The 72,089-nt window shown below is 34.8% G+C and overlaps 2 protein-coding genes across 4 annotated transcripts; one reads left to right on the forward strand and one right to left on the reverse strand.

Moving 5' to 3' along the window:
- Positions 1-5,140: 5,140 nt before the first annotated feature.
- Positions 5,141-13,092, reverse strand: LOC141484804 (uncharacterized). Of its 3 annotated transcripts, none has more exons than XM_074180210.1 (7): positions 12,513-12,686; positions 10,479-10,702; positions 10,368-10,418; positions 10,223-10,297; positions 10,106-10,170; positions 6,070-6,263; positions 5,141-5,547 (listed from the first exon to the last, which is right to left on the reverse strand). In XM_074180210.1, the coding sequence occupies exons 1-7, from the start codon at positions 12,610-12,612 to the stop codon at positions 5,312-5,314; spliced, it is 945 nt and encodes a 314-aa protein (XP_074036311.1). In that variant the 5' UTR covers positions 12,613-12,686; the 3' UTR covers positions 5,141-5,311. The 3 variants fall into 3 exon arrangements, with proteins under 3 accessions (XP_074036311.1, XP_074036310.1, XP_074036309.1); XM_074180209.1 differs by lacking the exons at positions 5,141-5,547; positions 6,070-6,263 and adding an exon at positions 7,478-9,190 and having other exon boundaries at positions 12,513-12,592; positions 12,649-13,092; XM_074180208.1 differs by lacking the exons at positions 5,141-5,547; positions 6,070-6,263 and adding an exon at positions 7,478-9,190 and having other exon boundaries at positions 12,513-13,092.
- Positions 13,093-18,225: 5,133 nt separating this feature from the next.
- Positions 18,226-19,455, forward strand: LOC141484805 (uncharacterized). The gene is made up of 2 exons (XM_074180211.1): positions 18,226-18,463; positions 18,527-19,455. The coding sequence occupies exons 1-2, from the start codon at positions 18,312-18,314 to the stop codon at positions 19,272-19,274; spliced, it is 900 nt and encodes a 299-aa protein (XP_074036312.1). The 5' UTR covers positions 18,226-18,311; the 3' UTR covers positions 19,275-19,455.
- The last annotated feature ends 52,634 nt before the right edge of the window (positions 19,456-72,089 follow it).

Raw genomic sequence — 72,089 nt, forward strand, 5'->3', positions numbered from 1 at the left:
TTTCAATATTGTAACTTTTTCAGTGCTTGTGAAAAAAATTGTTATACAAATTTTATGTACCCCCTTTAAGGGGCTGTATCTTAACAAGGGATGCTCCAATGAAGTTTCTTTATATAAACGATCCTATCTTTTTTTCGATGAGGAATCACCTCCTTGAATGTTTTACACTTATTCAGTTACACCTTGTATATTATGCCTTAGTACAGTTTCGACTCCAGCAGTATGCTATACTGACCTGGGGTGATATTTTAGATATCCACCTTAAGAAAGTTGAAGTACTACAGTGAAAAATACTTAAAATCATGTACCACAAAAAAGTTACTATTCTTTTGATCAAATCTTCATTGACTCGAAGCTACTCGATATCAGACAAATATACATGTACAACTTAATCTTGTATATCTACAAATCAAAGGGTGATGTACAAGTGAATGCAACAAAAACATTTATTGACTAACACTTATACAAATACCACAGTGGGAAAATCTTCATCTTCTTACCGGACATGTACAAAACCTACATTTATACATTAAATAATATTAACCTACTCGAAAACATCTTCAAGAAGTATGTACTCAGTATTGATAGGGACATCGTTCATAACATTCTTATGAAAAAATAAAGGCGACAATAGTTATCCAAAGTTCAAAATGTGTTATACTTTACTTTTATACCGTTGCACCTATCAAAGTACCGTAATTTAATATTATATTTTTGTTTATAATTATATATATATATATATATATATATATATATATATATATATATATATATATATATATATATTGTTATGATATATTTATTGTTAGATACTTTACCTTAGTTAGTAATTTCTTATCTTATGGTTATGCACACAATGTAACAACTAAATCATTCCTTAGTTAGTTAGTTTCCATTGAATTTCAAATGTCACAATCCAGTATTGAAAAGATCAGTCACCAGATATATATTTTCCTGAAACACAAAAAACAATATTAGATCAATATTAGAAAACAAAATAACATTACAATTTTATTCAAAATTATCCAAATCAATATTTTGATAGAGTTTCAAGTTGTGAAAGGAAAATCACTCAGTATATGAGAAAACCATGTAGCAAAAATATTGTCTAGCCTACTAGGTGAGAGAATTGGAGAGGAGCTCATGAATTTTGCCAAATGCAAATTTCAAAAATTAATTTTGTAAAATAGAGTACATGAATTGTTATAAGACAACCAATATTGTAAATATTAGATATTAGAGTTTGTTTATGAGTACAAATAGTTGATAAACTAAGTGTAGTTTATGTGAGGTGCCAGAATTTACAAATTAGAAGGTTTTGACAGCATCTAGAATTTTCCAAAATTGGTTGCCAAGGAGATTTTGAGTTGTTTAAAAGGGGACGCTAACAGGAGTCGATGATCAACGCTGGAACGAGAAGCATGTAAAATTTGTTTGCATGTAAAAAGTTTTAAAAATTGAGTTACAATTGAGAATTAATGAATCAAACCTATTAAAATACATATAGATTCAATTATAAATAAATATATAGTGGAAAGCAGATAATTGAACTCACCCATAGTTCCAATTGGTAAAATTGGAGTTAAAATAAAAAACATCCAGATCAATTCACCGCACCAACAAGGAAAAGTTCAAGGTATTTAGAAATCCTTTATAAAACTCAAACCACCATTCACTGAACCTGTTTGCTGATAGAAGTAATCCAGGAGAGACATTTCAATTTCTCAGTGATTGAAAACTCACTGAACATTCATTCACCATTTTAAAAATATATTGAGAACAATAACCATTTGTAAACTTGATATTAATGATTAATTTATAAACATTCACTGAGCAGCCATTTTAATAATCTGTCATTAGGCAGAGAACGTTGTATCAGTTTATTTTCAACAAGGTTATACCACGGAACAGCAATTATTATAGAGTGGTACTATTTTGTGAAATTCCATTCAGTGTTTAAATTTTGAGATATTTTTTGCAGGTGTAGGTAGGTTAAGGTTAATAGTATTAGTGCAATATTTTTCAATTCTTTATTATATTTATTATCCTTTTGAAATTTTATTTGGCACAATATCTTTGAAAACATCCAAGACTTATATAAATCCGACTGAGCTGAGCTAATCAAGGTAAGAAATGTCTGTAAGATAGGGTATCTACCTGAAGTATATTTGTCAAAATTTATTAAACAAACAATAAATATCAAAACTCTCATAATAAAATTCTTAACCCATTTATTAAATTTAAATTAAAAACAATCCAAAAAACATTACGAATCATCAACATCACTCAAATATATAACAATATATATATATATATATATATATATATATATATATATATATATATATATATATACATGCAAAATGTTTTATACACCTCCAAATTACAAACCCGTTGATCGCAAACGCCTCTGAAATCGGAGGCCAATTCGAAAACTCGGAGGCCAAAGCGTTTCCTCGTGTATAATTCTTCCATTCACATTTTTACGTCATCAAACACTCTCTTGCAAAATTTTGTTTGGAGTCCATTTCGAGCGGTATACATATATAGTTATACACTATAGTTCGCTAAAATTCCACTGAGTGGCGCCCTGGTATAATACAGTTATATACAAAAAATCATATTGCAACAGAATATGCCTCCGACTATAGGTAATCTAAATGGGTTCCGAAACATGGCAACGCTGTAAGAGGCTACTTCGTACGGATATTTTATCCTTGTATATTTTAATGATATCGAAAGATTTTCTCAAGTTTCGTGTAGGTGAATAGACCTCCAAAATATAAGTGTTTGTATTTAGCGCTCATCGGATTTCATTTCATAATTGTTATTTATATGTAATTATCATATTTTTTATGCTAAAATACAATTACTGCAGAAGAATACTCGAGGCGTTTTGTCCGTGTGAAAATGTTGATTCACTTTGTATTTGAATCGTTGTAGATTATATTCATTCGAAAAACGCTTTCAGGAAGTTATACCGAGTTGAATCTTGAAACGATGAGCGGTTTCAATTTGTCGTGTACCTCTGGCAAATATCGCTTTTGGTGGAATTAAGTGGGCAAAATCAGTTCATGAAAGTATTTATAAAGAGAAACAAATCTTTATTTTTTTCACGTTTCAGAGTGACAAGGTTGCATATGATATCTGTGTCTCCAGTCAAGCAGATAGCTCTTTTCTGGATGGAATTTGATAGCTTCAGGGCGTAATGAGGGGTGAAACTCCTCACATATGAAAAAAAATTGAAACTTTTATGTTTTTTACCACTGTTATTTGTAACTAACGTTACTGCAGATTCGTAAAAACATAGAAAGTTTCAAATCTCTTTTTTTCATAATGATTTCCTATCACGTAGTAATGGCTACATTCATCATTAAATCTAAAATTAAAACAATATTTTAAGAAAGGTCTGATTCGAATTTTATACAGCATCAGCAATTGCTGAGGTAGGCAAAATAATTAAAGACGACAGTCGCATACTGAAAAGTAAAATTAAAATTTGTTTTAAATGTTGACTGTGTGTTTATTTTTATTTTTTTCATATGTTCGAAAATAAAGAACTATTATTATTATTATTTCATCCCCGTACACAAATCAATGATATATTGATGGATGTATTTTATTTAATTCATATACCATGTATATCATTAAAATGGCATTGTTTCAAAAAGAGTCAATGTTTCCTTATTTATTTGAATTTATAGTTTAATGAAGAATAACTTTTTTCGAGATTAATTGCCCTAACAACAAACTGATATTTTTGCACTCGACGTGCGTTTCGCCAACAAAGTTAGCATATTCAATTTTCTTCTCCTGAGGATGCTAACTTTGTTGGCGAAACGCGCGTCGAGTGCAAAAATATTAGTTTGGTGTTAGGGCAATTGATCTCGAAAAAAGTTATTCAACTTTCACACCAAAGGTTCCAATCTCATCGTTATTAGTTTAATGAAGGACAAAATGTTCCTTCTAAGTTTTAGGAATTTATCTGATGAGCTGATTTGATTTATTTTTCATATTCTGAAATGTTGAAAATCAAGATGAGAAGATTATGAATATCTTCTGCTATAACCTCTATAATTTTTATTCACTTTCAAAAATTCAATTGACGTTTGTCATGATTATTGCCATCTAGTAAAAACTAAAGGTATTTGTGTTACTACAATTTTACAGTAAAAAGTTTTCGAAATATTACTACGAGAAATGAAGAACATAATTACAAATCAGATTTATACACCATTAGGAAATATAAACACAAACCATGTGATACTAATTATTTCGCTAGTCGGTGGAAAATGTAATATTGAAGTAGGAGACAATAGGTATATGACTTTAATATGTTCATATTTTAAGTTTTTCATTGTACCTGTGCCAACCAGTACCTATTGGAATTTTATTTTTGGAAGACTTGCCCATTAATTGATTGTTAAAATATCCAGGATGCATGTTGATATTATTATCTCAAAGACCATTCCTTCTGATAATCAGCAATGGATCTACTCTGAGAAAATGCATTAAAATAATATGCACAGCGTTCCATATCTGTTTATCCAAGATTTGTTTTGTTTTATGATGAGTCTCTAAAAATAGAAGCTCCATTTTACCAATGTCGTCAAATGTTTTTCCTAACAATCTCTGTCAATTCATTTCCCCCTTCCGGGTACAATTTTTTCACATACATGTTACCAAGTGTGTTCTATCTTAAACTCAAATAATTCCCACTTTCCAATGGCTTTCACCTAGTTTTCATGAATATTGAAGGACAATCTGTGATTGATTTAGGCCAATTGAATCGTAGAATACTATTATTATCTTGCAAACATTTCCAAAGGCATCAATACAACGCACAACATAGAATACAAAATTATTTCATGTCCTTTTTTATCTTCTGTACATTTTCAAATATAGTAAATCTATCAAGTTATTGTGTAGGTTTTGTATTTTATGTAATACCTTTCAACACGGAAAAAACTAGTTATTTGTACGATGAAATTGAATTTGGAAACACGGGCAAAAGAATAACAGTTTCGAATCAGTAAATCCTTATCACAACCAAACTTTCTACAATCAATGAAAATATATTCTAGAATTTAAATATTGATTTCAATAATATGAAGGTATTCATACACAGTAAATAAGAATAAAAAATAAAATATTTTGTATTTCACTAAAAAAGGCATAATCTAAAAGGGAATACAAAAATAACAATATTAAAGGAAAAATGAATTGATTGACTCAAATTGAAAAAGTAACCAAAATATATTCATTGAAAATACAAAAAACATCAAGCAATTGAGTAGAATGTTATCCTTGATTATTTTTTCCTATATATATTGTAAATGAATGTTTTCACTCTGGTCCAGTCTTTGTTATAAAACACATCTGGATATTTGTTTATCAATTCCAAACATTCTTTTTTTCTAGGGGCTTTTTTTGAGCTGATGTTATTTTCAAAGTAAGTTTTTACTAATCCTGCCTGTTCAGCTGTCCAAGCTGTTCTACCAATTATCTCAGATTTCAATTCAATATGTTGCTTATGTTGAGGTTTCACTAAAATAATAAAAAATAAACTTTATGATAGACAAACAATAATATATTCAAGTAAAGGTACAGCAAGCGCCATACGTGACCGCAAGCCCGCCCTCATGTGCATAGACTCATTTTCAAAGTAACCCTCACTGTACAGCTCTTGCAAGACATACAATTGCTCTGTACAGAGGCGTATCATTACGTGTCCTCCAATGCTGTTGGCGTTTGGCAGTGTCTGAATAATGTGTGTTGTTTCTGAGAAAATGTCATCACCTAAACTAAGTTTATTTTTGGATAAGTGTATAATTATATAACATTTTAATGAACTGTACTACTACCTATAATACTAAATGAAATATGAAAAGAAATTAAAAAGAAATCATGTTCCATTTGCTACTCTAATTAAAACTAATTATAGTAACCAAATCGGTCGGCAAGAGGCTTATCGGATTCCAATAGTAATTTAGTTGGGTGAGTCTATATCTGTGTGATCGCCACCATCACGTTTGTCGCTTGCTGTAATAATTTTCAGAATATATTTACCTAATGAATTAGGTACTGCAACTGAATGTATGTTTTGAGTATCATCATCATTTTCCGATTCTTCTTCAGCCAACTCTTCTTGTGGGTTGATATCAATTTCATGTAATGATTTACCTTTATATATATCCACTCCTCTCTCCATCAGTAGAAGAAGTTTCGATATTTTCGCTGTCTGATATATATCCTGGGGTAACCTAATCAATAATTCCAAGAGAATAATAAAAATGCTTTACTCATATAGTTTATATTTCTTTATGATACTCATCATGAGAAATGTTAAAAGCAAGTCTTCGATACTTTTTTGAGAAAAATTAACAAATTACTATTCTTGAAAACGAATATTACTTTTGAACGATAAACTTTAATTTTTTCGTTAAAGAATTTGATGAAAAACCATAATGAACGTATTGCAAAATACTTTTTGTGATATGTCTGAATAAATAAATAAACATTTTTTATGAAAGAAAGTTTTTGGCTTTCTACTACTCCATCTGATACAAAAAAAAAAAAAAAAAAAAATGGATGAGAGAATCTTCCAAAGAAAGGAAGGATTAATCAATTTGAAAATAAGTAACTCTATACATGGATGTGTAGATCATGCAAAGAAGTAACTTTCAGACACAAACTGAAAGAAAGTCCTCCTGAAACAGCTACTTTCATATAAACATTGAATTACACGAAAGAAAAAATTCTTTCGAAACAAATACTTCTATATGAACACTGAATTATACAGAAGATACTTTTCTTTATTCAGTTTGTATATCGAACATTCGTGGAGGAATAAGAATCAGATATCATTCACATGAGTTCTACTTTGAATGAATGGTAATAAATTGTACTCACATGGAACACTGTCACCCTAACTGGTATACACGTGTTTCGCCTTAAGACACTTGCCCTAAGGCTCTTCAGTACAAATGTCTTAAGGCGAAACACGTGTATACCAGTTAGGGTGACAGTGTTCCATGTGAGTACAATTTATTACCATTCATTCAAAGTAGAACTCATGTGAATGATATCTGATTCTTATTCCTCCACGAATGTTCGATATACAAACTGAATAAAGAAAAGTATCTTCTGTATAATTCAGTGTTCATATAGAAGTATTTGTTTCGAAAGAATTTTTTCTTTCGTGTAATTCAATGTTTATATGAAAGTAGCTGTTTCAGGAGGACTTTCTTTCAGTTTGTGTCTGAAAGTTACTTCTTTGCATGATCTACACATCCATGTATAGAGTTACTTATTTTCAAATTGATTAATCCTTCCTTTCTTTGGAAGATTCTCTCATCCATTTTTTTTTTGTATCAGATGGAGTAGTAGAAAGCCAAAAACTTTCTTTCATAAAAAATTAATCACTCCTAAAAATATAACCCTTTCAAATTAAATAAACATATCTATGAGTTTTGGCACACCTCGTACAACAAAAAATATTTTGCCAGTTGTATTTTCAAACGAAAATACTCTACATTGAAGTCAGATTTTCTCATATTATTGATTAATTTGAAGATATAAAAATGACTCACAAAAAATACCATCACTCAATAATTTTTACCTGTAATAATCATTGTGGGTCTTTTCTGTGTGTCCCATGAATTGTGCAAATTGTTCTGTTTCTTCCTGATTGAGATTGAGGATCTGCATAACTGTGGCAATTTGTTTCCGCAATTTGTTAGATGAAATCTGATCGGGATATTCTAAACCGGCTTCATGTGCAAATTTGCGAATGACAACATCGCCTCTTGTCCATTTCACAGTTCCTGGAGATCCAAATAAATAAGGGTTGTTTTCAGGAACAATGTTCTGATTTTCGGATCGGATTTTGAGAAAAAAATCTATAAACGTTTGTAAATATGGGGGGAAAAGAATTGCTACTGGTTTGCTACCCTTACCACCTGTTACAATTCGCTTATAGTATTTTGTTAATATTTTTTCTGATTCGGTTAATGCTTTTTCACATTCTTCTTGGTTAATGGAATTAGCAGATTCGGTGTAAGTAGTGAGCTTTGTATAGTGAACGTCGCCAATTCGTTTTCTGTTGAATAAAATGGTTAGGGCAAGAGAAGCCTGAACCAAATTCTTGAAATGTTTTTTGTTGGTATAGTCTGATTCAAGAAAAGCCATTGATCTATTTGCTATCAGTGTGACATATTCCTTGAATTTTGTTATGTCACGAGTTAATGGCAGCAAAATGGGTTTTTCCCATTGTTTTTCCCTGAGATCTTTGAAAGCTAAACTGCTTATTTCAGTCGTCCACTGGGAATCTATTAGTTCTTGAAACCGTTTTGTTTCTGTTAGAATTTCCTCTCTGTTGGTACATAAAAACGAGGGATCTTCTTTTAGAACAAGACGTATGAGAAGATCACATACTTGCTTTAAAGATGTCCCAATATGAGCGGAAAGACTTGGTGATCGATAACTTTTTTTTTCCATGTCATATCCCCCAAGCCTTTTAGCACATTCTATTGCTAAATCAAATAGTTTTGGTTTCAAAACATCTTTGAGTGCATACTGCAAATTATTCGTCATTTTTCTAAACTCAATTAGGAATCTTGCTAATTCACGCATTTTATTAGAACAAACTGATATTATCTGATCTCTTTTATGTTTTTTAAGATAATTTTCACCAAAAGAATATATCAAAACATCAGTTTTGGCAACCATTGATATTTCATCTGGTTTCATTCTTGAAAATACCTGTTCCTTAACCCTCAATTTGTGTAAGGTACTATTTTGATCTAACGAACAAGCGATAAGAGTTTGAGATAATGCTAATTGATTCTCCCCACTTCGAGAGCTATTAATATCTTTAAGCACACATTTTTGCTTGTGGCGAGTCAGATAGTTTCTTGTTAATAATGCTTTACAACGACTGCATGGATAATATTTTCTATTTTCAGTTGGGTTGCTATATTTTGGCCGTAAATTGCCTTTCAAATATTCATTGAAATTGCCAGCATTTCTAATCAACCCTATTATTTTTTTCCTTTCTGCATGTTTTTTGGGAAACGAAAGCATTTCTATGACTTCTTTGCAGTCATTATGGTTTCTTTCCAAGTGACGTTCAAAGTTCGTCACTTGTGACAAGCAATATTTACAAAATGTTTTCTTCTTTTTAACATAGCTGAAAAATTTAAACGAATAAATTAAATTGAAGGCTGTAAACTGGTACATTATTTTTTTTTGAAAGTATCTACTCAGTAGTTCAATTTGAAGGTCAGTCATGAAATTCTGAAATATTCAGAATATACACTTTTAGGATTTTTTTATCAGTATATTAAAACGGAAAACTTCGATTGTAGAAAAAGAAAAAGTTAAGAGTTATTTTAGAAGTTTTCAATTTTGATATATTGACGAAGAAGTAAACATGTTGAGAAGAATATTATATAAACATAAATCGCCTAACAAAATACTTGTGCTTTAGTTTTTATTAAATGTTTTGATTTAGCTTGCCGTTTGTTCATTCATTTTTTATTTGTTTGGGTTAAATTCAGTAATTGAAATAGGACCCTCTTCCGATTGACAGATTGATTAAATATTTGGTTCACACCTTCAGTTCTGATGACAATACAATTCAATACGTAGGTACATTTGATAAAAAATGACAGATTACATATTTTTTGACGACTACCTCAGTAGGAGTATCAAATGAAACAGCTTGACTAATAGAATAGTGGTACACATGTGAATGATTGGAAACTTGAAAATAAATTAAGTAGAAAAATTTCACGCGTCCAAATATTTAATTTTTTCATTTGATCAATGCTCTAGATTGATGAGGTGAATAGTGTGATGACGGGTACTTAGGACCCACCGAATTATTTTTCACCTTCTTGTATATTATCTACATCATTATTATCTTTAACGTCAATAAAACCGTTCAACTTATTTTTTTACTTAATATATTATGTTACTGATGGTCGTCATATGCATATGAAATACTGATTTATCGGATGATTTTTCAATTTGATTTGAATAGATTCGCTATGTACATCTTTTCATCGCATGCATTGACATTGTAAAATACTTCTGTATTTACCTAACATTACAAGAGGGTCGTGAAGAATTCAGTTTGTCAGCAAAGTCTATAACTGGATTTGTTCCCTGAAAAAATATTATTAGACTGATATTACTAAGGCAGTGATTTCGGACATACCGTGCAAGATTTTTTGAGAACCACATCATCTATTATATTTATTTTATTTGCAGATTTGTTTGCCACTGGAAGATCCTAAAAAAATAACAGAATATATCACCAATATAAAACTGTGCCTTTCTGAATGTTATCAGTTTTCACTCACCAATATATATTTTTTTTCATTTGAATTAAATCCATCATTCATGTAAAAAATCTGAAACACGATAAGAATTATTTTTTTATGAAACTGAAAGAAGTAAGAACTGATTCCTACTTTTTTTATTTCTCGTTCTGGTGAGTTCTTGATTTCCTCATTATTGGCAAAGTCCTGTTTCAGTGACGTTTCTGGACTACAGTCTATGTCATTGTACCCATCTTTTGTAATCAAAGATGAAACAGATGGAACATATGTTGGGTCTTTAAATGAACCATCCAAGTCATCATCAATATCAAATGATACATCTAGAGATGGGGCAGGACTGCTATCATATCCTTGATCTGTATATGAGAAAATCAACAATAATTTGGAAAAAAATTAATATTGATAATTTTGTTCAAATCTTGTATGAGAAAAGTATGATGATTTGTATAAAAATTGTACCGCAATGTTCAGAATATCACTCAAAATATTAGTTATCTTCTGTGCAAATAGAAATCAGCTAAGTTGAAGTAGTAAATATGTTTAAGTTGCAAAATACATTTTCAGTTATTTTTCATGCATTACATTTTTCAGTTGATCTATGAATTGTTTATAACAAAGATCAAATCCATTTTTGGTTTTTTTATAATACAGTGGAACCATTAAATTCTGCATATAAAAAATAACGATAAAAACAAACTAAAAACTTCTCATTTGATTTATCTGAATTTTGAAGAATTATAATAATCATTATTCTCATCATCATTTTAAAATTTTTTACAATGAACTCTATATTTTCCAAGGCTTAAGATACCACCGGTGTCTCGTAAGTACTGAACGAGTATTGTTTAAAAAAAATCTATTTTTTCGTTAACCAGCTGTCGCACCACTACAAACGACAACCCTCAAAAGTCGAAACTTGTGCGACCTAAGAATTACCGAGGTCTTACCTTTCAACGTGTGAGTCCTAACACGGGTTGGACGACCCAGGAGCAACTGAAAATCGGTCATTCAGACTAGGGCTTGAACCACCGACCAACACGGCAGTCAATTCTAGTTACTGAATAAAGCACCCACGTCGAACCGCCTGGCTACAGCCCGACCAAAAAGTGAGACCCCGACGATGTAGATAGTAATATGCACTTGCAATCACATGATATCAAATATAGTAGTATACTTCGGAATATTATGACCATCATTGTTATTATAATAATAAAAAATTGGAGACATTTAGTCAAGGTAGTAATAATTGAGCTAATTTACTTCCTAACTAATGATCCACTTCCTGAACAGCAATACTTATTGAATTACATTAAACTGATTATTATTACCGTCTTTATATTGGCTCAGACTTGAGATCAAACTATTCACAAAAAATCGGAATCAACTCAACTCAATACAAGCTTAGTAGGAAGAGTGTATACCTACCACATTCGCGAATTAACTTTCGTTCTATGCAGAGAGCCAATTGAACATTTTCCAAATAATGAATTATTTAAGGTGTTTGAATTGTTAACCCATGATTAGTGACAGTTTGGTTGTCTCCAAGTATACTATTTTCAAGATAAGAATAAAATGAAGATATATAAACATCGTTTTCTGAGTGCAGCAACGTACAGCATAGCAAGCGCTTGGATGGGCAACCGATTCTATAACTAATATTCGTGGCAATATTCTCGACTTTGCTAGGAATCGCACGTTGAAAAGTAGAACCTTGTTAATCTTCAGCTCGCCAGAAGTTTCGACTGGTATGAGGACAACTGATTGAGGGTAAAATTCCAAACCCAAAATCTCTATGTCAATCTGAGCTCTGAGTCAACTGTTGAATTCACAAAAGTTTTGAAAATTCTATTGATTCTCTACTCAATTTTTGATGTTACTCAAAGTACTAACAACTAAACGTATCCATCATTAGTTTCCTAGTTTCATAAAAATGTGCCATTTTAAGTTTTCCAAATTAACACAACAATTAACAGAAAGCGATTATTTTTCACTTTTTTCGATTATTCTGATTACTTTTCCACGGCTTGAAAAATGTGAACTTTTGTGATCATCCTATAAAAGTTGTTTTCAGTTTTATTTGGTCGATTTCATGAACGGTTTTGGTCAACCGTCCGCAGTTAAATTTCTCGTTTTTATGTGCCGAATTAAAAAAACATAGGTACTCACCTAACAAATAATTTTCATTATCTTCAGCCGATATCACATCTTGTGCTAATTGCACCATCAACTTGGTTCTCGTTCTAAGTCTACCAATATAAAAAAGCATTTCAGTCAAAAAGTTATTGAAAATTAATTTACTCACCTCATTGTCTGAACATATAATATTATGTATTATAACTTACTACCTCTCTTGGAAACAATAAATGAATGCGTAGTAAATATCGTACACTAACTCGATAACGTACGTACGACTGGATATAATACGATACGAATTGCAACTTGGCAACCATGTCGGAGGCAAATTGATCATAATTTCTCTAAAGATATATACGGATGAGCCCGTTAGCCTGATTCATGTTCGGAGGCATGTTCATTCGTAAGATTAACCTTATCATACATTTGTGCAAAATTGGTTTTTATTTACCCCTCTCCTATGATTAGGGTAAATAGTCAATATTTATTACTTTTTGCATAGAATATACTTCATTAAAGTGATTATTTATGGAGGAGGCCTGGGTGCCTGTTCAACGTATGGAGGCATATACGATAGCGGTGCAAATATATATATATATATATATATATATATATATATATATATATATATATATATATATATATATATATATACTGTTAACAATTTTATAATATACAGTATGAGTAGGAGATTTGAGCCGGTTCTAAGCCTCCCCCCACCACAATGACGTATTCATTGCTTTTTTATTGGTTGTTGTTTGGTGAAGTCAATGTGATGTGACCTTGAAGGGTGTGGTGTATGGATCGTTCAGAAATTTTTTCCCGGTTCTAATCCTCCCCCCACCAATATGACGTGTTATTTGCTTTTTTTTGTTGTGCAGTGAAGTCAAGGCGTTGTGACCTTGAAGTGTCTGGTGCATGGATCGTTCAGATTTTTTTTTTCATATGAGATTTTGTGTGTGTATGTGTGTGTGTGTGTGTGTAAGAGAATGCACGGTACAGGGTTTCATCATGTGCTTGTTTGTCTATGTACAAACATACGTCTGCATACTTCGAAGATCCTCCAAGTAATGAATGCTCCATCGGTGTGAAGGCACCAAGTTAGTAGTGGAGTGACGTCACAGCAATAACCGTTCAACGGCTAGAGAGCGACATGTTCACTCCACGACGTGTGGCAGAGTAATGCGTATTCATCGGTCTGCTCTCACCTCCCTCGATGTAGTGAAGGATGTGACGTAACGCCCCAGACTCGCCATCAATGGTGACACGCAGGCGGGCGAGGACTGTGCTAACGTCTGTCCTCTCCGAGAGCGCAACGACAATTGCTTGTTCGTATCGCTCTCGAAGCAGTGAATGATGTGACGTAACGCATCACCCTACCCTCGCTATTGATGGTGACACGCAGGCGGGCGAGGACTGTGCAAACGTCTGCCCTCTCCGAGAGCGCAACGACCACTGCTTGCTTGTGCCGGCAACTGTTATCGCATCAAATTGGGAGATGGGCTTGGCTGTGACGTCAGGCATCTCTAGTGGATGCATCGATGTGTCCTTACCTACCCTCACTCTCTACGGTGATGCGCAGGCGACGTGGATTATGGTATTTAAGAAGCGGGCGAGTGTTGGTTATGTCAGTTTCCATCGAGTGAGTTAGTGAGAACATATCATAGAAAATGTATTCTTGTGAATGTGGTAAATCTTTTACCCGTAGTGACAACCTTCGTCGTCATCAGCTCCAGAGTTGCCAAGGAGGTCCATCAGTAAAACGAGTGAGATTAGATGACGCTGCAACACCTATGTACACATGTAATTGTTGTAATGTGATGATTCCATTGACTCAAGTGAATTCTCACAATAGAACTCTACAACATAAGAATAATACATGTGTTCAATTCAGTGATGGTGTTCAAATTATAAAGAGCGCCTTCAAACGTCGGATTGCGACATACAGGGTGCAGAGTTCCATTGTTTCCACCGATTACATGTTATTCTTTAATGAAATCAGGCAGAAAGTTATAGAATTATTGGAATCGGCCATCAGGGTTCACAAAATCATCAAAGTGAATATGGAAGTATTTGGGAGTTATATTCTACAAACACAAGACCTGAAGGAAACCAAATCATTTAATTCACAGAATAGAACAGTTGATCAATCTACTGATTTGAATTCCTTATTTGATGGATTTCGAAATGGGATTATCGCTCAAACTACAGAATTCCAGGAACGTGATTCAGGTAAACATTTCTACCAAGTTTTAATTGGATGGATTAGTAATATTGTTCTGTATTTAAGGTTGGACTTGTGAAAAAATCATGTTTCTGGAGTTGAACATTAATAAATACAGCCCGCTCAGTGGATGTTCATATGTGAAGCTGCCTGAATGTATCGAGCGTAGGAAGGCCGTGGTTAATGTCCGTAATGAAGATCAGCATTGTTTTGCATGGGCTATCACTTCAGCACTACATCCTGCAATCGATAGAACATCAGAAGTTTCATCGTATCCACATTTCAGTACAGTCATAGATGTAACAGGTATGAATTTTCCGGTAAAGTTGAAAGATATTGTGAAATTTGAAGACAAGAATGATATTTCAGTTAATGTGTATGGTTTAGAAAGTAAATTCGAGAAGGGTAAAATAATGTATGAAATAATTGGACCATTACGTTACTCTCAGAGAAGACTTAGAAGACATGTCAATTTGTTACTTATCACAGATGATTTCGGTAATAATCATTATTGTTGGATCAAAGATCTTTCAAGATTAGTTTCAAGCCAATTATCGGCTCATGAACATAAGAAATATTTTTGTGATGGCTGTTTATTATATTTTTCTAATGAACAATTACTATTACGTCATAAGATAAATGATTGTAATCACTTGAGTACTACAACACCATCAACCAATTTCAAAGTCAATAAATATGGGAAAACGGTACCTGAAAATATACTAACTTTTGAAAACTTTGAGAAACAAATGAAGGTACCATTTGTAGTGTATGCAGATTTTGAATCAGTACTGAAGCCGATTCAAACCACTAAACCACATCCTGAATACTCGTATTCGATCAAGACATTCAAACATGAGCCTTATTCATTTGCTTATTTGATTAAATGTTCATACAATGATGATTTATCAAAATTTGTTTTGTATAGGGGTGTGGATGCAGCCCAGAAATTCGTTAGCAAAATCGAAGATGATTTGAAAAATATTTATGAAAATCATCTCAGGTTTCCTATTCCTATGGATGTACAAACTCCTGAGGAAGAGGAACAGTTTGCTTCTGCCACAAATTGTGGCATTTGTTCCAAACAATTTAATGATGGCGAAGTCAAAGTGAGGGATCATTGTCACCTCACAGGAAAAAAAAGGTCCCCTACTGCTCATTCATCTTGTAATTTGAATTTTAAATTGCCAAATTTCATTCCTATAATTTTTCACAATCTCAGTGGATATGATTGTCATTTATTCATAAAGGAATTGTATAAAAACAAAGATAAAATGGATGTCATCCCACAAACTAATGAGAAATATATATCTTTCACAAAACATCTCTTTACACACTCCTATACGGATAAAGATGGTAGGGTGAAGAAGAATTATTTGAAAATGAGATTCATTGATAGTTTCAGATTCATGCCTAGTTCTTTGGAGAATTTAGGTGCAAATTTAACATCTGATCAGTGTATCAAGATGCGCAAACATTTCCCACAAATTGAAAATTTCAATTTGATGAGAAAGAAAGGTGTATTTCCCTATAGTTTTGTTGATGACATCGAAAAACTGAATCATCCAAGACTTCCAACCAAAAATCAATTTTATGATAAACTCAATTGTGAACATATATCAGATAATGATTATGGGAGAGCTCAACTTGTTTGGAATTTATTCGAATGTCAGGATTTGGGTGAATACTCTGATTTATATTTAAAGTCAGATGTGTTACTATTATGTGACATTTTTGAAAACTTTAGAAATATATCTGTTGATAAATATAAATTGGATCCGGCACAATACTTCACTGCACCCGGATTATCGTGGGATGCCATGTTGGAATATACTAATATTGAATTGGAATTACTAACTGATATTGATATGGTTCACTTCTTTCAAAAAGGTATTCGTGGTGGAATAAGTCAATGTAGTGAAAGGAAACATAAAGCAAACAATACATTTTTACCGGATTATAATCCAAATGAACCATCTTCATTCATTTCATATTTGGATGCAACAAATCTATATGGTCACAGCATGTCGCAACCATTACCAACAGGTGAATTTTCATGGTTAGCACCTCATGAAATTCTCAATCTTGATATACTGAATGTGGATATTGATAGTCCTTATGGATATGTATTGGAAGTGGATATACATTATCCCCAAGAACTTCATGATAAACATTCCGATTTATATATTCTTAGTTGAACGTTTGATACCTCCATATGCAAAATCGAAAGTTCCCAAATTAATTCCAAATTCAAACGACAAAAGAAAATATATTGTTCACTATAGAAACTTACAGCAAGCTGTCAATCATGGTTTGATAGTGATGAACACACATAGAGTATTGAGGTTTAAGCAATCATGTTGGATGAAGCCTTATATAGATTTGAATACTGAAATGCGTAATAGGTCTAATAACAAATCTGAAAAAGATTTCTACAAACTAATGAATAATGCAGTCTATGGAAAAACAATGGAAAACGTAGACAATAGAATTGATGTTAGACTCATTACACATTGGGAAAATATAAAAAGAACTATAGGTGCTAGTTGTCTCATATCGCGACCAAATTTTAAAAAATGCTCTATTTTTACAGAAAATTTTGTTGCCATTCAATTGGCTAGAGTAAAAGTTCATTATGATAAACCACTATATTTAGGATTTTCCATTCTAGAATTATCTAAAACAGTTATGTATGATTTTTTCTATGGATGTATCAAACAACAGTTTGGAGAAGATGCGTCCTTACTCTACACTGATACCGACTCCCTTATTCTCAAAGTAAATACAGACAATTTCTATGAATTTATCAAAAATAATATAAATAAGTTCGATACATCTAATTATAAAATAGGAAACCAATTCAATATTCCAGTGACAAAGTCAGTTCTGGGTAATTTCAAAGATGAATTCCCAAATGATCCAATAATCAGCTTTTACGGTACAGGTGCTAAAGCGTATTACGTGAAATCTGTTGATGGTGAACTGAAGAAGGCCAAAGGTGTGAAACGATCTGTTATAAAGAATGAATTGACATGTGAAGACTATGAAAAAATCATTGAAGGGGGAGGTATGATATTCAGGAAGATGAACTCGTTCAGAAGCGTATTGCATGATATTTACACTGAATTGAAAAATAAAGTCGCTTTATCGTATCATGACCACAAGAGATTCATCATTCCGAATACCACTCGAACTCTTCCATGGGGTCATAGCGATATAGAATTTTATCGAAATGATCCTAATGATAACATTCGTTGGGTGTCTGAAATCGTTCATTCTTTTTCTCAAGAGAGCGCCTTAGACCAACTAATCAATTTGTTGACTGTAGAGATGAATAATTGAATTATAATTCGAAGTATTATTGCTTATTCCTTCAAACCGGAACATTCTTATTTGTGATTATTTGTGATTATTGTATTATGTATTGTATATGTAGCGATCGCTTCGCGGCCTGGGGCGCTCAACATCCACCACTTGCATCCGGGGCGCGTTTTTTGCCCCTTCTCGAAGCCCCGCCCCCTTTCCGAAGCCCCGCCCCGCCCCTCCCCGAAGCCCCGCCCCCCCCGACTCCCAACATTTGCGCATGTACACCCCTACCCTCAACGCGCATGTGCGCTCCCACCATTTTCCCACCACTCACGCATCGAAGTCGATACCCTCCGGAGAGCACTCCACAACATTCAGTTCGAGAAGTCATCTCATCGAGAGCAGTCCACTCCACAACAAGGCAGTACCTTCCAACGACCAACTTGATATTTGAGTAAGTAAATTAAGAATGTTATTTTTTATATCAACTAACTTTGTATTATTTCTTCTTTTTCAGAATGGCAACCAATACACAGGAGGTGAATAATGCTGTGGCGTCTATTCTGCCGGTGTCCGCTGACCAGGAGGAGGCAGCATCTTCGGGAGCGGTGCCGGGTGACCAGGCAACCACTTCGCGTTCGCGAGTTAGGTGCAGATCTGCTAGCCCTGACTTATTCGAGGAGGAGGAGGAAGTCAGGCCTGTGAAGAAGGTTTGCCAACGACCTGCAGCGAAGGTTGGTCCTATTTCTAAGTACCGAGCTACTTGCAATAGGACTAATCCTTATGCAGGTAGTTGGTCGACCGCTCCAAACAGTTTAAGGCCCTCCACACCACCCGCAGCAGTAGTGGAACAACCTAGGGCGCCTTCTCCGGAGGAGCCACCAGTTGTATTGTCCCCATCGGAGGAGGCTCCCATCGTATTCACTCCGTCGGTGGTGCCGCTTTCGCCGATGCTGGCAACACCGGTGACGAATTCTGAAGTGTTAGTGCCACAAGTGCGACAGCCTATCGGAGAGGTTAGTGAAATGTTGGCCAGTTTTCTACAGAGATGTAAGGAAGCAGAACATGCTTCTCGAGCTAGTGAGGCCGCGTTGGTTAAAAGGAAGCGCGAAATGGCTGAAATTGTTAACCGACGGAGGGAAGTAGAAAAAGAAATAGCCGAACTAGATCGGAAGTATGCATCTCTGGAGAAAAAGTGTGAAGCAGATACCTCTTCGATAGAGACTTATAAAAAGTTAGTGACTTTTATGAAAACTTTCCCATAGATTAAGTGTAAGTGTAGTAAGATTAGTTTTAGGTTAGTTAGGAATATTTAATTAAGATAGTTTTAAGTTTATGTTTGTAATTTTAGGAAATAAAAATAAAATAAAAAAAAAAGAAGTGAAATTAAGGGTGTACATTGTTTTGGTTTGGTACACATTGAACAATGCGATGGTTGGAGCATTTTTCTTCACTTCGTCTTATTATTTCCTTTTTTTTATTTCAATTACAAGTTCTTCTATGCAAATACCTCACATCAATTTTTGTGTTCTCTAATCTATTGTAAATAATCTCTTGGGAAGAAAATATGTTTCATAATGAAATCAATAAGTATATTTCATATAATTCATATAGTATTTTCAATTTTCTCTTTCATGAAATATAGCTCATGTCATTTTTGAAATTCATTCCCACTTAATCCCCTCTCCTCCCCACTCCTCCCCCACTCCCTTTCAAAAGTATAAAAGTAGGAATTATCTGTTGGAATATTCAGTTGATCAGCCACCTTCAACATGGAACCTGATTCAACTACTGAGCCGTACAGTGACCCAGCGCATCAACATCCTTACTGGGCTTCTATCCATGAAGGTTTCGTTACCTCCACGACGGCACCTCACTCGATGAATTATGATGACATAATTTATGATGATTGGATACAAGTGCTTCACGTTACTGGAACCGATCAAGCGGACCTGTCTGATGGGGATTATCCAGATCCCTATGATTGGCGGAATGATTACGAATGGGATACACAGTCCGGAAACACAGACGACGACGACAGCGATGACGATGATGACGGTGACGCTGACAATGAGTCCGATGATAGTCCTCCACCATCCCCTATCCTGATTGATGAAGTCCTGAATTCAGACGATGATATGTAATCGTTTCCTCGTTTCTCCCATCCTTTCTATTCCTTTCCTTTCCTTCCACGGAGTACACACTTTTTGGTTGGTGTACACGAGGCACTGCGAGGTTGGGGCAGTGTCTTTTTCCCTCTCCCTTATTAGTTTTTTTATAATAATCACTCAGAGTTTCTCATGATAATAATCACTTAGAATTTCAAGAAAATTGTCATTCTTATTGCTTTCGAATTTCAAACACTGAATTGTTCTACATTTACACTTCACCCCCTCCTTTTTTTTTCCAATATAAATAAAGCATCAATCCCAGTTCTATATCATTCTTCCACAATGTCGAGTGCTGATTCCACCACCGAACCGATGAGTGTACCAGAGTATTCTATGACGAGTACAGGCCCCATCCAGGTACATGGAATAGATTCAACGTTCGATCATTTCAGTACAAATTTTGCACAAATGCTGCAACGTATCTATGATCTACCTGATGATTTTCCGGCACGTATGGAAGAAGGTATGCAAGAGGAAGTAGAGGCAGAGTTAGAGATGGATATCAATGAGTTAGACGATCTAGAGGATAACGAGCTAGATAATTATGCTAATGATGATGCCATTAGTATATCGTATGATTCAGATGATTATGAGGATGACATCATCAGTATATCATCAGATACAGATGATGATACAATCATCATTGTTTCTGATGATGATGAGGAGCGTTAGTCCATACCATTGCATGGATTAATAAAAAAAACAGCCCTTTTCAGGGCTACAATTGAAGACTGAAACAATAAAAAAAAATAGCTCTTTTCAGAGCTATCATTATACTTTCAAACAGAAACAGGTTCATACCATTGTTAACATTATAGTCTCAAACAAAATGTATGTATGTAAAAGTATTCATCATTATATGCATACAATGATTGATAAAATGCCAACTTCAACTTTCATTTAAAGTAGTACTCATCATATGCATAGATATTCAATGACTATCAAATTCCAAATATCGACTTTTCAGTCAAAGTAGTAATTTATTTGTCATATAATGTATAGATATTCAAAGACTAACAAATTTCCAACTTAGACTTTTTATTAGTCAAAGTATTCATTTGTCATATAATCTATGAATACTAATACAACTAACTACTGTTTGTGTGAATAATGTAGCCCTGAAAAGGGCTGTTGTTTTTTTTTGACCAATAGGTCCAGGGTTATTCTGCCACAGGTTTCACATTATTGCATATTACGCAAGCTGATACTCTCGTGAAATTCGTAAGCGGTCTTTCACATGCCTCACACCAATATTGACCCATCTCCATCATAGAGACCGTATCGTGGATATTAACGTGTTGATACCAGCCACCGTTATTGTTCCTTATTGAATAAAATCGGAAACAGCACCAACATAACTTTTTTATGCTGCCATCAATCGTTTCGATCTGCACATGCGCATTCATCACGCAATATAAATCGGCAGGATCTTCTAAGGTTGGTGATGTTGAGCATTCGGTGACCGATTCTCAAAGCGCTATCACCTTCAGATGAGTCTGCTACAACCCCTTCATCTTCACCTTCACCATCTACGACTAGCTCAACGACCATGTCTTCATCTTCATCGCTCTCAGCCTCAATTTCAACTTCGTTGACTTCAAGGTCAATCTCCACTTCATCGACTCCAACACCTTCTTCAACTCCAACACCTTCTTCAAGTATCACTTCCTCTAGCGGAATGTTGACATCCTCATCATCTGTCTCTTCTATCCAATTATTTGTATCAATAGCAGATATTCTGTTTAATGCAGCAACTATTTTTTGAGTATTCATCTTAACGTTTTCTCACAGTTGCAGAGTGAATGAATGAACTCTAGATTTGCAAGTCGACTTATATAGGTAGTGATGCGACTCCCACTTGACTCGTTTAGGGTGGAAGAGTAGGAGAAGTTATCCCACTATACTTTCACATGATGTTGATTTGTATAAATAGAGATCGTAGGTATAGGAGAGAGCATTCAGAGTTTATGTAAGTCATCTCTTAATATTTCTAATCGAATTAGTAAAATGCCGTTTCCAAAAGAGTGGAATGAAAAACCAAAAGTGTGTGTCTACCCAATGATGATTGCAGGGGCTATTGTGTGCTACTTTTGTCAAATAAGTAGACCTAAGGATTCAATCAATCCATGTACTGGTATGTGTAGTGATTGCGTGTTGCGGATTCAACTATCGCCTCCTTCTCATCCACCGAAGCGAACGAAATCGGATTATCGTCAACAACAGTTAAAGTGTCTGAAGTGTTCCGAACCTATAATATTTAACAATATAGGTATCTGTAGAAATATTTGTGGTACCTGTGCTGCCGTTCCAGCTCCACTGCAACGTTGTTTGCGTTGTGATACATATTCCATGAATTGTTGGAATCATGTATGCAATGCATGTAGAACTACTTGGGATCTGTGTGAGAAGATTGGTCAACTCTACCCCAATAGGAGAATCCATTTTTTTCAATGTTGGTGTTTGACGCACGAGCAACAACTATTGAGGAATAGAGTCAAAGAACGTTCCACATCCACAGAGACATATTAACATTTTTCATTTTATATTTTTTATTATCGTTATTGTCCTCTATTATTAATAAATATATATATATATATATATATATATATATATATATATATATATATATATATATATATATATATTGAATTTATTTGTATTATTTTCTAACATTTAAAAATACATGCATGCAACACAAAGTTTTCCTCTTAAATGACGAAGATTGTTACATGCGTGAATAGTTTAGTGAGAGAGCGCATGTGCCAGTTGATGAAAGAGCGCATGCGCTAGTTTATTTTCTTCTATAAATGGTGAGGTCTCAGTAACATCATCACCTTTCCTATCCACATTCTATTGCTATCACATATCATTCCTCAGACCTTAATAATCATGAGCTCTATGCCGCTATTGATTGCTGAAGATGGTTCACCACTTGTTGATATCGATCAGACTGATTTTGAAAATATTCCAGTATTACATTTATCGAGTCAAGATTCGATAAATGATTTTGATATTAACGACTTCGTTAACTTTGCAGATGTGCCAGAACCAAATGAGCAAATTATTATTGAAAATCCGATCGTTTCGCAATTATCATCACTCAAACACTCTTCATCTACCCTTCCTCTTGGTGTTGATAAGAAATCTAGAACAATCAAGAGGAAGGTTACTAAGGCATCTTCATCGATTGTCACTGACTTTAAAGAAAAGAAAGAATCCAAAAGTGTTGTGCGACAGAAAAAACCCGCAACGAAAAGTGACAGATCGAAGAGGAAGCCAAAAGGTACTCCTAAAGAAATGAAGAGTGATTTGAAAGCTGAACCGCTATCTTCTTTCAGTCCCCTCCATCGGTTTGGGAAAATGAAAAGGAAAGCAAAATGCCGTCTTGTAAAGGCACAGATGACTATTGCTGAACTTGAAAAGAGTGAGCGAGCTATTAATGCTGATAATAAAACTCTTGAAGCATTAGATGCCAAGATTGCATTAGCGAAGGTTGAATTGGCTAGAATGTCTAAAGATGCTGATGAACTCCGTTCAAAAATTGGTAAAGATAAGCAATTCCATCAACGTTCGAGAATGCAAGCTCAGGCTGAGCTTGAGGAGTCGACTAAGCTTTATGAGACGGCATTATCAGTGAGAGATAATTGGCAAAAAGAGTTGGATACTGCATTTCAAAGTGACGGCGATTAGTTTTGGGAATGATAATGTGTTTTCAATATCGTGAGTTGAAAAATATAAGCGGGAATGGAGTATACAATTAATTTGGTTTGGTATACACAGAACATTGCGAATGGCTGGGGCAATGTTTACCGCTGCAATATTTTTCAATTCACATACTTATAATTGAAATGAAAACAATAATGAACTTTAATATTACTTTATTCATAAAAGTCACTATTAGATACATTTAAACCATATTTGATTCATCAATCCAAGAATTTTGTTCGCTAGGAAGACCTAACCACTTTACATATACTTTATTTTTTCTTCTCTTCAACACCTTCTCAATCAGATATACGTCAGGATTCTCGGTTCGTAATAACTCTTCTTCGTAAAAACATCCTCTAATCGGCTGTTCATTCATATCTTCAAGATTATAAGTCGTTGGGATGGTTTTATTAATTTTAACAATCTTGAATAGCTCCGTGGTAAAATTCGCAGTGTAAGACTTTTCAAAAATATTTTTATATTTACTTATACGTACAATATCATTCAATTGGAATTTGGGTTTACTTTGTCTTCCTCCAATTCCATTGATACCCTTGAATTTCAATTTTGTTGTTGAATCAACATTGATGGGTGCCATACCTATTGTACGATGAACTTTATTATTATATCTACTAGTTATAATTGGAAGAATATCAAGCCATTTGTGGTGACCTCTCATCGAAAATTCCTTGTAGAGCCATGCCTTTATTGTACGAATCACTCTTTCTGCTATAGCTGCCTTCTTTGTGCTAAATGTTGAATAATGATTGATATTATATTCTCGCATGAGAGATGAGAAGCTTCTATTAAAAAATTCTTTCCCTTGATCGCTTTGTATATGTTTAGGGGAAAATTTGGCTTTCTTCAGTACATATTTCATTGCATTAGTTATTGTACTACCTGTTTTATCTTTAACTGGCACAGTCCATAGATATTTTGAGTAACAATCAATTACTACAAGTGTATATCTGTATCCTTCATTACTTTTTGCATAAGGTTGTAGTTCAGCTAGATCTATTTGCCATAGATCTGCAAAACCTTTGATGGTAGTTATTCTTCTACGAAAATTACGTCTTGCAGGTCTATGTAATTCATTAACAACTTGTCGTTTGATATCACTTACTTCATTAGTCATTCTATTTCAATATGATTGAAGAGATAAAAAGTGATGATGTTACTGCATTGAATGATGATGTGACAGTGATCATTACTTGTGGATATATATTAATATATTATACCTTCTTCACGTAATTCTTCAATTATTGAAATTATTTCATTATCATGTCCGGTATGTCCAGCTGACTTTGAAGCTACCAATAGTCGTAGGCGAGCAACTAACTCTTTCGGTGAATTCCAGTACACATAATTCGCAGGTTTAGAATTATATGTTTTCTCCATTTTCACTCGTTTGAGTGCTCCACCAATTTTACTTCTACTTCTTATTGGATATTGTCGTGAGTCTAATAGTGGTTTGATAACTTCACGAAATTTTTTAGAATTTGTATTTTTAAAACCATTCTTCAGATGATATTGTTTATATGGAGCATTCGTTATTTTGGAATATACTTGACGAGTTTCTTCATTATCAACATCTTGTGGATTCTTCAAAAAGATCATATATAATTCTGGACTACCTGCGATTCATATTTTTTCACTTTATCAGCATCCCAAAATGAAATGTTTCCATCTTTGAAATGTACCACTAGACTTCCCATTTTCAGCTTTTGTGTAATTGGATCCATACGTACGCCAAATGTTCCATCATATGCTGGATTTCTAGATTTTACATTATTCAAATGTTTCATCAAAACATCTTCACCACTTTCATTCATAACAGGTGAGATGTCATGGAGGCTGTAGCATTAGGCAAACGCGGAAGTGGAATATATCTCAAACCATACCGTAAAGGTTTAGGACTATATTTAAAACCATACAAAGCCACAAACAAAACAAAAAACTAATTGAACCCCTACCTCAGAGGCCTCTTACTGATCTCGATCTCAGTTATTATGCACAAAAAATGAAAATTCCACATTTTCGTGGTGTTTTTATGCGTGATAGATTACCATCTTCAGGTCCAAAACAAAACGAGACAGCTATTGTTAATTTAGATGGAATAAGCGGACCAGGAACACATTGGGTGGCATATAAAAAATGTGGGAAAGAAGTCACATATTTCGATAGTTTTGGAGATCTACCCCCACCATTGGAATTGACTCGATTCTTTCGAAAATGTTCGAATGTAAAAATCAAATATAACTATGATCGACAACAGAAATTTAATACAGTTCTCTGTGGTCACTTGTGCTTGCAGTTTCTCTCTAAATAATTTTCCAAATAAAAATGGATTCAACACCAAAACTGGATCGGGAGGCTATCAAGGGAATGGGGTTTTCACTTAGAATGTTTTCAAAATATGGTACCTTGAAAAAAATGGATAAAGTGATGCTTGCAAATATGCCTAAGGAAGTGATACTTGCATGTGTTGCACATGAGATTGCATATGTTTGGGAAAAGTTGCCTAAGCATCTGCAAGATGACATCGATATAATGAAACATAGATATTGTTATGAGCACCACCACGATCAAAATTCAGATTCGGATGTTAATGATGGTCCTATACCTCGAAAATCTATGTGTTGTATTTGTAATATAGAGGATGTGAATATTGGTATCAATAAAAATGATACTTATTACAATACAACACCTTCCAAAAAGTGTAAATTGTCTCAAATGTGCTGTTGCTGTGTACAATAATAAATTGAAATGTGTTTCAAAATATTCATCAGTCATGTCACGAAAGTTCGAGCTACAAGCTGTCGGGACAAGTGTCTTGAGTGCGGATTTTTTCCCACCAATTGAATTGGATAGGAACAGTCGTTATGGATTAGGACTTTTGGGATTCTATGGATGCAATACAATCAATAATATAACTGAAGCTAATAACTTAGTTAGTTTTAGAATCAGTAATGACAACTCATCGATACCCCAAAAGTTGACAATTGAAATTCCATGTGGTGCTTACGAAATAGAAGAGATCAATTCCGTCATACAGAAACATATCATGTTCAGATTGTTTCATGATAAAAAACCAAATGATGTCGTTGCAGATGATATTTTCTATCTACACGCCAATAATAATACATTCAAATGTGAAATGCGATCCAAATATGAAATTGATCTGACACATCCAAATTCTATAGCAGAAATGATGGGGTTCGCTCATGGAATATTTCCACCAAATCAGATACATGAATCATCATTACCAATAAACATTACAACTGTGAGACTCATCCGCTTAGATTGCAATATAATATCTGGTTCATATATAAATGGTGAAGAATCTCACATTCTTTTCTCATTCGATATTGATGTTGAACCTGGCTACAATCTTACTAAAGAACCACACAGTATTATATATATGCCTGTCAGTCCAGAAGGTCGTCAATTGATTCACAACATTACAGTGCGTATTTTGGATGAAAAAAATAACCTTATCGATTTTGGAAGTGAAGAAGAGATTTTCATTATTTTGGAATTGAAGAAAATCGAATAACTGTTGTTATGGGTTTCATTTACAATGGACAAAATCGCATTGAACAATCCCAAACGAGTTGCACTATCAAAAAGAAAGGTGTGCATAAAAAGAAAAGTGTGCATAAAAAGAAGCTCATTCCACAAGTGTATGCTAAACAGTTAGCACATAACGCTCTGTCTGTGAGTGATCTTAAATTTTTGAAATCAATTGGATTGAAAGTGAGAAAATAACAATGGTGCTCGAAACAAACAGTGAAAAGTTGAATATATTCAATGAACCAGTGCTCGATCATTCTCTCATAAGTTTACATGAGCACACATATACGCCCTATGGATCACCGCTATTCAGGAATTCGGATGAAATCAGAATTGCAATCAATAATCAAGATGTTATACTAGATATTGCCGACAGCTTCATTTACATAGAAGGTAAATTCACCCCCAAAGATGTAGCGAAAACATGCTATCTCTCGAATAATGCAATTGCATTTCTCTTTGACGAAATTCGTTATGAAATGGGTGGTGAACAAGTGGCTGTTGTTAGAAAACCTGGGATAACATCTACAATGAAAACCATGATATCATTTGGACAATCTCATGCTAACACATTATTGACATCTGGTTGGGGACTTTCACAATTGAAGCAAGATATCTTGGATACAAACAGTCATGTTTTTAGTGGAAAACTACCACTGAAATATTTGATGGGTTTTGCTGAAGATTACAACAAAAGTATCTTGAATGCCAAACAGGAATTGATTTTGATTATCGCTCGATCATTCAAAAACTCGTATATAGGTGAGGTTGATGCTGATTTGGAAATAAATAAAATCGAATGGAAAATAAGACATATTGTACCAGATGATAAACACAAGCTCAAACTTTTGAGTAGAATAAACAAAAGCGGTCTGAATGCCAAAATCAAGTTGGCGTATCGTATGTGGGACCTCTATGAACTACCATCATAACGTGGGACTTCTTCAGACATATGGGTTATCAAAACAACTAATGCATTGGAAACTCCTCGTTTTGTCATCATCGCATTCCAAAGTACTACCACATCTGAAGATAGAACACAGGATATTACAAAATTCACAACTGCTGATATCAATAGTATTCGAGTATACTTGAATTCTGAAGTTTATCCATATGAGCGTTGGAATTTGAATTTCGATAAAAAACTTGATGCTCCTGCTTATTATGCTTTTGAGAGTTTCCAGCGAAGTTATTATGATAAAGATATGAGTGAACCTCTGATGGACATTGGGCAATTTAGAGAGAATCCACTATTCGTCATCGATTGTTCCCATCAACCGAATGCAACAAAATCATCAACTATTGATATAAAGATTGAGTTTGAGACGAGGAAGACCAAGTTTCCAGACAACACTAAAGTATATGCATTAATTTTGCATGATACAGTTTTAACATACAATGCATTGGATGGTTCAGTTCATAGCAGATATTGACACTTTTTTTCACTCTATCATATACTGTTTTATGATCTTTTTTTTATTTGTAACTGACTTATATCATGTATTGTATTTTATATCATATTTATTGTTTTGTAATCATTTTCTATTGTATTTCATGACATTTAAATAAATAAAACATGAAAATAATACAAAGTTTTTTATTTGACATTATTTATGATTTACAGGAACATACAGACTATCTAAAATAACTTCTTCCTCATAATCATCATTTTCGCGACCATCTTCAATTTCCTCTCGATTTTCATCATTCAATTCAAAGTGATGAATAATCCATTCTGGCAAGTATGGTTGGAGGCTATACAGGAATCTTCTTAGGTTCAGTTCAATCATAACCTCACAAAGTTGCCACAATTCCAATTCATTATCCAAAAATTTGTTACAAACTTCTGCACCACTCCAATACTTCTCAGCATCACGAAGGCATTATTCGATTTGTTTTTCATCATAGCATACACTCATATCATAATTGCTTGCATGTTCGGCTCCATCACCCAACACCTTCAATTTAGACGACAAATGTTGAACCGATGATTTGAGATCTACAACATCGACCCAATCTTGACTTGCGTACTGCATCCACATCTTTAAATGGTGGAACTGAAATCGAATAAAAAAACAATAAGCAACCTCCAATTTTTCAGTGATATAATACTCACATTCCCATTTCACTTGTAGTTACAAAGTGGGTGTATTCAACTAAGTTAGTAATGTTTATATTTCCATATAATTATCATCTAATATATGAATATTAATAAAACAATAAGAAATTCATTATAATTACTATTATTATTCAATCATATTGAATTTGACTAGAGTTAGCGTTTTCACACCAAAAAACTTTGTAAGCTATGACCTAAAGAAATTCGCTATAAATTATTACAATTATTATTCAATCATATTGAATTTAACTAGAGATCGCGTTTTCATGCCAGCAAAACTTTGTTGGCTCTGTCCTAAATACACCATCGTATATTTACCACCTGATGAGTTGATACAAGATATATCGTCATCACTGAATTGCAACGAAATACGTTTTGGTAGCCATGTTTTAAATAATTTATCATTGCTCACATCTTGCAAAGTTAATAAAATTGATTTACCAAATCGTGTAGAATAAGTTGACATATTTTTAATTATGTACACTTCATCAATTGGCAATGATGATAAGGCCTTTTGCTCTAGTATTTCAACCTCCTGTACAATCAAATTATTAATTTTATTCAAGTCTACTTTTGAAACGGACATGATGATAATATATATGAAAATATAAACAATTTCCTACAGACAAATACACTCACCGTCTTCCTTCTATTACGAACTGAATAACACTCTACCAATTGCTAACTGCTGCAGATATATTCGTCTACTGATTTCATAGTGTGCCAGGCATTTCTTTTATATTAAACAGTGCGAGTCACCCCCACCATGAATCCGTGAAAGGTTCACATTGCTAGTTGCTATCCACTAGAGATGCCTGACGTCACAGCCAAGCCCATCTCCCAATTTGATGCGATAACAGTTGCCGGCACGAGCAAGCAGTGGTCGTTGCGCTCTCGGAGAGGGCAGACGTTTGCACAGTCCTCGCCCGCCTGCGTGTCACCATCAATAGCGAGGGTAGGGTGATGCGTTACGTCACATCATTCACTGCTTCGAGAGCGATACGAACAAGCAATTGTCGTTGCGCTTTCGGAGAGGACAGACGTTAGCACAGTCCTCGCGAGTCTGGGGCGTTACGTCACATCCTTCACTACATCGAGGGAGGTGAGAGCAGACCGATGAATACGCATTACTCTGCCACACGTCGTGGAGTGAACATGTCGCTCTCTAGCCGTTGAACGGTTATTGCTGTGACGTCACTCCACTACTAACTTGGTGCCCTCACACCGATGGAGCATTCATTACTTGGAGGATCTTCGAAGTATGCAGACGTATGTTTGTACATAGACAAACAAGCACATGATGAAACCCTGTACCGTGCATTCTCTTACACACACACACACACACACACACACATACACACACAAAATCTCATATGAAAAAAAAATCTGAACGATCCATGCACCAGACACTTCAAGGTCACAACGCCTTGACTTCACTGCACAACAAAAAAAAGCAAATAACACGTCATATTGGTGGGGGGAGGATTAGAACCGGGAAAAAATTTCTGAACGATCCATACACCACACCCTTCAAGGTCACATCACATTGACTTCACCAAACAACAACCAATAAAAAAGCAATTAATACGTCATAGTGGTGGGGGGAGGCTTAGAACCGGCTCAAATCTCCTACTAGTATGCTATATTACGAATACTTGTATTGTTTCTCAATTAAGTTCATTGATTATGCATTTCGTAATAGGAGTCCCACACACAACTTCGGATATAATAGGATTTTCTGTCTTTGTTTGTACTGCATTTCTTAATGTCACTGTTTCAAATTATTGTAATATTCAATGTATTCATGTATGAATGAAGCTATTTAAAAAAATTGCTAAATGAACTCTACATTTAATGCAACACCATTCCATATGTATTGGTTGTGAAATATTATTCCACCAGAAATAAAAAAAGTTGAGATTACCAGCATTAAAAAAAATTACACAATTGGATATTAGATAATACTGAAATAAATGAAAACCTGCTCACATCAAAATAATTCAGTTCAAACAGATACTACATTTCACCCTTATTCATAATTAAACACTATTGGTGATTTTATCACTTCAATTCAAATATTTTGTCTGTGAACAATATTTATATACTTTCTTATTAGTCAGTGGGCTATGCTTGAAGACGGGCAGTAAACAAATCTAAAGAAATGAACTTTAAATGCCCGTCGGATATAATCCAACGCCGTTCGTGGTATTAGCCAGCGGAGTAGTTGTTTTCTGATAGGCGTCAGTCCATTCAACCTATTGTGTAGGTATATCCGAGACAGGCTTGAACATTTAAAGTTAATTTATTTAGATATATTTATATACATTTGACATAATCTTTATTTTTCAATTAACCCCGTTAAACACAAGTGTTTAGACTTAGCAGACTATGTTAAAAAAGTATGCGTTTTCTGAGTATTCTTTAAGTATTTATATACATTCATAGCAAATTGTCATTTGTTGATAAATTTGAATTTGAAATTATAATTTCTCAACTTTCCACTAAAACTGTATGAAATACATTCAAATGCTTTGGTCATCATTTATCAATTTTTTTGTAATATAAGTGAATGTTTTATTCATCTCTTGAAGAAGCCAACTTGGTTGGTGAAACACGCGTCGAGAAAAGTACTGCATTTCTGCTGATTGGAAAAAGTGTTTTTTCTGAATTAACTATTCTGATGTGGAAGGTCTGTTGAAAAAATGAGGGGAATGTTCAAACTACGCAGGCCACGTACATCGATAACCGATTGTTTTATGTTGGTACACTCGTCTTAAACGTATGTTCTCAGTTCAGCTGTTTAGCATGTTCAGTTTGTTGCTGAGAGGTATAAAAATCAGCAAGTGTTTTGCATGTTCGGCGATTTTCTGCTATCGTAAAGAGTGGATTGAAGAATGTATCAAATTTTGTGTAGAAAATGGAATTGAGTGCTCAAAAATACTTGAAATGTTGACAGTGGCATACGATGATTGTACTCTGAGACAGAAAAATGTTAACAAGTGGTACAAGCTCTCCATGGAAGGTCTAGAAGGTGTGAATGACAACGCTCGCTCTGAACTCTCCAGCACATTAACAACCGATAAAAATGTTGGGAAAGTGAAAAAAATTGTTATGGAGAAGTTGCTGAGGGTGTGGGCACATCGGTTGGCTCACACCATATAATTTTTTCACAAATTTAGGTAATGAAGCGCGTGCCAGCGGAATTCGTTTCCAAAATTGCTGAATTTTGACCAAAAAACCGTCGCAGGAGTTGTTGAACGACATCAACGGTGATTTAGATTTGCCGATGACGAGAGCTAAGATTAAGCACGCCAAGTTCGGTAAAATGTCGAAGCTATGCTCACTGTTCTCTTTGATTATCGTTGCGTAGTACATCAGGGGTTCTTGCCACATGGTCGTACGGTTAATAAGGAGTATTATGTACCGCTTGCGAAAAGCAATACGAATGAAACGTCCAATATTGTAGAAGAACAATTGATTAATGGCTTTTGCACCACGATGATGCACCTGATCATTCGTCATTGCTTGTTCGTATTTTTTCGAAAAAAACAACACCGGCTGAGTCATGAGCTTCGGCCACCGTATTCACCAGATTTACCTTCCTGCGACTCTATCCTCTTCTCAAGATTGAAGAGACCCATGAAAAGATGGCGTGTTGCGACGATTCAGGAGATTAAAACCGATTCGCTCAAGGAAATACAATAAAGTGCATATTCGCTTCAAGGATTGGAAAAAACGCTGTATCTGCAGGGGAATACTTTGAAGGAAACAAAAGAAAAATTGATGAATGAATAAATATTTTTTGAAAAAAATGATAATTTGCCGTATGTTTTCAACAGACGTCGTATCAGAGAAAGTGGAGGAAAAATACTTAATCATGAAATGCTGAAGCAGCAGTTATCAGACATGTAGGATTTTAGAATACTTCGAAGTGGTCTTTCAACTTTTCATCTTGATAGAACAATATGATTTGGACAAATATTCCAGTTTAGCTTCGGCTGGAATACGCGGTGCGGAACTGATATTGACAGTGAGCAGCTATAGCTACCTGATATTGGCGTTCAGGAGCAATACAGTTAATATAATAACAATTATATAAAGCAAAAAACCTGAAATGAAATCATAGTGAAATAAACTACAAGTTAGTATCCACAATCGCCTTCGGGTGATGACTGGACTAATTCCTCCGAGCGATGACTATTCATATGTCATTCGAGTACTTTCACTTATCTCCGCTTTACTTGTTTCGCTTCACCAGTCGAGTGGGAGGTGACCGTTTGGCGGGAGTTGGCCATTTTTTGCTTGATTATGGGTTTCCATATGTTGCATATCTCTACGCTAGCTTGGCTGAATACGTTGTCTGACAACATATATGCGGCTTCTTTGAATTTCCTCCTAAACCAATGTTCCTTCCTGTGTATGATCTCAGCTTGGGAACACTCGATGTGTTACTGATGGGTCCAAACATACTCTGCTATCCCTGATTAGCTGGTTTTTCTTCGCTGGTTTTTCTTCGCTGTGTGTGTTTTTTGTGATCGGCAATGCAAACATTCAATGGCCTCTCAGTTTCACCGATATAGAAGTTTCCGCACTCACAGCGTATCCGGTAAATGCAATTCTCGGAATCGCAGTTCATGTTCGATGGCCTGGTTTTCGTGAGGCTGCTACGGATAGTTTCCGGATCTGAAGCAGGTTTTTATGTTGAACTTGGAGTCAATTCTTCTCATCCTTCCGATAATTCTTTGATTTAGGGAAGTGCAAGCATTGGTTGTGACGACTTCTCTTTCTTGCGAGGCTCCTGCTGTCTTTCAGCCAAAGTCTGTTCTACCATTGCTTTGGAATAGTTATTCCGTTGAAGATCATTTTTGATGATGTTCAGTTCCTTCTTGACACCTTTCTCCATATTACAGAGCCTGAAAGCACGGTCTAATAGAGTCTTGATAATTCCTCTTCAAGTCGATCGTGTTTTCGGTATACAAATGTTTTCCAGTTAGTTTTACTGTTGATGTGTTTCAGAAAGGCGTCTAGTTCAGTATTTCCATGGTTCCATATTATGAAGGGGTCGTCATCGTATCTTAACCAGACACGAGGTTTCTTCATAGCTTCTTCAATGGCCAGAGTTTCAAACCAATCCATATAGATTGAATAAAGCTATGGATAACTCTCGCAATATAATTCTTTATAATCACTTGCCTAGGGAAGTTAAATCTTTGTCCCCCAATTGTTTCAATCAAAAGGTGAAACAGTTCCTCATCACCTCAAGTTTTTACACTATTACAGAATATTTAGACATTCGCATAAGAATGTTCAGATATTCAGATTATATCTATAATCGTTTTTAAGTTATTGATGTTTTGTTGAGTTCGATGGTTCATGATGTATATTCAGTGTTTCTGACTGACTCCATGACTTTTTTTTCCTACATACAGATGCAATTATATTCAAACCCAATTGTTTTTTCCAATTTTTGTAATATGGCTGCTACAAATGTAATTTACATGAAAGTAGTCAAATAAAGTATGTCTATGTCTATGTCTATATCTATGTCTATGTCTATGTCTATGTCTATGTCTATGTCTATGTCTATGTCTATGTCTATGTCTATGTCTATGTCTATGTCTATGTCTACGTCTACGTCTACGTCTACGTCTACGTCTACGTCTACGTCTACGTCTACGTCTACGTCTACGTCTACGTCTACGTCTACGTCTACGTCTACGTCTACGTCTACGTCTACGTCTACGCCTACGTCTACGTCTACGTCTACGTCTACGTCTATGTCTATGTCTACGTCTACGTCTACGTCTACGTCTACGTCTACGTCTATGTCTACGTCTACGTCTATGTCTATGTCTATATATGTTGGCATGACTGGTGAAAGTGGCGATGCCATTGGCAATCCTTCATCTTGTGTAAAGAATTCGTCCTTCAATTGGAAAAAACAGTTTCGTACACAGCATCCTAGTGCTTCCATAATTACTTCTATAGGTAAATTAGTTCTATCTTTCAGGTCCCCGTTTTCGGATAGCTTCCTCTGTATGATTTGGAGTGCTTCTTCGATCGGAACGATGGCTTTTCACGTCGAAACTGATTAGTTGATCTTCCTGTGTGACTTCAACTGCCCCTAGTAGTTCGACAAAATGTTTTTGAATTCTTCACAAATGACGATATTTTTTCTTGTAATGGTTGTATCATGGGGAGTAAAAATCTAGACAAGTTTTGAGTAGCTGAATCTCTGATGCTGGGGATCGGTCTGAGCGGTACGTCCTTCTTGTGGATTTTGGGTAGTCCATAAGGAGGCTTACTGACAGACAGTGGAAGTACGAACTAATGAACTTTATCAAAGAATATTCAACTACTAATCTTATGAATATTAAAAAATAAAAACGATTTTACCGAGCACTCAAATGAACAAATCAAAGAAACCAATACTTTAATTGATTTCTATCGGATCGATGTAGCCAAGTGTAAGGAAAAGTGACCTCTGCTTCTAAGAAGGGATGCGGATGTCACGGAAGTCGTCGCGAGGAGCTTTAATCACCTTAGTGGCGATGGTAGAATTTCTTAAGTGACTTCTTAATGTCCCTCATCAGAAAAGTTGGTCATTCGATCATCATGTATAGATTGGAGATCATAATATGCTTATTATGAAAAAATAATCATTTGCATCAGGAAGAAATTGTAAGTGACCATCAAAATCAAATGTCTTCGATTCATTCAACAATTTTCATCTCAAAGTTTGGTATATTTTTTTAATTCAGTTCTGTCTTGAGATTTCTCTTCAAGCAATTAAACTTTATTAGTAGTAACCCATAGAGAACATATGAAATTATTCTTTTATATAAACTGAAATTGTTATTGATTTCACCATATCTCAGTCAGCCAGGTCACCGAAATCAGAATAAATAATTCATATAGTAGCCTAAAATTAAAGTCTTCATTCAGGGCAGACATAATGCTAACGTTGGTAATGACATTATGATAGTGGTAATCCATTTCTGATGTCAAATAATAATTCCATGTAATGAACAAATGATCTACCAATTCAATTTAATAATGAGGAAAATGTTTGATATTATAGGGATTATGATAGCTGAGGAATTGCGTTGGAGTGAACAGGTAAAAGTAGTAATGGTAAATCAACGTCATCTTGTTACGTCTTAAGAACCTCAGGGATGACGTATGTATTGACAGTATCAAAATGTTTCTTTTCGCTTATGTCCATTCGGTGATTGATTATAGCGTAATATTTTGGTATCATGCACCAACATCTAAGAATATATTCATCTATCAGAAAAAAACCATAAGAACTATGCTTAACCTGAAAAATTACACCTCTTGCAGACAATTATTTTTTAACTTAGGAATTATACTGTTTATTGTGCCTACGTATAAAATCAATACATTTGCAATATGATAATAAAAGGAAGTAAACATTTACGCATTCCAACAAGTCTATTCGAGGAAGGTCCGTACTATAACTGTGTAAAAATATCTAATGCACCGCCTCCACATTCCAAAGGAATCAATACTGTAACGAACCTGAAGCCGCCCCTGGCCGATATGCCAGCCGACTCAGCGAACCAACACATGACATCACCACGAAAGAATGCAACTGCCTGTAAAACTCTAGTCGAGTACCGAACCGACTACAGATTTCTAGAAAGAACCGTTACATTATATAAGACCGGCTTTCCGACCCAAAAGGGGAATTTAGAAAGTGAATTGAGTGGCTACACAATAAATTGAAATAGTGGGCCCAATAGAACTTCCTTACCTTGGAAAACTGGGTTCAGTCTGTTGCAGTCTGAAGACGACAGAGAGGAAAGGCACCATACAGTGGTATCCAGGAACAGACGACGGGAGGTGCTCAAAGAAATGCATGATGGAGTCACGGGAGGACATCTGGGAGTGACGAAGATCCTCCAGAAAGTGAGACAACGGTTCTATTGGGTTGATTGTCAAGCTGACATCAAGGACTGGAGCAGAAAGTGTGCTGTATGTGCTGCCAGTAACGGACCTCGGATACGACTGGAAGCTCCAATGCCCCAGTATAACGTGGGTAGTCCCTTTGAGAGAATCGCCATCGACATCGCCGGCCCTTTCCCAAAGTCCCACCATGGGAACAAATACACCCTGGTAGCCATGGACAACTTCAGTAAGTGGGCAGAAGCCTATGTCCTGCCCAACCAGGAAGCCTTCACCGTCGCTGACGTCCTAGTAAAGGAATGGATATATTCGATTTGGTGTCCCATTGGAGCTGCATTCGGACCAGGGCAGAAATTTCGAGTCCAACCTGTTCCAGAAAATGTGTAAACTTTTGGACCACAGCCTTACATCCATATTTCGATGGAATGGTGGAACGAATGAATAATACCATTAACCGCCACTTGTCCAAGGTAGTATCTGACCACCAAAGAGACTGGGACCAGTACCTCTACCAGTTCCTGTTGGCCTATCGTTCGGTAGTACACGAGTTAATCGGCCAAACCCCTGACAGTATTATAATGGGCCGAGAGATACGGCTTTCTTGCGATCTGAAATTTGGAATGCCGCCAGAACAAAACACTGCGGGGGAAGACTCTGTCAGCAAGTTTCGGCAGAGAATGGACAACATCCATGAACGAATCCATCTGAATATCCGGAGTGCCAGCGATAGGATAAAGAAGGCCCATGACATCAAGGCGAATACTGGAGGATTCGAAACCGGTGACCTAGTTTGGCTGTACAACCCTAAGCGACGCCGTGGTTTATTACCGAAGTTGCGGAACTCGTGGGAAGGTCCGTACATGAACAAGATAAATGACCTCGTCTACCAAATCCATAAGCCACCTCGAGGAAAGCCTAAGGTCGTCCATTTTAGTAGATAGGCCCCTTATGCTGGAAATCACGACCAAGTTCGCGACTTCAGATCTCCAGAGGATGAAATTACGTTCCAGAAGTTCATGTCTTCATACTCGAACGGGCAGAAGGTCGTATATAAGATAACTCAAGAAGAGCCACGAGACCTTCTCAAGGTTCCAGTTGATTATGGACTAGCTCACTGCGTGGCAGTGGATCTTCAAATGTCCAGGGGTATCGCTGTGGTATTCAATAAGAAATTCGGTCAGCTCCAAACATTACGAGAACAGAGTCCTGAAGTCGGAGGAGTGCTACAGCTGAAGAAGGGGCAGAGACACATTCTCAACTTGCTGACCGAAAACAAACCGTTCTATGAAGATGTCTGGAGGATTCTTACTAGACACTTACTTACTAGACACGATACTCGACCAGAATCTTGTGAACTTGGCAATCCCGAAATTAGCCTCTGGGCTCGACAAGCTGGATTGGAGAATTGTGAGAATAATGTTGGAAACGCTATTCAGATCCAGCGAAATCAAGATTTTGGTGTGCGGTAATTATCTTCCACGACCGAGCATGAAGACAGTGGAGTGTTACTTCCATCGAAATTTACAGTGCAGATATGGATAGTCCTGCAGGTATCAACACATGCCAAGGATAACATTTCGGGGCGAAACGTCTTTGAGAAGGGGCAATGTAACGAATCTGAAGCCGCCCCTGACCGATATGCTGGCCGACTCAGCGAACAAACACATGACATCACCGCGAAAGAATGCAACCGCCAATAAAACCCTAGTCGAGTACCGAACCGACTACAGATTTCTAGAAAGGACCGTTACATTATATAAGCCCGGCTTCCCGACCCAAGAGGGCAGTTCAGAAAGTGAATCGAGCAGCTAACGAGAAATTGAAATAGTGGAAATAAATTAAGTGTTAGTTGCTAAGTGTTGTAAATAAATTAGTTTGTGATCAGTGGAATATTGTTGAAAATAAATTTGTTTTAGACTGTTGATTCTTTAATTTGTTACAATACCATGAGTATATATATATATATATATATATATATATATATATATATATTACAATGTAGGTGTTCACGGATGGTAGAATATGATGTGTTGTTTTTCCGGGTGTTCATCCGTTGTGTACTATTCGATAGTCGACGTTTCGCCATCATCTCAGATGGCATTATCAAGACAAGTTACTGCTTCGCTTCGAGAGGTGTATTTATAAATTATCATAAATATCCCTACACCGATTTGGTTCAAATTTGCTACAGTTATTCAAAGTGATAAGGCGCTTATTTAACCAGAACTAGATTGAAATTATTAGGTCCAGTAGCGTCTCAGTGGGCACCACAGCCAAAAATATTGAGAAAAAATCGAACGCCACTGACTTTTCGGTAGTTTTTTAGTTTTTCAGATTGAGCAACTGAGAATAAACCTTGCTCATCGCTTATGTTTTCTTCACATAAAGCTTCGTTTTCGAAACAAAATAATCACTTCTGAAAGCTATCCTTGAACAGCATAAATTGAAAACCAAAACTGAATTATAAATAATTTCGACCTTAAAGTAAATGATCAGAATGTCCACCTTCTGATGAAATACACGACTGTTATCGATTTGTCGTTGATTGCCTGACATGTTCAAAAATACCTGAAGTATTCCTCATGATGTGAAATAATATCATTTACAACAAAAAAACGAACTTTAATGTATGTTTATTCAATCAACAATACCACAATCAACCGCGTACATGAGATGAAAGATCTTGGTATAACATACGACAGTAAATTAACATTTACAATACATAAGGAATATGACTGCTGATGCAAATAGGATGCTTGGATTCATTTACAGAAATGGCAAAATCTTCAAAAGTATTGGCACCTTAAAATTGCTATGTTTTGTGTATGCCAGATCTAAGTTAGAGTATGACTCTGTGTTATGGAATCCAGTTTACGACTACCAAAAAACATCAATTGAGAGCGTGCAATGGAAGTTCCTAAAATACTAAAAGTTCATGGTCAATACCCCATGAGAGACATCGATCATAACATTTTGTGGACACGATTTGATATGACATCTTTGGAAAATAGGAGAGTTATCCTTGGTATGAAATTCCTGCATAAATTACTAAACAACTATATTGACAGTACGGTTCTTTTATCCGATATCAATTTCTTAATACCAAGAAGTGAAGGTCGACACAATCTGAAATTCTATTGCGAAGCATCACGCACAAATGTTATGCTACGATCACCATTGAATTTTATGTGCAGTAGCTTTAATAAAATCTGCGAACATTGCGATACTCATTTCGATTCTCTGAACGCCTTGGTATTATGTATCCACAATCACTTTTAATAATACTATAAATAAAAACATTTGTGTCAGTACTACTACATTGCATGATTTGTAACTTTTTGTGTTATATACTCAATTTTTCACTCCTATTTTGAAATTCTACGTATACAAATATTTTAGCTTTTACTTTTATACATGTCTATATTCCATTATTATTGATTTTTATTTCATATATACTCTGTAATAATAGCACTTCCTGTAACTGGGTACTACTGTTGGAAATAAATTGCTTTTTTTATGACACTGCAATTGTCATTTATTCGATTCCTCAAGTCAATCACATCTAGTACAGGAGTTTTATGAACAAGAGCCTTGACATGACCTCATAAATAAAAATCTAGAGGATTCATATCAAGACTGCGAGCTGACCAATTTTGAAGTGCTGCACGTCCAATCCAGCGATTAGGGTAGGGCAAGTAGAGATGTTGACTTGCAAGAACACTAAAATGAGCTAGAGCCCCGTCGTGCATAAACCAAACACACATAAACCGGCACTTCTAACAAAATCGGTAAATGATCACAACACTATTACTGTGAGCTGGTCTCCAAAGCAGGTCTTTATGATATGGCTTTGATTTTTTTCTCAAAAACGAAGCTAGATATGAAGAAAAAATAAACGATGAAAAAGTTGTATTTGGGTCTAATAAGTGCCTTATTATTCCAAATAACTGTAGCAAATTACAACCAAATCGGTGTAAGGATAGTCATGATATTTTATAAGTACCGTTTTTTTTTAAACTTCATCGTCCTGTATTTCAGAAATGAAGTAACTCCGGACATATGTTCATAAGAAGTGTTTTCTTGAAACGATCTAACAAATCTCCTTCTGAAGTTTCGTAACGTAGTTATGAAACACCCTGTATATTTGATTGAAAATCTTTCAGACAAAGACATACTCACTTTGAAACATAATTAGTTTTTTAATTCTGATTTGGAAGATAATTTCTGTGATTTTTTTTTCAATCGGATCGTAAAGTACCGCTCCTAACCATACTTTTTGGCATGGTTTTGATTTAATATGTATGAATGAAAGAAATTCACAATTTCAAAATTTGATACCAGAAATGTGATTTTCTTAAAATTTCTGTCGAATTGTTAGTTGAATGTTTTCGTCTATGCAGCTTACAGATATGCATACCTCTAAGAAAATTTTGAAAGAACGGGCTGACCTTCGGGGTATTCTTACACAGTAAAAAGTATTTCTTTCAAAGAAGATCATAGGTTACTTTGAAATTTTTATCTCTATTGGAGAAACTATTTCTTCATGCCAACAGCGCCATGTTCCACAAGAGAATCACACTTTATTTAACGAAAAAATCAAATTTCTTGGACTTCCAACGACATCATTCGTTTGATTATATTATTGCGAAGACGAACTATTTTGAATCAAGAAAATATAATATCATCTCAAAATCTACCACTGATTTGAAGAGAAAAATAAACTATTTCAAATGGAGAGCAATATCATTTTGATCTGAACACATATTGTTTCTTTGAATTTAAAACTGTATCCCTTCAAATAACTCAATTCGATTATAACAAGAGTTTTGTGAATCTATATGCAGAACTTTATTATGATCCACTGAAGATAACAAGAATTTTGCATAGAATGAAGTATTTGATCGCGTACGCGCCAGTATATGTTGGAAAGTGACTGTTGCGATTTTAAGGAGGGAGTGTTTTATATGTCTGTAAAGTGCACTTCTTTTCCGATTATTTTGTATCTACTATAATGGAACAGATTTTACAAGACTGGGGTCTCACACAGTTGAAAGATATTTTCATGGGTAAGTATTATAATTGGAAAAAATTGAGGTGTTACTTGAGAAAGAAACTCCACTATATCAGTAAGTACTGCGTTGTGTACGTAGTAGTAGTAGTTGTAGTACGTAGTAGTAAACATTGACAGCAACTCTTAATTTTGTTATCATTTTGCGAAAATGATATCAATGCTTCCTGATTTTTCACACATGCATTATTACATTTTAAACTGAAAAACCCTCCACGTTGATTCAAATTCGCCAATCTCTTGTTTCGAACATATCTTTTATCTTGTTTCAAATAGGTGCATTTTTTCTAAATAAAACTTGATTTTCTCTTAGACCGATTTCATTTTCTATTGAACGAGAGAGGCACTTAAAGTTTAGACAATAAATTATAATACAAAAAATACCAAAATAGACACCAGTTAGTATAAAATGAACCTACATATGAACGCCACTTTCTGATTTCAACATATAAAATTCGAAACGTCTTTGCCTTGTTTGTTTTTATGTTATTCATTGAGAACAAATCAAATATACCCTACTCAGCTCGAAACTATTTAATATATTTCCTTTAGGAATGTAAGAAATAAGTAGAAATATTGACGAACTCACTAGAGGAGAAACAAGAATTTCCAAAAACGTGAAAACAGTGAATGTTGTTATTAAAATAGCGAATCATAAACCTTTAAGTATGTTTGAATGATCATGAGTTACATTTTTTGAATGAAATATTTCATATTTTTCCTATTTTTTAATATTTTTCCTATATTCCTATAACGGTACCAAACTGATCATTTTGAAAGACAATTTTTTTGTAAAGACTTCTTTCCACCTCTAAGGGATTTGAGGTACGTCTCTGGAATTGATTATTTATTCAATGAATTGATGGATATAGCCGTTACTACGTGAAAGGAGATCATAATGAAAAGAGACATGAAAATTTCTATGTTTATTTACCACTTTTATTTGTAACTAACGTTACTGCAGTTTCGTCCTATATGGACATTCTCAAGCTTATACAATAAGTATAACAATAAGTATAACTTATACTTATTGTATGTCCATATAGGACGTAACTGCAGTAACGTTAGTTACAAATAAAAGTGGCAAAAGACATAGACATTTTTATTTCTCTTTTTATTTTTATTATTTATTTCTTATCAAGAAATATTTAAGCACCTTTCAACTTGCTAGGAATCGTATGTCAAACAATACGACCTCAGAGAAGTTTAAAAATTTTGGGGTTCTCATTCGTATGCCGACAACAATTGGACTGGTTAAAGGAATAATTCCACCTAAACAGTTTGGCTAAGGCTAAGTGGCTAAGGATGACGTGCTGATTTCTTTTATCGTTTCAGAAACCAATTTTGATAAAAGATAATGATTTTTTTATGTTATTTACTCACGTTATTTTGAGGAGGATTACTGATTAGTCATGAAGGACTTTCTACAGTTGGACTGAATACTACTTCGTCATCGTCAGTAACTTCACAGGGATTTAATATTACCAATAGCACGAACTGCATGTGTGAACTTTTCTAAATGATTTTTTGGTAGATGTTCTGATTGAAGTGTTTCTATCAAAAAGATTTTCAATAACCGTTGTACAGAAAATAATTTTTAAAGAATTTGATTTCAAGCTTATGACAGTTTGGTGACTGTTATAAGTAATTGATAAATGGTTATTGACGGTGTTTCAAAAAATCGCCAAAAATGAATGCAAATATTGATTATTCAAACGAAGTTCTTATAAAATTATTTATTATACACGGACAGTGTGATCAAATCATTGCCAGAACTTGTGTAGAAAATTCAACCAAATATATCCTGAATTAACACCAATGAACGAGAAGAAGTTTGTAAGATTACAAAATAATTTCCTTAACTATGGCTTCATGTTAAAAGCGCCTTCAACATTACCAAAACCTGTTACTTCAAATGAGGACAATACTGTTAACGTTTTGGCTTATTTTCATGCATATCCATCCAGAAGCTTCCATTCGCAGTCCAGAAAAAAATTTAGGTGTATCACATGCTTCAGTACAACGAATTTTGAAAAATCACGGAATGCATCCGTATAAATTTACCAAAGTTCAAGTTCTAAAAGCAGAAGACTTCGAACGTAAAATGCCTTTCTGTGAATCCCTTTTGATTCATACACAGGAAGATCGGGAATTTTTGTCAAAAATAATTTGGAGCGACGAATCAAAATTTACGAGGGATAGTATTTTTAATAGAAGGAATAAACATTTTTGGGCTGATCATAATCCTCATGTTACAAAAGAAATGTGTTTTCAAGAAAAATTTGGCCTGAATGTTTTCTGTATTCTGAAGAACAATAAAATTAGCTTTTTTTATGAAGACACACTGAATGCAGAGAGATATCTCCAAATATTAAGGAGGACTGTAACCGATTTTCTTGAAAATTTGCCTTTAGAGGAATATAGGAATTCGTGGTTCCAACTGGACGGAGCGCCAGCTCATTCCACCCAGGAAGTTTCCAGGAAACTTGACGAACTCTTTGACGATCGTTGGTTTAGGCGTTTAGGTCCGTGGGATTGGCCACCGAGATCACCCGATCTCACGCCACTTGACTTTTTCATGGGGTGTTTTGAAAGAAAGGGTATACAGTACTCCAGTGCCTACCAAAGAAGAATTGCGACGGCGAATAGTGCGGAGTATTGAAGATCTGGATCCCCAAGAAATTGAAAAAGCAACCACAAGTCGCGTATAAAAAAACATTTTAAAGTGTTGAGAATGTAATGAACAACATTTTCAGCATTCATTGTGAAAATGTGATATTTTGTTTACAATTTTGTTATTTTGAATCATCCTATTCTGTTATTGTCTGTACTTTCACATGTTTTAGCCCACAAAATCTTACTTTTCACCTAGTAATGACTGATTTTTGGTTCAGTTGTTCCCTGGAAACTTTGAGCCATAGTTAAGGAAATTATTTTGTAACCTTACAAACTCACTCTCGTTCGTTGGTGTTGATTCAGGATACATTTGGTTGAATTTTTTACACGTTCTGACAATGATTTGATCACTTTGTTCATGTGTATAATAAATAATTTCATAAGAACTTCGTTTGAATAATCGATATTTGCATTCATTTTGGAAGATGATTCGAAACACCGTCGACAACTCTTTGTAAATTACTTATAAAAGTAAACGAACTGCTATAAGCTTGATAATTCCACTGCTACCTAAATCCAAATTCTAAAAATAAAAATAATGTTTCTAGAAGAAGTGACTTTATTGAGAAAACTTGACGATTTAGGTATAGGGACATGATATATCATCTTGAAGCATTTTTCACCATCTTTTAATTTACCGAGTAATATACAAGGGGTTTCATTTGAAAAAATGAACTTTTGACTACTTTTATCCAAAATGGAAATAATAGTAATTTTAGAACGCCTTGTATGATATGGAGTCGATTTCTTGGTATTATTTGAATATTTTGAGTTTGAATTTCACTAGTTCGGACTTCCATTGTCTACTATATAAAATGATTTGAAATCCCTGAAACAAGTAGAAAGGAATAATTAAAAAAAGAATAGCTGAAGATAACAATCATCACCCGAAGACGATTGTAGATACCAACAATCGAAACGTCGTGAACTAACATGACTTGGAATCTCTACACTTTTTTATTATTTTCTTTTTTCATTCCTTTAATTTTTATTTATTCAATTATTATATTTTTACTTGTAGGTTATTTCATTATCATTTCATTTCAGGTTTATTGTTTGCTTAATATAATTGTTATCTTCAGCTATTCTTTTTTTTAAATATTCCTTTTTACTTGTTTCAGGGATTTCAAATCATTTTATATAGTAGACAATGGAAGTCCAAACTAGTGAAATTCATCACGAAACATTGTCAATCACCTTCAAACAAATTTTGAGTTTGTCCAAACTATCATCAAAATATCAACTTTTCATGAATTAACAGTACTGATGTACTTAATTTCAATTAAGGCTATGTTGTGGACCATATTCAGCACAATTTATTTTTTTTTTTTTTGGAAAGAAAGTTTTTGGCTTTCTACTACTCCATCTGATACAAAAAAATGGATGAGAGAATCTTCCAAAGAAAGGAAAGAATAATCAATTTGAAAATAAATAACTCTATACATGGATGTGTAGATCATGCAAAGAAGTAACTTTCAGACACAAACTGAAAGAAAGTCCTCCTGAAACAGCTACTTTCATATAAACATTGAATTACACGAAAGAAAAAATTCTTTCGAAACAAATACTTCTATATGAACACTGAATTATACAGAAGATACTTTCCTCTATTCAGTTTGATTATCGAACATTCGTGGAGGAATAAGAATCAGATATCATTCACATGAGTTCTACTTTGAATGAATGGTAATACATTGTACTCACATGGAACACTGTCACCCTAACTGGTATACACGTGTTTCGCCTTAAGACACTTGCCCTAAGGCTCTTCAGTACCAAATTGGATAACATTATAGAAAATACACACACTTCATTAATGTTATCCAATTTGGTACTGAAGAGCCTTAGGGCAAGTGTCTTAAGGCGAAACACGTGTATACCAGTTAGGGTGACAGTGTTCCATGTGAGTACAATTTATTACCATTCATTCAATGTAGAACTCATGTGAGTGATATCTGATTCTTATTCCTCCACGAATGTTCGATAATCAAACTGAATAGAGGAAAGTATCTTCTGTATAATTCAGTGTTCATATAGAAGTATTTGTTTCGAAAGAATTTTTTCTTTCGTGTAATTCAATGTTTATATGAAAGTAGCTGTTTCAGGAGGACTTTCTTTCAGTTTGTGTCTGAAAGTTACTTCTTTGCATGATCTACACATCCATGTATAGAGTTATTTATTTTCAAATTGATTATTCCTTCCTTTCTTTGGAAGATTCTCTCATCCATTTTTTTGTATCAGATGGAGTAGTAGAAAGCCAAAAACTTTCTTTCCCAAAAAATTAATCACTCCTAAAAATATAACCCTTTCAAATCAAATTTATTTTTTATCTCGAAAACAGATAGAAATAGGTATAGGACATCATCAAAAAAAAATATTTAAATACCAGAGTGATTTCAAAAATGTATTAATAAACGGGGTGTTCCATTTAAAAAAATTAAGTTGCTAAGACTTTTTGATGGAAGTAGCAAAGCCACGATGCTAAAAATATTTTAGATCGATAGAACAGGTAAGGAAATGTGACAGGTGGAATTTTCAGAAAAATCATGCTTTGCGTTTTCTAGAAACGTCTAACCTACAATCGACCGTGAGTCACGCTGTATTGAAATGTATGCACAATCTTGATGGAATATTTGTTTCACTTGAAAGAAGCGTTTATTCAGTCGATTTGAATCAGTGATTCAAATTGAAATTGAGAGAATATATTTCTCAGTTCATAAAAATATTTCTTTATGAATATACGAGAGCAAGATTTCTTTAAATCGAGATAATGTTCTTCACTTTGAGATTTTAATTTTTACTGTGATACTATATAAATGTATATTTTTGAGAGCCAGAGGAAATCGGAAGTAATGACTGAGAGGGGCACAATGATTAGTCGTGATCCTTTGGTTGCAGACATGTTAGGCGTACACATTTTCGAACCATCAGTTCACCCTTTTGTAACTGTGTCGTGAGTGTCATTCCAAGTTTCGTCCAAATAGAAAATTTGCCGTTGTTTTTGTCTATATTTAGTTATTTCTTCTTGTACTTGTACGCAATTCCAATATTCTTCTGCCTTCCATAACTGCTTGACGTTTGTTTATTATATCAAATAATAATAATGATAATAAAGTTTATTGTGCAAAAACAAGTTTTATACACAAAGAAAAAAGGGTTAGCCGGAGACTATCTTCCACCCGTCCCATAATTAAGAAAAAAAAACCATACAGTAAGACTATAAGTAACAGTTACAATAGACACAAAAATAATATAAAAAACCATTATGGAGATAATATAAAATAATACAATCATTTTTGAACATCTAAGAAATGAATTTTCAAAGTTTTTTTGAATTGATATATAGACAAATGAATATACGGTAATAAATTATTTAGATACTTCGGTCCAAAGTAAGAAAAACATCCCTCAAATTTGGTGGTAACATAATATGGAATGGTAAACGTATCTTTTCTTAAATTGATAGAATGATTATCAGATCGCTTACTAATTAATCTGAACAAGTAATTAGGAGTTTTGCTTTTCAATAGTTTATATAAGAATACAGATATGAGATAACGAATTCTAAACTCAATATTCAGCTGATCTAATTTCAATAAATATGGAGTTACATGATCACGGTAGTTTATGCAGCACACAACTCTCATACAAGCATTATGTATGCGTTGAAGTTTGTGTTTATTATAGTCTGGCAAGAAGTTGTAATACACTGAGCAGCAATACTCAATAAGGGGATAAATCAATGATTGAACTAATTTCAGTTTTGTTTCTTGAGAAAGCTGGAACTTGAACTTGTATAAGGATTTTAGTTTGAAAAAGCAAGTTTTGTAAATGTGTTTAACGTGCTCGTTGAACGAGAGAGTTTTATCGATATATAAACCCGAATTTTTTGCTGAATTCACCAAATCAATCGGTTCATTGTCAAGAAAAAGATGGAAATTTGTTTCAACTTCATTTTTTTGTAGGTCAGATCCCAAACATAGGGCTACTGTTTTATTTGGATGTATTTGACTTCACACATATAATTGAAAATCATCAGCATATAAATGTACGTTGCATTGGGATAACGTGGCAGGAAAGTCAAAAATGAAAAGAGAGAACATTAATGGACCTAGAATACTACCTTGTGGTATACCAGAAGAAGTTTCCTGAAGAGATGAGCATAATTGATCATTACCCTGTATAACCCGTTGATCCTTTCCTGTGAGATAGCTTCTCACCCAATCTATAGAACTGCTTTCAAACTCAATGTATTTTAGTTAACTCAGCAATAGTTTGCAGTTCACCAGATCGAATGTTTTGCTTTGATCAAGCATAACCAAAAATGAGACCATCGATTTGTCCCGAGAAGTAGTGATATCATTGATAACCTTCAACAGAGCAGTGTTGGTACCGTGTTTCTGTCAGAATCCAGATTGCACTCCTGGAAGTATGTTGTATATCCAAATATACTTTGATTTGTTGTGTTATTATTTTTTCAAAAATTTTTGAGAATGACGGTAAAATATTTATTGGACGTAACTCGTTGAAACAGGTGGGTATAGGTATTTTGGAAGTGGGTAAAATATTAGCAATTTTCCAAAGATCAGGAAAAATGCCTTGCCTCAGAGAATCATTAAAAATATGTTTTACTCCATCTATGATATATGGAATAATAAATGAAATCATTTTAATATTGATATTATCGATACCGAAAGCATTTGATTTTATTTTATTGATAGCTACAAACACATCCTTATTGGATATTTCCATAAACAAGAAACTTGCATTGATATTGAATCTGTTATTACTATAAAATAATAAGGTATCACTTTTAATTGTAGAATTTCTATTAACATTAAGAAAAAAGTTATTAATTTCTTCTGGATTACGCAGTTCTTGCGGCAGATTGTTGATTTGTGAAGAACGCTTTGTATTCACGCTCGAATGTGACAGATTTTTCCAAATTGCTTCAGATTTTTTTTTCTGTTTAGAATATATTGCATATATGCTCTTTTTTTGCGTTTCAGAGCGTCATTAACGTAATTCTGTAGAGTTACATAATACTTCCTTGAAGCCGGTGTTCTCAAAGTTAAATATATTTTATAAGCCTTATCCCTGGTTTGCATCATGAGCTTTAGGTTGTATATGACTTAAGGCAGAAATTTCTTTTTAAAATTTAATCTGCGGATAGGAGCATGTTCATCAAATAGATGTATTATAGAATCATTCAAAAAGTTCACTTTAGAGTTTATGTTTTGTAAATGAACAATATCACCCCATGGCATATTCGCAGCGTCGTTATAAGAATTAGTGAAATCAAAGTTTTGTCATTTCTGAAGTATATTAAATCAGTAGGTAATTGTTCATTTCGAAAGCTGGTTACACAGCTGACCATTAGGTGGTCTGTAATACCATTCATATCAATAGTATTAAAACTTCTTACCAGTAATTCCGTACTTATACAGATGACATCTATCAGACTTTCAGATGTATTAGTAATACGAGTGGGATTCTCTACAATTTGACACAAATCAAAGACAGAAAGCAAATTATTGAACGATTGAGTATCGTTAGAATTTGGATTCAGGAGGTTAATTAATATCACCCACTAAAATTATAACCGTCGTTTCCAAGTAAATTTGTACAGATATACAGTTCCGAAAGCAATTTTATATTCATTCACGTGAACGATGATCCACAACTGTCCCAAGCCATCTGAATCCCAGTTTCTTTATCCAAATCTGAAGAGTTTCGTCACAGTAGCTCAAGTTATGGCCGGAAGTATTCAATTTCATCTTTATGATTTCAGTTGTAGGAATTTCATTGTTTTTATGACAGTCGTATATTGTTTTTTCAATGATTTTATTAGATGAAAATGTAAAGGTTTTGGTAATCCTTTATCACTTCGCGTCTTGCTTTCATAGGGTTTACTTTTGACTATTTTACGTTGATTTGAGAAAGGAATTTCGGTCAAATCTGATGTTGCTTGTAATAGTGTGTTTCCTTCGAAACCAAACTTGAGATGTAGATTCTTATATACATTGAAACATACTCTCTGTGTTTCAGTAGTCAAATGCATCCGAATCTCATTCACTGGTATCTCTTTTTCGCTATTGGAATCACTACATTGGAAAAGTTTGCGTTGTTGTCACACTCGTTATTACTATACTATCAGTATTTGTCCAATGACGCCACATTTCAAACAGATAACAAAAATTTTGAGTAATTATAACTGCACCAATATTGAATTTCAACATTCAAATCGCGATCAGTTGGTGAACTGAACACGGCGGCGATAACCTTCCCCGATTTCTATTCGTCACCGTAACATGACTTCAAATTTAATTTTATGACTCTTCAGACAATCATAAAACTCGGTTAGTAAAAATTATCCAGAACGAACCGTCAAGTCTACAGTCCACGTGGACTAATTCGCTGCAATTCATTTCTATGTATTGGTTTTTTTGGCCTTTAAGAATGCCGACACCTTCAAATATACACAATATCGATTACTTCGACTATACCTACCCGTACCATAAATGAAAATAACCGAAATCAACAAATTGGACTCTGAATAGGTGTCATGATTCATTTGGAGAACTACTGAAAGCTGTTCAGAAAAATCCAAGATCTGTGCAAATATAAAATACAAACTTTACACCATCGGTATGTTACAATCTAAAATTTAAAATTGGCAAAACAGGTTTCTTTGTCTTCAGATTGTGTTGCAAATAATATAAAATGAAAAGTGGAAAAATGGAATGTTACAAAGCAAAGTAACTCGTGGTGATCGCATCTGATGCAGCTTCTGAATAGAGACATGATCTGAGTTCAAAAATTGAAATTTTTCAATTATAGTTCCCAATATGGCAATATCAATGATATCGAGAGAAATTTCTGGTCAGGAGATTGAAAATATTGGAGTTCGAGGAAAGTCATATACAGTGTCACACATAAAGTCCGCATTAAATGGGATTTTTTTTGTTCATCTCTTCAAGCAACATTTGATATCTCCATTAGGTTTTGCTTTAAAAATGATGCCAAATGACATGCATATGACCGATCAAGTGATTTTTATTCCCTGTCTAATTTGACATTTTTTCCAAAAAATGTTCAGAAAAGCAGTTATTGCTCGAAATTTCGAAAATCGGTAAAGAGAAAAGATGATTGTTTTTTCATTTTTCACCCATATACCAATTTTTAGCTCTCTAGTACAAATTTAGTTTTTTTACAGTTTTTCGAAAATTTGACATTTGCCGATTTCTCAAATTTAGCCAAACCTCAACAAAGTTAGTGCTTCATGCCTAACTTATCTTTCCAACGCATTTTTATTACCAATTGCAATTCTAAATACAACTTATTTCGCAAAAATTTAAAACACCAGAAAAAATTATGCCAAAAATGATGCAAAGTTGATACAGTTTTCAAAAACAGATAAATATTTCACTTTATTTCTACTTTTTGCGAAATAGCTTGATACATAAGCATAATTAAAAAACAATATCAATGAAAAGTCAATAATTTATTCTTTACTGCACTTTTCAAACAGTTAAACTTTGATTTACTAATTACGGAAAATTACAAAGAAATTAAACTAAGGGTACTGTGGAAACAATTGAACTGAACTGAATAAGCAAAATATTTTATTGTCATATGACATTTGTTGAATAACTCAAAATAGCGTTTATCATTTTTAGATTTAGAATAGTTTATTCGTTGTCTAGTGTGTTGTTAAAAATGCTGAATCTTCAAGAGAAAATTAAAATCGTTTCAATATGCGGCGAGAATACCGGTCACCGATAAGTAGCTGATATTTTCAATGCCAGGCATCCTGCAAGAAATATTCATCAGTCAACAATTAGTAGGATAATAGCTAAGTTTGAATCTACTGGCTCGGTTGAGAGTAATTTTAGAAAGGCACATCAGCCTTCTAGACATACTGAAGAAGTGGAATTTGAAATATGTTTGGATATCGTAGAACATAAATAAACAAGTATTCAAGATATTGCAGATAGAACAGATGTTAACCGAGAGAGTGTACGAAGTATTTTACACAAAAATAAATTTACGCCTTATAAACCGAAATTTATTAATACATTAAAAGAAAGGGACTTCGATATGCGCTTGTATTTTTCTTTTTGGTTTCAAGGGGAAAAAGAAGAAAATTGTCATTTTCCTTATCAAATTTTATGGACAGATGAAGCGACCTTCTCTTCAAATGGCGTTGTGAGCTCGCAAAACTGCAGGTGGTGGGCAAAAGAAAACCCACATTTCGAAATCGAATGTCGAGATCAATATTCGTTTAAGACGAATGTATGGTGTGGCATATTAAACGATCAAATTATAGGACCATACTTTTTTAGACATAATTTAAATTCTGCGGACTACCTACACTTTGTGAATACCGAACTATCTGAAGTTTTGGATAATATGCCCCTTCAAGTAAGAAATGTTGTGTGGTATCAGTGTGATGGTGCACCTATTCATACTACAAGGGTGGTTAAAGAGCGTCTTTTGGAAATATTTAGGGGCAAAGTAATCAGTCGCAATATGGAACACTTTTGGCCATCTATATCTCCTCATATAACCCCACCAGATTTCTTCTTGTGGCGTTACTTAAAACAAAAGGTGTATAAGCAAAGACCTTTTCGAGATATAAACCATTTAGAGGCAGTTATTCGAGAATGTGTTGTAAGCACGAAACCCCGTAGTATAAAGAATGCAGTTAAAGATGTTTTAAAAAGGACAATTGATTGCATTGAACGTGGTGGAAGGCACACCGAAATGTGACTTTTTATTTTGTATTTCTATTGGTATTTACATGGTTTAGGCATATGTTTCGATTTGATTTAGCGTTCTTAATTTAAATTATAACTTTATTTTAACAGATGTTTGTTAGAATTTTTCATGGTTTAGTTTTCTAGGCAACAAAATCTAAATTGATTTCTGAAGTAATTTTGTTCACTCATACCTCATAAAAGATATTTAGTAAATGTGAAATTACTTTCGTATAATTCCTTCCCTTAGTTTAATTGCGTTGTAATTTTTCGTAATTAGTAAATCAAAGTTTAACTGTTTGAAAAGTGCAGTAAAGAATAAATTATTGACTTTTCATTGATATTGTTTTTTAATTATGCTTATGTATCAAGCTATTTCGCAAAAAGTAGAAATGAAGTGAAATATTTATCTGTTTTTGAAAACTGTATCAACTTTGCATCATTTTTGGCATAATTTTTTCTGGTGTTTTAAATTTTTGCGAAATAAGTTATATTTAGAATTGCAATTGGTAATAAAAATGCGTTGGAAAGATAAGTTAGGCATAAAGCACTAACTTTGTTGAGGTTTGGCTAAATTTGAGAAATCTGCAAATGTCAAATTTTCGAAAAACTGTAAAAAAACTAAATTTGTACTAGAGAGCTAAAAATTAGTATATGGGTGAAAAATGAAAAAACAATCATCCTTTCTCTTTACCGATTTTCGAAATTACGAGCAATAACTGCTTTTCTGAACATTTTTGGAAAAAATGTCAAATTTGACAGGGAAGAAAAATCACTTGATCGGTCATATGCATGTCATTTGGCATCATTTTTAAAGCACAACCTAATGGAGATATCAAAAGTTGCTTGAAGAGATGAACAAAAAAAATAATCCCATTTGATGCGGACTTTATGTGTGACACTGTAGATTCGTATAATTTTTTATGGTGATTTTTCGTATTTTCGTATTTCTCCTTATTTGCCGAAGGCTATACCTCTTCTAAGAAATAAATTGAACCCTTACCCTAAACCCCGAAACACTCATTTTAATTAAAGGAACGAATACAAACTTGTTTGAGGCATGATCAGCATCGTCAGCAATAACGAAGGGCTGATCTAGGAAAACCATTCGAGATTTTCAATCTACATTTATTGCCTGCAGGCACCACTAGATTTGTTTCAAATCATGAACAGGAACTCATCCTCTTATATGCCTCTAATTGCGAAGGGGGATTATTTGTCGCTCCAGGGTTCGATATGTTATCGTACAAAATAAGTCGTCGGTGGCTCATTTGTGGCATCGAAAGTCCCCTTATAATGACAGAGAGCATGCCCGCAGAGATTGAGATTTCAAAGAGGCAGGTACACAATGGAAAAGTGAATGTAATTGTATTTATCTAACAATTCAAGAGAGTTACTGGCTGAAAACCAACACACCAGGAGTATTTTATGGTTTTTAGCTTTCAGTACCTAGTGATTTGAAGCATATGCGAATTGTTTATTATTGAAATAATTATAATAAATCTGGGCTTCAAAGTCGTAGGCTAACATGAAAGAAAGATATATTTTTTGATTAAATTAATTTAATTTTTCTATATAGTTGCCTTCGAGGGCTAAATAATGATTCGACACCATTTTTGTAGTACAATTAGCAGACCTAATGTTCTACCTAACATCAGTACAGGATTTTAAAATTGATACATAATTATTAATTATCAATTATGTAATAAATGCTATTGATATATCATGAAATTAATGGTAATTACTAGAAAGAGTGCACTCTTCAGTGCACTGTCAGTGAGCTGTCAGTTCCGTTTTATTATAACACGTCACTGTTATCACTGATGCTTTTCCACTTTCATTATTATTATTTTTGTTGACGAAACATCGTATTTAAATACTTATTTCCGACGAAGACAAATCCAAAAATACAAATGGGTCCAGCCATTCTTGAATTCTATTATTATTATTATTATTGATAAAATATCATATTTCAAGGTTTATTATCTTGTTTACGACGAAGACAAATCTAGAACAGAATAGTCATAAAAACCGGTCAGGCCCTATCTCCCGAAACCCCGATACATTCGGGTGATCCCGCCAGCATTATCAACCAACGACCATTCCCCACACCGTTGGGTAAGTGATCATTGGGTCCGAAAATCATGTGCCCTGAGCAAGCTCAGTGAGCCAAGAATGACAGCCTTTAGCATCTGTCCGGCTAAGATTTCTGCCTCAGTGCGGCAAGCCGGTATGATTTTAAGATCAGAACCGTCTTGACAGAGTGTTCTGTATATAGTCTGCGAAGTTGGAAGAGAAAATCTCGATATTTTATCCTCCTTTTTCGGTCGATATTCGTCTCGTCAGGAGCTGAAAACTCCACGACAAATATCGTCTTGCCCCGTTGGTCGAAATGGACTACATAAGGCTCATTAGTTTGTATGAGTCTTAAGGTGGGGAACGAATAGTTCCAATAAATTCAGCACTTCTCGTTCCCCACGACGGATTCAATATCCCCCGAAGCGTAGGGCAACACCAATGTCTCGCCAATACCGTTAGAGTGCCGTAGATGTCGTAGGGCCGCGTCATGTCGATAAATATAGGCCGAGACCGCATATGCAGGACATGCTGATAGCAAGCCATGATGAACCCCTCAGTTTTCGACTTCAGGACATTCGACATGAAGAAAGCGAAAGTCAGGCGCTTTGATAAGCCAAGGTATCCAATGTTATTGAAGAAGATCCCATGCACTGGCTTATCGTGGTGTTTCCGCAGAAGTGAGGTGATCTCTGCGGCTTTCATATGAGCTTTTTGCTGAACGGGTTCCAACACGGTGACAGAGTTGTAGTCACCTCGTTCAGTGTCGAAAACTAAACCGAGTTCTTCAGCTGCTCGGGCAGCTGCCCTAAAGAGAAATTATCCAATTCCTGCTCTCTCATGGTCACGGATCCGAACTCCTGACGACTTTACAGGCTATATCCAATACCATTCTATCATGTAGACACTCCAAACTCAAAAGTCCACGGCCTCCCTATTATCGGAGAAGTACAACCGTGGAACGGATGCTTTGGGATGCAAACTCCTATAGAGTCGAGTTGATACAGCTCCGCTCGAGTTCATTTCATTACTCCAAACGAATAGAGTAAGATTGGAACGAAAAGCATATTTGTTGCAGCAACTTTGTTCTTCCCCGACAGTTCCTATGACGACATTTGTCGAAGTTTGTGCTGATACTTGCTGCGGAGAGAGCTCTTCACTGCTGTTACCTCTTGTGAGTGGTGTTGTTTCACCCCGAGGTAAGTATACGTCTCTCCGGATTCCAAATGGTGTGGGATGCTTCCATCTACGAGCTGTATATCCTATCCGTATTCCACGCATCGTCCTCTTTTGAGATGGACCATTACACATTGGTCCAATCCAAATTTCATACCGATAGCATGCGTGTTCTCTTCCACCACCCTCAAGGAACGATGGAGATCCTTCTCTCCAGAGGCATAAAGTTTAAGGTCATCCATATAAAACAAATGGGTGACCTTGTACCTCCGGTTTCCAGAGGTGCCACAGTTATACCCCCGAGTATTTCTGAGCGCAACGGATAATGGCAATAGTGAGATGCAGAAGGGGACTGAGGGAATTGCCCTGAAATACAGCCCTTCTGAAAGTGACCCACCCTGTTTGGACTCTGACTTGACCAAATGTTAAGGTGGAGCGAGTTCACCAGAGTGGCATCAGTTGTTCAATACATCTCACTATTTTGTCGAGTACCACAAGACATCTGAGCAGTAATCGATCCAGGCCATAGAGCTGTTACGATTATATTGTATCGACTCCTGCGTTACACATCTATCGATGAGCAGGTTCTCTCTGTCAATTCCGGTGAGTATTCGTGTGCATAAGATGCTTGTAAATACCACGAATTATAGCATGTTATCATAGGTTTGCAATTCTTAGAAATCGACAAATCTCCGCTTTTGGGGATGAGAACGGTCCGCCCCTCGACAAACCAATCCGGAATCGCCTGCTCTTCGTCCAGCCATGAGTTGAAAACTCTGGCAAGATGGCGGAGGGTGCTTGTTAGTTTTATTCACCAATAAGTGTTCAGCCCATCTGGGCCTGGAGCAGCAAAGTTGTTGGAAGCCACAAGGGCTCTTCGAACGTCATCCGGGGTTATCGGGTTGCGTAGTTCATTGAGCTCAGGCTGTCGAAGCTCTCTGTTGAAAGCTACCAACTGTGCTAGGGATGAAGTGTCTAGGTTGAGTGGCTACGGGTGTTAATAGATATCCTTCCAGAAGGATTCCACCTGATCAGCGATCGGCGAATTATCGACAACACGCGGAGGCTCTCGAAATAAGCGAGAAGGTTTCTGGCGGAACCTAAGGTTTTCCGTGATACTTCTCGCTCGCCTAACTGGTGACTTCTTAGCAGCCCTGTAATCCATCACAAATTGGATACAAGACGCGTGTTGTCTCGCTGACGTGATCTTAGCCTCTATCTTGTATACACGCCGTTCAATCTTCCGAATCGCAAGGCCGGGACTTCGTCCTTCCGTTTCGGAAAGAGGTTGGATGACACTATACACGGCGTTGTTGATTTGTCAGATGTCAACCTCTTCTGTTAGAACACTATGACTCTCCGCATCTAAACAAGCCAGTTCTTGTGGCTTCAGGAGCCAAATTCTCTGGAGCGCCCTGCGTGTTCTGATTGACTCCATTGGTGGCATGATACGAGTCTCCTCTCCAGCCGTGCAAACGGGTGTTAGAACTGTCACTTCTACCACTTCGTTAGCAGGCTGGGAGGCGAACGGAAGTTGAGAGGAAGGTTAGTGAAAATAGAAAGAGAGAATTACGGTTTGTATATTACTGTAGGAGCAAGAGAGAGAGGTGGGAGCACATATTTACAATGTTAATTTCGCGTCCGAAGATGTACAACTCTTGGTAAACTTTATAAAAGATAAATTAGGACTAGAAATGAATAATACCTGAAGTGAGCCTACCACAATGAATTGAACAACAATCGATGCAGTTTTCTGTAGATATCTTTCTAATTTTCATTCGAAAACATAATGTGTGTGGTCTAAAGCACACTCGCTTTTTTCATATTCAGAGCTTTGAAATGGAGTCAATCTAAATTATAACTATAGGTTCATATACTGATACACTAGGGTGAAATGAATTAGCTTCCCGAGCATATAAATTTGCATATCAATGATGGATTCTCCATTGATATGTAGAACATTATCTATTAATAAATGTGCCATTTCGCTCCATAATATTGAATTAACTTGCCATCAGTAGGAAAATGAATTTCGAATATAATAATTATCAGGCACAGTGACTTGGATGGTTGATTGTTTATTAAATATTCATGGAATAGTAAATTTGTTGAGGTTTATATAGCCAATCTAGCAACAGGAGTTATAACGTTGCATGGACGTACAAGAATAGCTCTGAAGGGAGTTACATCTCAAATGAATTCTTCTGGTATCAGATAGGATTTTTTTGTGAAGAACAGTTATTTTTACCGATGTTTAAGTTACGACACTTTTCACTGTTTCAAAAAAATATATACAGGGTGTAACTGAATGAGTGTAAAACATTTAAGGAGGTGATTCCTCATCGAAAAAAAGATAGGATCTTTTATATGAAGAAACTTCTATGGAGCATCCCTTTTTAAGATACAGCCCCTTAAAGGGGATACAGCCCCTTAAAGGGGTACATGAAATTTGTATTACAATTTTTTTCACAAGCACTGAAAAAGTTACAATATTGAAATTAACCTGACGTTTTGTACTACCAAAAAGACACTTAGCCAGTAATTTATTTGGTTTACCCCATGGTTGTAACGGGTGGAAAACGCAACCCCTTAAATTTTTTTCCAATGTAACTTTTTGTCTTATTATTTCTAATTTATTTCCGATAGCCTGTTTCATTCTAAACAAAAAATGTATCTTGGGTTTCACAGCAAAAATGTATTTCACGAACAACTACAGAGATACATCGTCATAAATGCGAACTGGATTTATTGTTATTTTGCAGTTAGTACCTGCATTAAACGATTAAAGGGTAGTGAAAAAAACTAATTTATTAATAACAAAACACACAACTTGTAGAAATCATAGTAAATGTTCAATATGTCTACCTTCAGACAATACGCATGCGTCTAGACGTCGGCGCATTTAGCCACGTATTAGCTCAAATATTCCTGGAGTCTCCCGGATTACCCTGCACGAATCGAAGGTGCGGTTTCTTAAGTCCTCTACATCGCGAACAGGAGTACGTTAAACCAACTGCCGTGAATGGCCCCAAATAAAAAAATCGAGAGGATTGAGATCCGGGGCTCGAGCGGGCCAGTTCTGTGGTCCTCCTCGACCTATCCACTGATTTGCATATGTTTCAGTTAAATGCTGACGTGCTACTTGACTAAAATGGGCGGGAGCCCCATCATGCATAAAAAACATATCCATTCTGACGCCCAAAGGAACTTCCGTCAGCAGTACTGGATGCAATTCTCTAAAAATTGAACGTATGCCTCACCATTTGATCGAGGTGGTAGAAAATGAGGCCCAATTGAATCATTCCCAATAACTCCGAGCCACACGTTAAGAGAAAACCGTTCTTGATGGTAACTTTCGACAACAGCGTGAGGGTTTTCATCAGCCCATATTTGGTAATTATGAGTCTGTGAATTCTATCGTCTTCAGAAAGTCACAATTTCATCTAATCATTTCCAGCATCCAATTGCAAAATTCAAGACGGTTCGGAAAGTCTCGCGGTAACAGTGCCCTGTACTCGTTGCAGATGGTAAGGGTATAAGAGTTGTTCCTTTAAAATTCGAAATACCGTCATATGTTCAACATTTAGCTGGAAATCAATATTTCTAGTACTGGTAGTAGGTTGATTTTCAATTAAATTAAGAACTGCTTTCTCAAGCTGTGGTGTTCGCACTTCTCGATGGCGACCACAATCCTGCGTTCTTTTGTCGAATGAACCATATTCTCGTAATCGTTGATGAAGTCGAGCAAATATTCTATGTAAAAGATGCTGCAGTTGAGGATACATTTGAGCATATTTTCTAGAAGCTTCTAACCCATTCCCCTGCGACAGACCGTAAACGTAATACACATCAGCTATTTCCTCATTTGTGTATGCCATTTTAATAACAAGTGAATTATTTAAGAAAACAAATTAAGAACAGAACAACAACACACAATTAGTATTAATTCAATATCAAAATTCACAAACTGACAGCGTCATACCAATTTAATTGTCACTATCGCTAATAGCGACCTACTGGATAGATTAGTTTCGTATTTTCGCATTTATGACGATGTATCTCTGTAGTTATTCCTAAAATAATTTTTTGATGCGAACTGGTTTATTTTGGGCAAAAAACCCAAGAAACATTTTTTGTTTAGAATGGAACAGGCTATCGGAAATAAATTTTTAAATGGTAAACAAATAATAAGACAAAAAGTTACATTGGAAATAAATTTTAGGGGTTGTGTTTTCCACCCCTTACAACCATGGGGTAAACCAAATAAATTTCTGGCTAAGTTTCTTTTTGATAGTACAAAACGTCAGGTTAATTGCATTATTGTAACTTTTTCAGTGCTTGTGAAAAAAATTGTTATACAAATTGTATGTACCCCCTTCAAGGGGCTGTATCTTAACAAGGGATGCTCCAATGAAGTTTCTTCATATGGAAGATCGTTTTTTTTTTCTATGTGGACTCACCTCCTCAAATTTTTTATACTTATTTAGCTACACCCTGTATAATTTTTCCATTGATACGACGTTAGTGTGTCAAAACATGAGGTGAATGTTCAAAGTTCGCGAGCTAAGTAAATTCGGTTAACGATTTTTTGATGTTGGTACACTCGGTTCGAGTATATGTTTACAGTTTTAGCTCTTCACCATGTTCAGTTTGTTGGTGTGAGGCATAAAAGATGAATGTGTTTTGCGTTTCTACTATCGTAAAAAATGGATCAAAGAATGTACATAAAATTTTGTGAAAAAAATAGAATTATGTGCTTAAAAATACTTCAGGTGTTGACTGTGGCATATGATCATCGTACTCTCAGTAAAAAATATGTTTACCAATGGTACAAGCTTTTTACAAAAAGTCGAAAAATGTGGAGAAAGTGAAGAAAGTTGTTATGGAGAAACATCGAATCACTATTGGAGAAGTTGCTGAGGAGCATCGCTCATGTGACGGTTGAATGATGTCAACGGCGATCCATATTTGCTTGAAAGGGTCATAACTGGTGAAGAATAATGAGTATATGGTTATGAGATCGAAATCGTCCTAATGGAAGAGCCAAGACAAAAAAAAAATGTCAAGTTTGATCAATTGTCAGAGTTTTGCTCACTGTTTTCTCACATTACTGTGGCGTAATGCATCAGTTTGTCATATGGTCGTACGGTCAATAAAAAGTATTATTTTTAAGTAATGCGGTGCTTGAGAGAAACAATACAAAAGTCACGGTTTTCGGCTCTTGGCTAAAAACGACACCATAATCATGCCACAGCCACCGTACTCACCAGATTCAGCCCTCTTAGACTTTTTACGGTTCCCAAGATTGAATAGACCCATGTGAGGAAGACGTTTTGCGATAATTTAGGAGAAAATAACCGAATCGCTGAGCGAGTTCAAGGACATACCAAACAGTGCATATCAGAACTGCTGATTAATGGAAAAACAGATTTCAGAAACAGATTTTATAACAGAACTTCTTTGAGGATTGTAAAAAACGATGGCACAAATCTATTACATCTGAGATGACAAAATAGGAGTTAATAAATAAATAAATATTTTTTGAGAAAAATGCAAATCCATCTAATTTTCTGAACAGATTGTATTGAATCTCAAAAATTATATGATCATTACCAAAAAACTTCCCAAGGCACCAGATTCTTTCTAAGGAAACCACCCACAAATCTTTGTTATTTCATTAAAATATGTATGCATTCATCTGACTCTACTTTGCATTAGTTATATTTTTTGGGAAAGAAAGTTTTTGGCTTTCTACTACTCCATCACGTTGAATTTGAATCGCTGTAGATTTAACTAGGACAGGACTAACTAAACTAAACAGGAAGTTTATTTGACGCTTCAATAGATTCTATCGAATATTACTGGAGTTTTTCCCAACACCAAACCGTTATTTCAACACCTCGCCACGTGTTTCGATCACCAAGTGATCATATTCAAAGTGTTAAAATAACGGTTTGGTGTTGTGGTAAAACTCCATTAATATTCATTACTACACCAAAAGTTCCAAACAGTGCATTACAATGTTTTCTATCGGTTGAAAGGATGGTTTCAAGAATTTCATCCCAAGCAATTATTGTGTAATTCAAGTGACTGAACTTTCATATAGCTTCAAATGATCTATTATTCACCAGATTGATAATTCATACTTACTTGAAAATAAAGTGAGTTCATATTGAAACGAGTCGAGAAGAATATAGTACTTTCAGATGCCTTTTGAATATTGAGGGTTCAGAGCGCCACCAAGATTTAGCCAAAGCTTTGGTAGGCCGTTGGCTAAATCTTGGCGGTGTCGTGTCCATGAGTAAAGGCAATCGCATTGCCGACTCTTTAGCCAAGGAAGCGGCTGGACTAAGAATTTCAGGACTCAGTGGTATCTACGGCCTGATGACTTCGACAAGAGATGGGATGGAATCAAAGGAGGCAATCACTCAAGTGATAGAAAACAGTTAGTAAGATCAAACGAAAAACTATCACACACGAAATATATCTTAATGGGCGTACCACAAGGATCAGTACTAGGCCCGATTCTTTTCTTTATTTATGTGAATGACCTGGTGACTCTCTCAATTCAAGACAGTTCTACCATCTTTGCGGATGACACCACGCTACTTTGGAATGGAAAAAATACTTCTGATATGAAAGAAACTATCTCTAATGATTTAGAAGTTGTGAAAAAATGTTGTGACGCAAACTACTTGTTCTTTAATATTAAAAAAACAAACCTACTCACCTTCAGCTGTAATATTAACAATGTATACTTGAATGGACAAATTCTTGAGAATAAAAAGCAATCCAAATTCCTGGGAATCTTCATGGGTAACAAATTAAAATTTGATCAACATATTTCAGCTTTGAATGAAAAATTGACATCAGGATGTTATGCACTTCGAATAGTTTCAAATGAACTGAGTTCATCCACAACAAAAATGGTATATCATTTCCTGATTGAGTCCCACCTGAGATATGGTATTGCCTTCTGGGGATTTTGCAGTCAACAACTTTTTCATTCAGTGTTTGTATTGCAAAAGCAAGCGGTTAGATACTTATGCAAGGTGGGAGTACGTGAGTCATGCAGACCATTATTTTTGAGAGAAAAAATTCTCACTGTTACTTGTATTTTCATACTTGAAACTGTTTGCCTGATTTACAAAAACCATAACATGGTTGGAACTCCGGAACCTACAAATTACATAACCCGGCAAGTAACTGAAAATAAAATTGTTGAGTTTTAGGTCGAACACAGGATTATTCAACAGTACCTAAACAACTTTAATGAAAATAAATATACAAATCTCAGAAGAAATTAATTCAACTAACTTGACAGTGACAACTCTATCAACAACATTTTTGTAGATCAAATTCTTGTTCATTCCTCAACACTTCCCCTTGAACTGAATTCTCCATCTGCAACACCCAATGTATTCCTCAAATATTCAAACTGAGATAAATGCATATTTTCTCTGGCTGCCACTGCGAGAACTGTTCTAATGGTGCCGAATCTGGCTACAGGAGCGAAAGTTTCATCATAATCTTGCCCAGCCTGTTGAGAATATCCTTTTGCAACTAATCTTGCTTTGAACTTAGGTGATGTACCTTGAGAAGATTCTTTTATTCGGAAAATCCATCGATTTGAGATAGCTTTCCTTGATGAAGGAAGATCAACTTTCTCCCAAGTTTGATTTTCTTCTAAAGATTTCATTTCTTCATCCATGTCAATTTTCCATAATGATGCAAAATCTGATTTCAACGCTTGGTTTTCTGGAACATCGTAAGCCTCCGAAATCATAGCGTAAGCATCAAAATAATTTGGTTTTGATAGTTTTGATCTATCTCTCAATCATTCTCGTTTGGAATTTTCTCCTAACCGCTGACAAATCTGTTCGTCACCTACAGGAGATACATCACTTGACTATCTTAGCTCTTCCGTACTACTTTGTGCTTCAGTATCAGTGATATCTTCCTCTTTAAATTAAATTTCTGTTTGCTTATCGACAACTTCATGCTCTGGTTGACTTTTCAGATGACAGATTTCAATTTTCTCATTCTGAAAAATGACATCTCTACTCAAGATAACGTCATTCTTTTCTGGGACCCAGATTCGATAACCATCCTTATTACCAATATATCCCACTAAAGATCCTTTCATGCTTTTCTTAGCAAATTTTCCTCTCTTTTTCTCTTTTTTTTTAAGGTCCACTTCTGTTCAATATATACACAGCTGTATTGACTGATTCTGCCCACAGCTCCTCTGGAAGATCCTTAGCATGTAACATAGTTCTGGCAGATTCCACTATTGTGCGATTTTCACGTTCTGGCGCCTCCATTTTGCTCTGGTATATATGGCATAGCAATCCTATGATAAATACCAGGTTTGCCCAACAATTCTTCCACGTCATGGTTATTAAATTCTAGTCCACCATCAGTAAAAAGTTCTTGTACAGTGTGGCCCATAGTTCTGGCTTCTGCTAGAAAAATTTCTATCTTAAACTTCACTTCGGACTTTTCCTTCAAAAAATAGACTGCTCTGTATTTGGAGAAATCATCCTTGAAAAACACATAATAACGAGCACCTCCAAGAGACTTTACGGGCATTGGACCACATACATCAGCATGTATCACTTGACCTACTTTCTGCGGTCTTTTACTACGTTTTTCGAAGCTCAGTCTATGTTGTTTACCAAACATACAAGCTTCACATAATTCACTGTCGACTTCTACATAAATTCCACTGAAAATATTTCTTGTTTTAGTGGCCCAGACGTTCATGCCATAATTGGAGTTGATCATTAACAGATATGTTAGCTTGTGCCTCAACTTCGGGTAAAACAACACGCATATTCATATAGTAAAGACCATTTTGTCTTTCAGTAAATGCCACTTTGGCATTATTTTTAAATATGGTGCAACCATATTTTTTGAAAGATGAAGTCATCCCCTTATCGAGCGCAAAAGAAATAGAAAACAAATTTCTTCTCACCTCTGGTACAAACCAAACGTCTTTTAGGTAATTTTGAGACCATTCTCCATTAACACACATTTCAACATCGATATCCCCCTTTCCTATAGCCTTCATGTGGTGACCGTTACCAACTAATACAGATTGAGGGACTGAAAAGTGTTCAGAAAACCATTCCTTATGCATTGTCATGTGCTGAGTTGCTCCGGAATCGGCAATCCATACTTCACGCTGGTCAATTTTATCATACTGATATGTTGATCCTATGAAAGCGCTGCCTTTCTCAACATTTGTTCTTCCTAAATCTCTGTTTTTTTTTACATTCCTTTTTCAAATGTCCTTTCTGTCCACAACCAAAAAATTCATTGAACAGTCGATCCTGTCTCTGCTCTGTTCGTTGTTCGAAAACACTATGTAACTTATTCCACATCTCTTGAGCGGAATTACACACATCAACCAACTATCTCGTTTGAGAGGTCAAACTAGAGACTATTATATTTTGGGCAGTATATTCCAGCTTATTATAAACTGCTAACTGTTTACTATAAGCAGCTTTCTGGTCCCCTGATGCCCCTGGAGCCAATTCTTCAGGTTTCTGAAGCGTACCTTCCACAGCTTGTATTGCTTCACACGCATGTAGTTAAATCTTCAACTGGAACTTCCAGTCGACCCAATTTGATTGACCTTCTAACTTATCAATCACAACTTTTGAGATTTCCATTTCCATTAAAACTTTTAAGTTTACTTTTCCAACTTAATTCTTGACTAATGTGTACCTGGGCCCATAACTTGTTGAGTTTTAGGTCGAACACAGGATTATTCAACAGTAAATAATTTTAATGAAAATAAATATACAAATCTCAGAAAAAAATAATTCAACTAACTTGACAGTAACAACTCTATCAACAACATTTTTTTTTATCAATAAAACAAAACCTAATACATGGTGATGTAGATCAAATTCTTGTTCATTCCTCAACACAATTACAGCTTCCTGTTCCAAAAACAAGCCAGACAAAGTACTCTTCAATTTATGAAAGTAAAAAGCTGTATAATCACATACCTTACTAAATTAGGAAGGAAAAAAGCTATAAAAAGTTCAGAAATCTTGCAACTAAAGCGTACTACAATCTTGATGAATATTACAATAGAACTTTGCTGTGATTTAATATAGGTATTTTTTTTGTTGTTTATATTGACACCTATACTTTAAATTATATTTTTTACTGGGATATATATATTATTTTATTGCCATGGCACATGAACTTATGTTCAAATTGTATATATTTGTTATTTACATCTTTTGAAAGGTACTATACAAACTATTTCGTCTACAATTTGTTAAATTTTATTTTCTATTGTTATATTTTATCTATTATATATTTGAATTTAGTTTTGCTCAAATTGTGTTTTTGTGTATTTGTGTTTTTGAATTGTTTCTTTTCTTTTATTCTTTGAAGTGCTATATATACCAGATTTTTTAACAAGCTTTGTCAATGAGATTGTATTTTCTTGGGCAATAAAGTATATGTCTATTCTATTCTATTCAATCTTGCCAGGATCACCTTGGGTGATCCTGGGAAGCTGGCGCCGGAGAAATATCTGGCGATGACCAGGAAAAACCTACGCTCAACAGTAGGATTTCTGAGTAGCCACTGTCAACTAAGAAAACACCTTCATAATATGGGGCTAGTAGAAACACCTCTATGCGGAATGTGTGAACAGGAAGATGAAACTGTCAGGCATGTCTTATGCGAGTGTCCGAAGCTACCGTCAATAAGAGAGTGTGTGTTCGGCGAGTCTTGGCTTACACCTGCCGATATAGAGAAGATGTTTGTTAGTGATCTGTCCACCTTCCTTGAAAGCACAGGATAGATGATGACCTAGGAGGACAACTCCTCGGGAGGATGTACAATAGGTCACATGTGGTCTGAGTGGTGTGGGACTACATTCATCCTTCCTACTCTACAGATACAGATCGAGAGTTCATTCTTGAAGTCGATCATTCTAGGTTCGAATATCATAGACAATATAGACAGTCAACTCGTGTAGCAAGCTTCAAACGTTTTCTACAAGATGGACCAACAAGGAAGGGCTAAGCACTGAATTATTGAGACAGTTTCTATCCAATTAGTGGAATTCGATTTTATAAAGTCGTTACTATGAAACTCTTCAGCACTTCTGATAATATCATAATCAAGATAAGAAAGTTTCCGAATAAATGAATCCTTTTCCCAAGAAACAAATATAAATTAACTCCTTCGACCCTCGGAACACTCTTACATGCACCAATTATTCTGAAAACAAGCCCTTCAAGTGCTCAGTGAATTCCTTGAAGATTTAATTTAAATTAGAGTTTGATTCTTCTTCACCGAGACTATTATGAGGCATATAATTGTAAATTCAAAGTATGAGCCCTCTTACTCTATATTTTAATGAATACGGAATTGAATATTAATTGTCTCGAAAACGTAAATTTCAGGATAGAACGTTATAGTGTAATATCTTCAGATATTCAGAATATTGTGCACCGTCAAGAAAATTATAAAAAATGAACTCTTGTGATCAAGTACATATAACGAGTCGATAGTTGGTTCTTCGTATCGAGAATCAGGAGGATCTATTGAAAACTCACTAGGAAATTTCTATTTCAAATTTATGAACTATTAATCAGAAGTATTATTTAATACAGGGTGAATCTCCAGGAACTGTATTGTTCGATTGCGGAAAAACTCTAATTAGAAAGAATCTGAAAATTTGACAGTATACCAACACGGCTGAATTATTTTCGAAATGACGGCACTTCCGGCTATATTGGAAGTAGCTATTAACTTCGTTATTTCAAATGAAACACCCTGTATATTATTAAAATTACTACGTTTTTGGATTCCGCATCAGAATCCAAATACTTTTTGTGAAAATTTATGTTTTTATGTCAAAAATGATGTTTACAGACCCTTCAATAATTATCAATTTTTCCTATAAGAAAACCTTTAAAGAGAAACCAAATTCAATAGACTTTTCCATAATCATCAATACAGGGTGTTCAAAAAAGAAGAATATAAATTTGATCATGTTAAGCATTAATACTACTGGAATTTCATTCCAACACCTAACCGTTATTTTAATACCTCGACACGTGGTTTGATCACCAAGTGTTCATCTTCAAGAGAAATATTAAACTAAATGAAGACATCGCCAGAACACTTGGTGACACGACTGTCGTCAAACATAAACCAGTCCGTTTCGTCTTTGACCGGTGCGTCATTCAATCTGGAGCGGTCAGGAGTATTGATCCCGATATTTTTTGCTCTCGAAGAGTATTATTCAACACAAACCCCAAGAATTCGGAACAATTCTCTTGTTATCTTAACGAGTCATTATATCTATATGTCCGATAGTTATTCGACAAAAAGACAACTTTAATTTGCCCATTCTAAAATATTCCCTTATTAAAGACTCTTTGATTTATAAAATACGATGAAGATATTCAATTACCTTCCATTTCTGTTTCTGTTATAGCGTAAGCCATAACAGAGTACTATCAAGATACTTTTTAAATCGACTTATGTCTGACTCTCAATACATTTCAAGTCATCACTATTGGACATTTTTAAAATACATTCTTCTTTGCTATTTTTGTAAAATGTTGTATTGTGCTATGTAAATACGAACTGTTTTTGTTATTTTTCCTGGACTGAGTAGCGTTATCTAATATGTGTAATTTTGTTTTTTTAATTATTTCAACCAAGCTTTGTCAATTAGATATGAATTTTCAGGCGATTAAGTATATTTTGATTGACTTTCTTCGATCAGATGACAATATTGAAATTCTTTCCGATGATAAAAGTAATACCACAGTTACAATAGAAGATATTTGGAGAAAAACATAATTGTGTGTTCTTAAATATGTGGAATAATCAAATATTTCTAGTGAAAACTATAGTTAGTCTGTTATCTGAAGAAGTGAATGTGAACGATAAGTTCGTTATAGCAAAAGAACTGAATTTTGCAGTCAATCTAAAAAAATTGTCGAAGTAAACGATATTGTGCACGCCTAGGTTTGCGGCACTCTCAAAGGCCAACAAAATCAATACATAACGATGGTGAACAATGCGAAAAAGAGATACCAGTAATTAAGATTCGGATGCGTTTGAATATTGAAACACAGAGAGTATGTTTCAACGTATATAAGAATCTACATCTCAAGTTTGGTTTCGAGGGAAACGAACTACTACAATCAACATAAGATTTGATCGAAATGCCTTACTCAACTGTACGTAAAATAGTTAAAAACAAACCTTATGAACGCAAGACGTGAAGTGATACAGGATTACCAGAACCTTTAGATTTTCATCTAATAAAATCATTGAAAAAAACAATATACGACTGTTACAAAAGCAATGAGATTCCTACAACTGAAATCACAAGGAATAAATTGAATACTTCCGTCCATAACGTGAGCTGCTATGACAAAACTCTTCAGAATTGGATAAAGAAAATAGGATTTAGATTTGAAATAATAAACAAACGTCAAGCAGTTATGGAAATCAGAAGAATAGTGGAATTGCGTAAACAAATAACTAAATATAGATAAGAACAACGGCAAATTTTCTATTTTGGCGACACAGTTAGTTATGAATGGGTGGACTGATGGTTAGAGAATGTGTACGCCTAACATGCCTGCAAATAAAGGATCGCGACTAATCATTGTGCATTGCGGAGGAAGTGAAGGATGAGTTCCGAATTCTTTGAAATTATGTGGAAAAAAACTTGAGAACTGCAATGTTGACTATCATAAGAACATGGAAGTCAATATTTTCGAGGATTGGTTAGAAAACACATTGATCCCAAATATGGATGCAAATAGTGTAATATTTCTTAACAACGTTTCCTATCATCCGCGATAGCTCTTCAGAATGCCGAATAAAAATTTGAGGAAAGATGAAATACAAAGTTTTTAATGGATAACAATTTGTATTTTGAAAATTACTATACCAAAAACGAACTACTTGAAGTTTTACAGACAAAAACATTTGAAAAAGTGTATGCCCTGAGACTTCCCCCTTATTTTTGTGTTTACAATACCATCGAGTGGTTTTGGGGAAAATTGAAACAAAGCATCATGCGTAAAAATAATTTTCCAAAATTTGATAAAAAGGTAATAGAGCTAGTTAAAGAAGAAGTATCTAATATTACCGAAGAAGACTTGCAGAAAAGGATTGAAAACGTAATTTCAGTTGAAAAATACTATACGGAGATTGGACACTTCCATATTAATGGTGGAAATGAATTCATTATTGATTCAAATGACGACAGTGATAGTGAAACGGAGAATATGAGAGAATCAAAAGCTTTCGAAAGAAGTGAGTGAAGTGTTTTTGAAGCGATCGATTGTATATATATATATATATATATATATATATATATATATATATATATATATATATATATATATATATAGGTGACAATGATATCAATAATAATAATAATGAAATTCAGATAAATAATTATTTTTTTATTTCCTTACCATATAACAGTGGAATTACACCCGAAGTCACACGAATTTTCAAAAATATTGTTAATATAAAAATCGCACACAAACCTATTTTAACAATTAATTCCCTTTTTTCAAACTTAAAAGATGAAATCCCAAAAAAATTTCAATCTCAAGTGGTTTATAGTATCCCTTGTATAAGTTGCAGTGCTGAATACATTGGTCAGACTGCCAGATTACTAAAAGACAGAACATCTGCACACAAAAGTGATTGTAGACTTCATCCAGAAAGGTGTGCCCTCAGTGAACATGTTTATAATAATGAACATGTAATGAATTTTAACTCAGTAAAAATCTTGACCAGAGAGTGGA

Source organism: Leptinotarsa decemlineata, unplaced genomic scaffold (assembly GCF_025532065.1).
Source record: "Leptinotarsa decemlineata unplaced genomic scaffold, Ldec_3_MD MMD2_tig00026294_RagTag_RagTag, whole genome shotgun sequence".
NCBI lineage: Eukaryota > Metazoa > Arthropoda > Insecta > Coleoptera > Chrysomelidae > Leptinotarsa > Leptinotarsa decemlineata.

Coding starts and splice junctions, on each gene's coding strand:
- LOC141484804 (XM_074180208.1), bottom strand. CDS start 12,612: ATGCTTTTTTATATTGGTAGACTTAGAACGAGAACCAAGTTGATGGTG. Junction 10,703..12,512: donor TAATGAAAATTATTTGTTAG/GTGAGTACCTAT, acceptor TCTCATATACAG/ATCAAGGATATGATAGCAGT. Junction 10,419..10,478: donor CAGAACGAGAAATAAAAAAA/GTAGGAATCAGT, acceptor ATCGTGTTTCAG/ATTTTTTACATGAATGATGG.
- LOC141484805 (XM_074180211.1), top strand. CDS start 18,312: ATGTGCGCTCCCACCATTTTCCCACCACTCACGCATCGAAGTCGATAC. Junction 18,464..18,526: donor ACGACCAACTTGATATTTGA/GTAAGTAAATTA, acceptor CTTCTTTTTCAG/AATGGCAACCAATACACAGG.